This window comes from Alexandromys fortis, unplaced genomic scaffold, assembly GCF_014885135.2.
Source record: "Alexandromys fortis isolate MF-2015 unplaced genomic scaffold, M_Fortis_MF-2015_v1.1 scaffold_3, whole genome shotgun sequence".
NCBI lineage: Eukaryota > Metazoa > Chordata > Mammalia > Rodentia > Cricetidae > Alexandromys > Alexandromys fortis.
Window position 1 is genome coordinate 284,617 of NW_026067909.1, and position 70,668 is coordinate 355,284.

At 46.9% G+C, this 70,668-nt stretch overlaps 3 protein-coding genes across 3 annotated transcripts; all 3 read left to right on the forward strand.

The window, feature by feature from the left end:
* The first annotated feature begins 7,948 nt into the window (after positions 1-7,948).
* On the forward strand, positions 7,949-9,622 carry Hmx3 (H6 family homeobox 3). Its single transcript, XM_050137274.1, has 2 exons — positions 7,949-8,348; positions 8,952-9,622. Exons 1-2 carry the CDS (start codon positions 7,949-7,951, stop codon positions 9,620-9,622), a joined length of 1,071 nt encoding a protein of 356 aa, XP_049993231.1.
* A 9,707-nt stretch (positions 9,623-19,329) lies between these two features.
* On the forward strand, positions 19,330-20,978 carry Hmx2 (H6 family homeobox 2). Its single transcript, XM_050137276.1, has 2 exons — positions 19,330-19,597; positions 20,425-20,978. Exons 1-2 carry the CDS (start codon positions 19,330-19,332, stop codon positions 20,976-20,978), a joined length of 822 nt encoding a protein of 273 aa, XP_049993233.1.
* Positions 20,979-25,022: 4,044 nt separating this feature from the next.
* Positions 25,023-36,143, forward strand: Bub3 (BUB3 mitotic checkpoint protein). Its single transcript, XM_050137275.1, has 8 exons — positions 25,023-25,188; positions 25,452-25,646; positions 26,296-26,365; positions 27,848-27,999; positions 30,653-30,811; positions 32,682-32,859; positions 32,965-33,181; positions 35,354-36,143. The coding sequence occupies exons 2-8, from the start codon at positions 25,452-25,454 to the stop codon at positions 35,361-35,363; spliced, it is 981 nt and encodes a 326-aa protein (XP_049993232.1). The 5' UTR covers positions 25,023-25,188; the 3' UTR covers positions 35,364-36,143.
* Positions 36,144-70,668: the final 34,525 nt, after the last annotated feature.

Sequence of the window (70,668 nt, forward strand, 5' to 3'; positions counted from 1 at the left end):
GGTGGGGGACATGAGCCACATTTAAATGTTTGGTTCCCAGTTGGTGAATCATTTGGGAAGAATTGAGGGGCTTGGCCTTGTTGGAGGAGGTGCATCACTGGGGGGTGTTGAGGTTTCAAAAGTCCAAGCCAGACCCAGTCTCCCGTCTCTCTGCTTGCAAATTTCAGACCAGATGTGAGCTCTCAACTCCTGCTCCAGTGCCTGTGTGTCGCCATGCTCCCATCATGAAGGCCATGGATTAACCCTCTGAAACTGTCAGCCCCAACTAAATGTTTTCTTCTAAAACTCGTCTTGGTCATGGTGTCTCCTCACAGCGACAAAACAGTGACCGAGACAGTCAGAGTCCACCAATGAACTAATGCCTGCCACTGCAAAGGAGCCTCCGTGAACACTGGGCTTTCTTACCAAGTGGTTTGCTTGGACTTTTGTGGGTGAGCACATGTCTTTAAAAGCTTCCTGGTGAGTATGGAGGTAGCCTGTAACCCCAACAAGTGGGAGTTTGAGGGAGGAGCTCCAGGCCAGAGAGCTAGGGAGCACAGCACTAAAGAATACTTGGTGTTCTTCCAGAGGATGCAAGTTCAGTTCCTGGTACCCACGTCTGGCAGCTCACAATTACCTGTAAGTCCAGTTCCAGGGATATGACACCCTCTTCTGGATTCCATGGGTACCCACACACATGGTATACATACACACACACACACACACACACACATACACACACTAATAAAAATTAAGACAATAAATAATAAACAAAATGAATCCCAGTCCACTTTGGGCTACAGACTAAGATCTTGCTTCAGACAGACAAGGAATAAATTGTTTGTGTTTGTTCCAATGCCATTGAATGAATCTGATATATCACAGATGGCAATTACCGAACAAACTTTGTCCTTGGAGAGCTTGTTCTCCATGCCACTTTTTTTATTTTTCAGTGTGTGTGTGTGTGAGTGTGTATGTGCATGCCACTGTACACAGTCAAGGTTGGACAACAGTCTCTGTGGATTGGTTCTCTCTCCTCCACTGAGTTCTGGGCAAGCTCTTTTACCTGCGGAGCAGTCTTGCTACCTGGTTCTTCCAATTCCTGCCAGCGCTGGGATTAAAGGCAGGTACTAGCACACCTAGCTTATACAGTATTGGATCAAACCCAGGGCTTCATGCACGCTAGAAAAGCACTCTGTCAACTGAGCTACATCCCCAACTGGTGCCGTTATTTTAGAGAATAAGATTTCCATTCAAACCTCCTACCAAGGCCTCTAGAGTCCCACACAGTGAACCCTTTACCTCCCTTCCCGGTCTCCTGTTGGCAACATCACATCCTTGCAGTTCCTGCCCTTTGAATCAAGCATGCACTTCTGCTTGCAGCACTCATCCTGCTCCCCCACCAAATGCACCTCAGAACACCTGCTTAACCTGCACTCTGGGTAGGATGCAGGCACGTGCTCGTGTCCATATATGTAAAAGCAGGAACCAGGGGAGGGTGGCAGGTGCCCTGTTCTATTGCTCCTTGCTTTAGTCCCCTTGAGACAGGGTCTCTCACCCAACCTGGAGCTTTCCAATAGCCAGCTAGACCAGCTGACCCACAAGCCTGAGTGATCCTCCACCCCCAATGCTGGGATTATAAATGTGCATGGCCACACATGGCTTTTTTTTTTTTAATGTGGCTGCTTTGGATTCGAACACAAGCCATCACACTCGGATAGTAAGTGCTATTGAGATCTCTCTCGTGATCAGTGGTTTGCAACCTGTGGGTCAGTCATGACCCCTCTGGGGGTCAAACGGCCCTTTCACGGGGTCGCATATCAGACATCCTACATGTCATATATTTATAATATGATTCATAACAGCAACAAAATTACACTTATGGAGCAGCAGTGGGAATTTTATGGTTGGGATCATCACAACATGAGGAGCTGTATGAAAGGGTCGCAGCAATAGGAAGGTTGAGAGCCACTGCTCTAGATCAAACCTGTTCCTTGGTGCAGCTTCTCTCTTGCCTGCCTATTTAATACACCACTATCCTGCCACCACAGGAATTTCATGTCCTTTTAAGATTTCCCATAATCCTCATCACCCACTTGCCTGGGCCCAGCTCTAATACACTTACCTAAGGGTAAGAATTGCAAGTCCAATGAGGCATTCCGCATGCCCAGAATATTGCTGAGCACACAGCTGCTCAAGAAATAGTTCATACATTGGGACAGAGTTCCTGGTACTTTGCAGGATTTGTTTGGAAATCCCAGCCTGTCTCAGCAATGTAAAGGAAACTGAGAAGCAATGCCGACAATGGGAACCTGTGTAGCTTTGGAGTAAGTGCACCAATCCTCAAAGGGGGAGCTTTGGGAGCAGATGCCTCCCAGAACTCACTGGGGACCTTGCGCAACTCCGTTCTGAAAAGACTCTTCTAAAGGTGTTCTCTTTTGTTCCTGCAGGATTCATATTGGGGTGTCCTAGGGTTTTTCAGAACTGGGGGACTGGCATATCAGCAAACAACCAGTCATAGCCCCCAAAATATCAGATACTAACATTTTTATTATATCCATTTAGTAGGGGGTGTGTACACATGCTATGGAGTGTGTAGAGGTCCTAGGACAACTTGAAGGAGTCTGTTCTTGCCTTCTGCCACTTAGGTTGCAGGGACTGAAATCAGGTCACCAGACCTGGTGGGAAAGTTCCTTTTTTACCTGTAGAGTCTTCTCACCAACCCCGAGACTGAAAAGTTCCATGAAGAAAAGCACAAACATTTGAGGTTCTTTGTCTCTCCTAAGAACCCTAAAGAGGCTCAGCAGTTAAGAACACTGACTGCTCTTTCAGAGGATCTGGGTACAATTCCCAGCACCCGCATGGCAGCTGATAGCCATTTGTAACTCCAGTTCCAGAGGGATCTAATGCCTGCATCTGGTCTCTATGGGCACAAGCAACACATACGGTAGACAGACATACATGTAGACGAAACACTCATATGCATAAAAATAAATAAAAAAAAGAGGGCTGGTGAGATGGCTCAGTGGTTAAGAGCATTGCCTGCTCTTCCAAAGGTCCTGAGTTCAATTCCCGGCAACCACATGGTGGCTCACAACCATCTGTAATGACGTCTGGTGCCCTCTTCTGGCCTGCAGACATACATACAGACAGAATGTTGTATACATAATAAATAATTAAATATTTTTTAAAAAAGAAAGGCACACTGAACACAGAGAGCAAACCATGTGTAACGGTGCGTGGAAGATTCCTACTTCGTTAGAAAGACTTGAAGACACCAGAAGTGGGAGGAGTGAGAGAATGTGGAGACCTACCCGTGTTAGGAATCCCAGCTTTCTCAGAGAAACTGGCAAGGACAGGGTGGTCTCTGTGGTCATTTTTAATCTTAGCACTTGGGAGGCAGAGGCAAGCAGATCTCTGTGAGTTTCAGGCCAACCAGAACTGCACAGTGAGCCCCAATCTCGATGAAACAGCAGACAAACAAATACATAAATCTTTTTCCAGAGAAGAGTGGTAACTGACCATAACCACAGCCAGCACTCACCTCACACCCCAAGTGTCTCCCTAGAGATGCCATGAGGCTGTGTTTCCCTGGGAGATCCATTCCCTTTTGTCATATGATCTTGTGTTTCAGTTTCTTAATCTTTCAAGTAGGACTAATAGTTCTGCCTACCTCACCCTGGATGAGTGAGGACCCAACCCATGATTGATATCTAAGATTAGCTTCCTTATGTGGCTCAGGACGCATTTGTCTTCAAGGACAACATGCCTTCAGTCCATCACTAAGAGTTACATATTCCTCAAGGTCATTAGCAGGGGTCTTTGGTACTATTCCAAGTAGCATGGGAAAAGATGGACAGGGGCTTCCCAGGAAACAGGTTAAGAGTTTCTGTGGGGGAATCACAGCTCCAGGCTTTGATCCAAGAAAGAAAAAAAAAAAACAGAATTAAGGAGAGTTAGGTGGTAAAATGTAACCATCAGGATCAGGAGAAGCTGTAGCTGTTAGTTGTGAGGGCCTCCAGCATGGGTCTTGCACCTTCGGCTAAAGGCTTAGCTAGTTTCCACCCTTTCTGTAAGTCTGCACACTGCACCTAAGGAGGATGCACCCATTCTGGCTGCAGAAGGAAACCCTCCGCTTTAGGTGAGGTCCCAGAGAACATGTGCACCCTCCCCTCCCGTGGAGAACAATCTGCTTACCAACTCGAGTGTGTGCAGATGGATACGTGAGTTTTGTGTGTGGTGGGTGTGAGGGCAATTCTAAGACACCTTTGCCAAGCCTCATTCTTTGTGTAAAAGTCTGGTGTTGGTCATTAGCATGGTCATTTGCCCTCTTAGCTGCTTGTCCCAGTAGGGAGTGGTGTGGAGACCTGACTCTACACAGCCCATGCGTCTTAAACCTTCTAGGAGGCACTCTCCACAGTCCTGCTCCCGGGAAATCCTTTAGGGGTTGTCAAATGTAGCATCAAAAGACTTCAGATCATCTGTGTGGTTGCTCATATTTGTAGCCCCAACATTAGGGAAGCTACAGAGTGACTTCAGAGAAGCCTGAGCTGCAGGGTGAAACTGTGCCCAAAACCCAACAACCTAGATTTGCGTTAAACACTTCAAAAACTGCCTTGGGGGGAGTGTTTAGGGGAGATGTTGCCAGGGTATCTGAAGTGCTCTTATCAAGCAGAACAATCCTCTGCAGTGGGAATTGTGAGCCTGCCCACACATCCGTCCACCCACCCACCCATCTACCCATCTACTCATCCATGTACTCGCTCTACCCACTCGTCTAATGCAAGAATTCAGGCATTAACAAGCCTTTACTTAGATGCTTGCTGGCCAACTGGGCACTGTGTTCTCAAAGATAAACAAGGCAGCCCCTTGCCTTACCCAGCATGCTTCCTGAAGCTCAGACGACAGAAGTCAGGACCCACGTGGAGAGAACAGGCTGCAAGAGAAAACATGAAAGGGGCCTATAAAGGAGAAAGAGAGCCAGAAGGAGAATGAGAGGCAGGAGACACCTCTTCCAGAAGTGGCTGGATAAAGGTCTGCAGAGACTTGCACGTAATTTCGCCCTTGGTTTCTCCTACATCTCAGATCAAAAAAAAAAGTGCTTGTTTTCCATGGGTGGTAGGGATAGTAAAACCTAGGCTTTTAAATACTTAGCCTAGGTTCTGTGTTTTCTTCAGCCTCTCCCGCAGGCTCGAGGATACCCCATAGAGGGCGCTGTTTGCTTGACTTTGTTTGGCGTCGTGGTGCCGGCAAGTGGAGGGACCCAGCCTCTCCTGAGAGCAAGTGAATTGCTGTCCAGGCGACCAAGACGCGAGCTTTCTTGAACTGGAAAGAAAAGATCAACTCTACGCTTTCTGTTGTTGAAGTCCAGCTGGGGATGCTGACGCCAAATAACGGGACCCCACCTCTCGTGAGCACACACATTCGCACACACTCTAGTGCTTTAGGAAAGGGACACTATGCTTATGCTGGATCCAGCCCGAGACCCGAGAAGATTGCCTCCTACTCTTCTTGGGTCGGTACACCTAGGCCCAGAGTTGTGAACAGCTAGAAGCCCACTTCCTGGGACAGAACATCTTCCCCGCCTGCGGGCTCAGGAGGGTCTGTTTTTTGTTATTGTTTTTTGAGATACGGTGATTGAACACACGACTTCGCGGGTAGGCAGAGGATAGGGTAGGCACTGACACACAACGACCAACTGCCTTTCGGCAAGCGTTTTCCCCTTTTCCTAGTTTAAAGTAGCCTCCCTGCGTCAGAACTTTAGCGAGTGTGCCCACATCTGCCGCAGCTTCCCCCAGACCGGCACACTACTGGGCCACCAGGTTTGCTGTGTGCAAGCAGTGCGCACCGAACTCACGTTGCCTATGCGCAGAGAATGATTTCTGCCTTTTGGGGGAGGGAAATGACCTCTAGTTGTCCAACACTGGTTAGGTGCCTTAGGTATGGTCTCCTCTCTGGACACCTTTTCTCTATAAAATCTGAGCGTATTACCCACCCTGTTTGAGCCACCGAGTGGTTCCCACTCGGATTTTAGATGATGTGCCCTTGTGCATTCCAGTAAAACCTTGTACAAACTCAAAGGAATAATAATAACCATTTATGGAAGCGCTGCTTACAAGGCAAATGAAGGGTTCGCTGCTGTGGGGTGATGTCAAAACTTTGAACATGCCAGTCAAGATTTGGTAGAGGGTGCTCAGGAGCCTGAGGACTGAAAAATAAAATAAACCTACTTCCCATTTGGGGACCCCAAACGGTCAGGTTTGCACTAGGGAGGACAGGCATGAATTAAGCAAGGCTCAAAGAAAGGGGTGGGGCGGAGAAAGCTCAGGTGTGACGGGAGCTTCACCAAGGTTGAGGACAGACTGTCATCTTTCTCGGGTTAAAGACCCCACCAACAGTTCTGTTTTATTTGTCGCTGAAATCTATAATTGAACTGCTTGTCTCTCGGGCTTCCTTTCCTGCTTGACTCTGGAAGTTGTTAAGGCGGATGGAGTCCAACTATTCCTCAGACGACCGCCTTGGTTCTCCAGGGATTTGGAGGCCCTCGGGGCGTGCTGCAGGTGTCGCTACCACGGTGACAACCGAGAAAGGTACTCCGCTGTGCCTTCGATTCTCAGAGCCTGTATTAAAGCATTAAGATAGCTTATAAACGCCACCCGGAAACTTCTTGGGGAAGTACTGTCTTCGGACTGCAGGTTTGGAGTCGGTCCTTGAGCCTTGGACGCTGTCATTTAGAAAAGAGTAGTGTCCTTCGGACCGCAGCGGTCAGTGCAGGAACATCGCTATCCCGACCATCTTAGGTGGGGGAAGCGCGGGCATCGGAGGGTTCTGCGTTCTCAAAAGAGTGCAGAGTCGCAGTTTCTCTCCTACTCCAGGGAGAGTCAGATTGACTCTTTGGTTCTCAGGGCCGAAGGTCAAGGCTACGCGGATTCCCGAGCCCACCGACATAAGAACTCTCTTCCTTTCCACTAGACGGTGGGTGGAGAACCCTAATTCCCCTCTTCTTGCCCTCTCCCTGCTTAGCAGGTCTTTTGGGGAAAGAGCACTGAGTTCGTCCCCGGCCGAGGTGGCACCCTGCTTCCTGGGCCCGCGTGGGGACAGCTGGCCCCTACCGTGCCGGGAGGGTAGGAGAGCAGAGGCTGTCAGCCCAACGCGTGTAACCCCGAGGTGACTCGAGCCAGCCTGGCCTGCCCCTCCCCCTCCCGCGGGCCCCGCCGCAGCAAACCCTAGGCCGAGCCGCAGGGGGTAGAGGGAGGTGCTGGCTCCAGACTCTCGTGGGTCGGTGTGCTCCGGCCCTCCGGGGGCGTCTCCGTCTCGGGGTCCCTCGTGCGCCTCCCGCTTTGGTGGGAGCTCTCCGAGTGCCTCTTTAGCGAGAGCCAATATCCTTTTGTGCTAATAGGTTTGTCCTCATTTGCTGCCTAATTGGACTATATAAAGCCAATAACAGGCGGGCTCTCATAGCCCGAAGCCAAAGCGCCAAAATCCGAGGGAAGGCAAGGAGGGGGGCGGTGGCAGAGGCGGCCGCGGGGCCCGGGCTCGGCTGCGCCTTGGCCGGCCTAATCCCATTTGCCATTGTACGCGCCCAATCGCCGTATACTCCCCGCATTTAACTTGGATGACATTTTGATTTCATCATTAGCATCCGGCGCCGGATTGACGCATCCCAAGCCGGGGACCGCTCTTGCAGCCTCCTCCCGGGGAGCCGCAGCTTCTACCCGGCCCCCTCGCACCCTCGGCGCAGAGGCAGGTCCGCTCCCCGCCCCTCTGGACCCCTCCCCCCCATGCGAGCCCGCCCCGGCCGGGTCCCCACCCCGCCCTCCCGCGGCTCGATTCGCGCCCGGGGCGGCCCCCGACTTTGAGCCCCGTAGTTGAGTTCCGTTTATGGTCTGATTTCCGGCCCCTAGCCTGCTCGCCCCGCCGCCCGCCTGTCCCGCTCCCTCCCTCCGTGGGACCCGGAGGACTGGGGACCATGCCGGAGCCCGGGCCGGACGCCTCGGGCACTGCCAGCGCGCCGCCCCCGCAGCCGCCACCCCAGCCTCCCGCGCCCAAGGAATCCCCGTTCTCCATCAGGAACCTGCTCAACGGAGACCACCACCGGCCGCCCCCGAAACCTCAACCTCCCCCACGAACGCTCTTCGCGCCGGCCTCGGCCGCCGCCGCTGCGGCCGCCGCGGCTGCAGCTGCAGCCAAAGGTGCCCTGGAGGGTGCCGCCGGCTTTGCGCTCTCGCAGGTGGGCGACCTGGCTTTTCCCCGCTTTGAGATCCCAGCGCAGAGGTTTGCCCTGCCCGCGCACTACCTGGAGCGCTCCCCGGCCTGGTGGTATCCCTACACCCTGACCCCCGCCGGCGGCCACCTCCCGCGACCAGAAGGTACCGACCTCTCTTTGAACTTTCGCTCTTCCCCTCGCTCTCCCACGGGCTTGCCCTATCCCCGCCCCGGGCTTGTCAATACAGTTACGGGACGCCCCGACAGCTGCAAACCCGAGTTTTGGTCAAGTTCCTCTGGCCTCTAGCCCTCCTCTTTCCTGGGCGCTCGGTTAGGAGGCCCCGGATTCCAATCCCACTTGCTGAGAAAGGAGGAGTTGAAGGCCAGGGCACTGCACTTCCCGGGCAAAGTGGCCTCCAGCGGGAATGGGTGGCTTGGGATGGCCTGGGTAGGCCTGGGAGGCAGGGATAAACCCTAACCACGGATACTTTTTCCGTTGGCCCCCGGAACGGGAGACGTGGGATAAAAGGAGCGGCCCCGCTGCCATCATCGGCTCCCTGGTCCTTGGGAGGCAAGGGAACCCTAGGTCTTGGAGTCCCGCTGTATCCCAGCAAGGACAGAGGAGAACCTTGGGAAAGCTGAGGCCCAAGGATCAGGAGCCCGAAGGCTAACGCGTGGGTTGCACCTGCTGCCCCCAGACTCCCTTCTCTCTCAAGATCGTGTCGTTCGCTGTGCTTGAGTGTGCATCTGTTTGTCTGTCTCTGCAGCCTCGGAGAAGGCCCTCCTGCGAGACTCCTCCCCTGCGTCTGGCACCGACCGCGACTCCCCGGAGCCTCTGCTCAAGGCTGACCCCGACCACAAGGAACTGGACTCCAAGAGCCCGGACGAGATCATTCTGGAAGAGAGCGATTCAGAGGAAGGCAAAAAAGAAAGCGAGGCGGTGCCGGGCACGGCCGGGACAACTGTAGGGACGACTGCGGCGACACCCGGCTCAGAGGACTGGAAGGCGGGCGCCGAGAGCCCCGAGAAGAAGCCCGCGTGCCGCAAGAAGAAGACGCGCACCGTCTTCTCGCGCAGCCAGGTCTTCCAGCTCGAATCCACCTTCGACATGAAACGTTATCTCAGCAGCTCGGAGCGCGCCGGCCTGGCCGCGTCGCTTCACCTCACTGAGACACAGGTCAAGATCTGGTTCCAGAATCGTCGCAACAAGTGGAAGCGACAGCTGGCGGCCGAGCTGGAGGCCGCCAACCTGAGCCATGCCGCCGCGCAGCGCATCGTGCGCGTGCCCATCCTTTACCACGAAAACTCTGCCGCGGAGGGTGCGGCTGCGGCCGCAGGGGCCCCGGTGCCGGTCAGCCAGCCGCTGCTCACCTTCCCGCACCCAGTCTACTACTCGCACCCTGTGGTCTCGTCTGTGCCGCTGCTACGGCCGGTGTGAGACCGGAGAGGGGAGAGGGAGTGAGCACCCGGCCACCTTTCGGGGACCCCGGAGGAGACTGGGCTGGGCCAAGGGCGCAGAGCTGTGGCCAGCGGCCTTGGGAACCGGGCTCGGGCTCACTGCCTTGCCTCCCACCCCCCTAATAGCATTTTGTAAGTATTTGCAATGCATTTCCGTGCAATTCATTCCTATGAATCTGAGGCGCTTCTCCTCTTATTTTTGGTTTTGCTTACCAGTGAGAGAAAACGGGGTGGGAGGGCGAAAAAATTCCCAGGTCAAAACTTCCAACTGAAAGTTTTTTGATAAATGTGCAGACCCCCCCCTTAAATTTCCATTTTTAAGGGGGGAGGGTATTTTTACAGAAGAAAAATAAGCGCAAAACCCAACTTCCTTTAGTTTATTCATTTACTATAGAACTATTTTCAAAATCCGGAGAGAGAATTCATATTTATTTCTGGATTTCTGGGTGTGGTTTTCCCCCACCCCCAATCAGTTATCTGCCCCCCCCCATACACACACACACACGTACACTTTTTTTCTTTTCAAAACCCGAGTAACCTCTGCTAGGATCCCTAGTCGCCGGCGGATCTGTGGCAGTTATCATTTATCTCAGCTCCTGACTAAAGAATTCTCTGACCGAAACGTTTATAGGCAAAAGACAAAAGCCCCAAATCAGACCTTTAGAATTCGGAACAGCTCCATATCTGGCTGGGTTCCTGTGCTCTTATTTATCACTAGCGTTTTATTTAGTGGTCTATCACTGGTCCGAAAATTGTTATTTAACATCACCGTCACTACTGTGTTACCTGCTTGAGAGATTGGGTTCAAAAAAAATTTTTTTGTAGGAAAAAAATACATTTTATGCTGCCCCCTTTTTACGTCGCCACAACTGTCGTGCTTTGACCTGTGCAATATTGTACAAAATTCCCCTAGGGCCCTGCCCCTGTCTCTGTGGGGATGAAGACCACCGGGCCACAGCATGATCACTAATGGAGAGGGAAGACTAAGCAGGGGGGGGGGAGGAAGAAAGCAAGGTAGGGCAGCGATGCTCAGAGGAGTAGGCCAGGTAGAGTGGAGCGCTTTAAGTGAAGGACAATCAACATAGGAGAATCTTAACTTATTTGATAAATGTACAGTTTTCTTGTAAAATTCACCCTCGACTCCACAGGGCCTCTTGCCCTGTTTTCCTGTGGGCTACACCTGTTGTTCTGTCGTTCTGAGTAGTCTGTTCCCCATCCCTCTCTGTCCTCTGCTAGAGTTCTGTCCCTTTTTAAGAAAACAGAGCAAAACAAAACAAAAAAACCCTCCACAAACTATTGTTACACTTCATGTTGTTGTGGAATCGATTAATTAAAAAGAAAAAAAATAAGTCTTTCACGTTGCCGGAGTGTGTAACTTTGGATGCCCCCCCTTCGTGGGCCCCCAGAGCAGGTGTCCAGGGAAACTCTTCTTGCCTCTGTCTCTGTCTGCCTCTGTGTTCTCTAAACCTGACCTGGACTCGGGGCCCTAGAATCCGGATCATAGAGGAGACAGAGGCGGCTTTGTTCAGGACCAAGGGCGCTCTTTCCGTGGTGTACCTTCTACTGCTTGAGAGGCCCTCCGCGGAGCAAAGAAGGTTGGGGGATAGAAGGGTATAAAGACCTAGGTTTAACTAGCTTGTAGAGTTGAACAAAACGACAGCCCCGAGCTTAAAGACAGGTGGTATTTTTCTCCAGAAAAGGCTGAAGCTTGCCTTCTTTCCCCAAGCCGTGGTTCCTTCAAGAGCTGCTGGGTCAAGCATCCCTTAAATGTCTAGATAAGATTGTGGTGGCTGTGGTTGTCCCCTGAGGTGTTGAAGGAAGGGCAAAACTTGGAGTTCGGCTGAGTCTGGAGGTACTATTCAGTAAACCTAGCAGTCCTTGGGATGGAGTAGGGGTTACTGCTTCATGGACCAAGAGGTTTCAGCTGAGCTGGGAGAGTTTCAGATACCCAGTGCAGAAGGCGTGGGCCACTTTCTGAGGGTGGCGCAATTGCAGTCCCCTGCAACCTTGCCAGCCAGTCTTTCGGCGGCGTCCTTCAGTGCCCAAAGCTGCCTAGGGGGTAGCCACTTGTCCTGACTAATGCTTTCCTCAAGCCACTGCACCCTGGTCGTCAGCCAGAGGCAAGGCAATTCCAAGACCCCTTGCTAGAACTGGTCTGCGAGGGAAGTAGGTGTTCAGGTGTCCCTTGCCAACTCAGTGTGGCTACCTGCCTTCAAGTTCTGTGGGATGTGTGTGTGTGTGTGTGTGTGTGTATGTGTGTGTGTCCGTCCTGATCACATTCCTGGCAGTGCCTCTTTGGAGCTGGGGAGCCAGAAGCGGGGGTCTGAGGAACCGCAAGGAAGAGAAGAATTCAGCCAGCATCGCCACAAGCAGGACACAGCCGCTGGGGAGCGCCTGTCTGCGTTCTCATTTCTCCTTCTGTGTTGCCAAGCTCCTCCAACTCAATCGACACAATTGATTCTACTGTGGCAGAAACACCGCTATCGTTTTTTTTCTGTTGATGGAAAACTGGCCCCAAATAAACTGGTGTGCGTATTTGTGGCAAAATTTTAGCCTGGACCCCACTGAAGATAGATCTGCCTTTATGTTCCTCTGGTTTGGAATAAAAACGAGGGCATGTGTCGTAAATGAAAAATAAACAGAATATCGGGGTCAAAATACGTTGTTCCTTGTGTTACCTGCAAACAGAGTGGTGCCTTTTACTGTTGGCAATACTAACTGCGGGACAGGCCAGTAACAGCTCATTAAAAATAATGTTGCAATAGCAAACATGTCCTCAGATTTTACAGCCAGAGCATGATGTTATCAAATGCCAAGAAAATACTTCTCTATTTGTTTGGATTCTAGAAAACGGTTCTTGACTGACCCAGTCTTTTGAAAGTCAAGGCATAACTGGTTTTCCACAAGCACAGTTTATCCTTTGTCCAAGCCCCTTGGCCTCACTTTTCCTCCCGCCTGGGAGCTTTGCTGCTTTGGGGCTGGTATTTCTCACCCTAGGGCCACATTTTAGCCCTGGAGGAGGAGGGTGGTGCTCACATGATCAGTCCAGCTCAGTGGGGTCCTGATGGTTTGTTCGGTGTTTGGTGTTTGTGGAGGGAAGCGATGACATTACGGAATACTGGTGCTCTTCTGAGTGGGGCACAGTGGGTCTTTCTGAGACCTCCTTGATTGCTGTCTTAGCCTCTGCCTCTGGGAAGATTCCCAGAAGCTTTGAGAACCAATCACTAAAGAAGATATTTTGGGGGGAGGGACAAAGCCTCCTGAAATTCCTCTGGACATTCTCTAGGGAAAGTCAGGACAGCCAGGGTCTCCTGTTTCGGGGTGCTGAGTGGACGCCTCTCATTTTTATTCTCTTACCACCTTCAGGTTGTGGACCCTAGCTTTCCTCTGTCTACCTACACCTCTGAGCCCGATCTTCACACCTGTCAAAGCCCTGCTCAATGAAAATGATCTCACCTTCCACAGCAGCCACCAAATACATGGATGAGTGCAAGCAACATAAAATACCCTCACTCGACACACCACACATGACGTCTTGTTTGTATTTCTCCCCGATACAAGTAGCTAGCCCAAGTTTTCTAACACACCCACTCACATTTTTTTTTTTAGCGCTACTCTGATAGCTCAGGCATACGTATAGTCATGTACTTTGTGCTAAGTGACCCTGAGTGGCTGGTTTTCTCAATGGCCCCTGGCTCAAGTGAGCTAAGAACAGATAGCCACGGATGGGCAGGGAGCAGGGTGACTTTGCTCCCCCGTGCGGCAGGTTGATGCTGGAGTTTTGTCACCAGCCACCTGGTCAAACTGGCCTACCCTTACTACTCCCCCATGACCACGGACCCTCACACTCCTTATGTGCCAGTACTATAGGAGTTTCCACAGTGCTCCATACCCGCTGAGGGCCTTCAGGCCCTGGGAGAGCTCAGAGCCAGGCTGCGAACTGTTTCTGTTGGCAACACAGATGTATTTCTTTTATTTGGTAGTAAATAGAGTGGATGTGTGTACATCAAACAACAGCAAGACATATAAACTGCACCCCGGCCGCTGGTGCTCATTTCTAAGGGGGGACATTCCCTTGGCAGGGCAGAGTCAGAGACCACAATGGGCGGGCGAGCCCCAGAGCACCCAACACCCCTTGCCGGGGAAACTGGAGGTGGAGATGGGGAGAAGGAGGAGGAGGTGAAAAGGTGGGTGAGCTTTGCCCCGTCCCGCACTGGACAACTGAGGGGTGAAGGGAGGTCCCGGGGCCTCTAAGGGCTGCTCTCTCTGGGTGCTTCTGGTGCTCTGGGAGATCTAGCACCCAACTGTGGTGCCAACACCCCTGCTTTCTCTCCAAGCCCATGGGATTCCTGAACTTTCTTCCGGAGTCCTTGTGGGGGCTTCTAACCTTTACTGGATGGGCCCTTGACCACCTCAAAGACCCCGTTTTAGTCCATTTTAACCTTGTACTGTTCTGGCAGCCCAGTGGCTGCCAAACTTTAGTGGCCCAAACTTAAACAACTGCCAAGTGACTAGGAGATTGAACCATGGTACCAAGGGTGCTCGGACCCACAGAAATCCCCGAGGCAGCCAGGTAGAACCAGTGGGCCATGTCCACATAGGCACTTTACTGTGACCTTCGAAGAACTATGTGCCTAGCTCCTCCTCTTTCCTCCTGCACACTCTCTACCTGTCACTGAGCAGCGCTTACAGGTCCTCCCTAACTGTAGAGTGTCAGCCACCCATCGCACCGCCGTACACATCTGGAAGCCTGGAAAGGCACACATTCGAGAGCTGCACAGCCAGCCTCTCCGTGTAGAGCAGATGATGTGGACCTTTTGACAAACAAATGGGGGAGGGGGAAAGAGCCCTCCCCCTAAAATAATGACGTTGTAAGTACTGAGGAATCACTGCCTAGTGTCTCCCACTGGGATCTAGGATTGAGATTTCAGCTTCACTCGGTACCTTTCTCTTGTGAAACTGTCCTGAAGGAAAACCAGTAGGGGGCGGCCATTGAGGTGGAGCCCCAGATTACAACTCTAGTCCCAAATGGGTCTATTGATTTGCATGAGACTCCTCCCATCTCTCCCACCCAGACTGGAGAGAAAGTCACTACTTCGGGCCTCCAAGAAGGTGGTACTCAGTGGTTGTTCTAGGAATCCCTGGGTAAAACTATGCAAAGTCTGGGGCAAATAATGTTGCCAAAGAGTCCTTTCTGGTTTGGGTGAGGAAAAGGTATAACAGGAGAGAAAGCTCGCCGCCGGCCGAGGAGGTGAATGGCTCCCATGACCAAATCGGAGCTGTAAGGTGGAGTTACCTGGTGTCCCTCACCCCAGTGCTAATGTCTTAAAGAAATATAAAGAATCCTCTCTTGAGTTCCTTCACCACCCTCCCCTCCCCCCCCCTTGGTGATGGACTGCAGGCATCAGATTTTCATCCAAGTTCTATTAAGTGAAACATAGGTTGCAGGGCACCCTTTGATTGAAACAGTTTAAATTTTAATTGTGTTTTTAATTTGACATATAGTTGCAGAAAGGAATGACACTCCGTCGCCAAGGGGCGGTCGATTTTCTTAATTTCTCCCAGAGGAATTGATGAGTCTATCAGGCTACTAGATTGGAAACCCATTAAAGCTCTCTGGTTAGGCTTCTAATTGGAACTTGATGGATGTGGGAGGAGGGGTGTCAGGACTAGGCTATGCTGATCCAATCTTCATGACTTTCTGTTTTCCAATAAATTACACAATTCATTTTCCAGCCACAGATTACATAAATTGTACACCTCTGGGGCTCTCTTTTTCAAGTTGGGAGCCCTTTTCCCCAAAAGCCTATTGTGAGGTGTCATTTGCACCGAAGAACGAACAGCAGAGGCCCTTGAATGAAAATCGAAACATAATCAACGTTTATACTTAGAAAATTTATTGAGATCATTTTCTCTGGTATTTCCTTATTTTAAAGTTTGGACGCGCCATATATCATAATCCACTCGTGGGAAAGGGCGGGGGGGGGGGAGACTGTGTTTAATATTTATCGAAGCTTGATTCCGAGATCAAACTTGTTTATGACTTCATCTGTCATCTCGGAGGGAGCCTTCTTCCACTATTACCAAGGCTCAGCCAGCCTATTTGCCCACTGCCGCAGAGCAGAGAGGATCAATTTTTATTAGGCTCCTCCGTAAGTTTGCTCTGGGCCGCTTTAACATTGAGCAGCCACATAATCTCAGGGCCTAAACTTCAAGCGTTCTTTCGGCCTGGGAAAGTTTATCATTCCTCGGGAACCGGGTTTACGCCTTATTCCTATGGGGAGGTGAGGAAGGCCCCTGGAGCTTCTGAAGAGCAACTCCCTAAGGTGTCCACTAAACAGAGAAACTGGGAGGGAGGGGTGAACTACCTGGAGACTCAAAGAGTGGAGCTGGGTGTGCATGGGGAGCGGGGTGATAGATCGAAGCATTGCTCTCTCTACTTGGTTGAGAGACCCAGAGCTAAAGGTTCCAGGGAGTGGGTTTCGTAGCAGTGTGGGACTCAGAAGCTTCTGGCCTTTATGCATCTGGGGAAGCCTAAGACACCCCTAGAAGCCTGAAGGAAGTGGTGGGATGTTTCTATTGTAGTGTTTCCGGTTCCTCTCTGTGACTGAGTCCTACTTGAGACCAGGTAGTGGAATGGAAGGTCTTGAAGTCCCTTGTGCCCACCACCCCCATTTACTTAACTAGTTCAGTGTATATTCTCTGTGTGCCCTCTCTCTCTCTCTCTCTCTCTCTCTCTCTCTCTCTCTCTCTCTCTCTCTCTGTGTGTGTGTGTGTGTGTGTGTGTGTGAGAGAGAGAGAGAGAGAGAGAGAGAGAGAGAGAGAGAGAGAGAGAGAGAGATTTGTGTGGGTGAACAAATGTTTGGTTAAGTGTATACATGTGACTTAAAAGCTGGTCTGAGCTGAGCTTGGAGAGAGAGACCCTCTGTGGATAACACTCTCGGTTAGACTAGTGGAAGGGGGCAGGCCAGATGGTTGTTTCCTCTGACTTTCCAAATCAGCTTCAAAGAAGTTTGGTTGTGAGATTTCAGAGTTTTCTCGTTTAGAGGTCTTGGACTTGCCTCCCAGGTAATGTGCCCTGTTGGTCTTTGCTCTGCGACCCACCTTCTATGGTCCCTTCCATAAAAGATGTCATCTCTTCCAGTACTTGACCCCATACCTCCTCGGGCCCTCGCCTGGCCCTCTGGATATTGCTTCTTTCCTTCGGCTCTTTCTAGGAGCTGCTCGCCAGGGCCTGCTTCTCTCCTTGACCCTCTTCCAAGAGCACAGTGCTGGCAATGACACAACCGTGAGCAGCCGTCCTGTTCCCACTAGCTGGCTTAGATTCTCATTTCCCAGAGCCTCAGTTTCCACGTCTGTACAATGGCGGCAAAGATCTGAGTCACATTTGCTGTGAAGATGAAAATGAAGTCCCATGACCGGTTGCCAACACGTTCGTAGTACCAGATACTGTCTAGCTAGAAAGGTTCGACTAACTCTCTAGCTCCTCCACTTTGCGATTTTCCCCCCATTCCTGTAGCTGGCTCTGACATTCAAGTTGGCCATACAGTCCTCTTGTAGTATTGATTTGGCTCTAGACTCGACGGCATCGCCCAGACGAGCAGAAGAGCATGCTTTTGAGAAGCCGGGGGTTAGTGAATGAGTTGGACAGTTCTTTCTGAAATCTCCCTCTCTACCTCCGCGGGAGCGCGCTCGACCCAATGTGATGAGGACCGGGAGCTTGTGCCACGGGCCGCTCAGAGCAGGACGCACAAATTGTATTTCAGCGCCGGGTCCTTCCGGGTTAATGAGCTGACACCATGATTAAAGCTGACCATTTGTAATGTGTCTCGACCCCGCCGCAGAGCCCTGAAGAGGTTAATGCGGTAACGGAGGCTGGCACCTGCCCCTCGCCAGCCTCCCGGGCCTGGGTGCACAGCCTCCCAGCCCTCCGCTCCCTCCCCTGCCCCTGTCCCGGCTGCGCCACCGACCCCTAATCAATTAGCCCATTAACGAGCCCTTTGAGGAGTTAAGTAGGGAGAGTTCTGCCACGGGCAGGGCCGCAGTCGGTAACTCACCGAGGCTAATGATATTATAAGCGCTTTACTCAATAACCCGGGAGCGGTGCAGGCGAGGAACTGCACCGTCACGGTGCAGTCTGGACATTTGTGGGCACCGATTCTATAGTCTCTCTTCACTGGTGTGTCTAAGGAACAGGGTTCCCTGGACGTCAAGGCTGCAGCCATAGAGGGTGGGTTTGGCTGGGCGTCTTGGGCCTCGCATCTTTCCTTAAAGCGTGTGTAGATAACTGTTACTCAAAACAAATCCTTCAGCTTGCGCTGGGATGATTCTAGGTCAGGTAACAGGTGCTGTAGGGATTAAACAAGCAAGAGCCTGGGCTCAGAGGGAGGTCACAAGAAGACAGGAGAGAACCAAGTTTTTATTGAGTTTCACTTTGACCTCTGAAAGGAAAGTAAGACATCCAATGATTTTAGGAATGGGGAAAATGAGTCTTGGACCATCTCCATATCTTGCTCAAAGACATCCTGCTCATGTTTGACAGGATTCTAAACCGTCCCCGTCCCCAGAGCTACCTACTTCTCTTCCTCACAGAAGCAATGTAGCCGTCAAAATTAACCAACAAAAATATAAAAGAGTTTAGTTGTGGCATGGGAAGGCAAACTGTGTGGTGTTCGGTCAAGGTTTCGGAAGTAACTATCCTATATTCTGAGGGAGTATAGGTTTCCGCCGCTTTTCCACCTCTAGCTGACACAACTCCACAAGGAGAAACAGGGCGGGCGACACTAAGGAGTTTGCCGGAGGACAGAGATACTTCTCCTGGGACAAGACTTGTTCAAATTAGCACAATGTAAATGGTGGTACTGGAATGTGAACTGGGACCTCGGGAGATCTAGAGCTGGCTACTCCCTTGCCAGAATTCTGTGGCCTCTTTAGCCAGTGAGGTCTAAAGATGGAGAGCTGTAGTTCTTTGCTCTCAGAGAAGGGCATCTCTACGAGGCCCGTACTGTTAAGTTCCCCTATCCCAACGTGGCAGGAGACCCACAGCTCTTTGCCTGTTCCCCCTAGGCTGGAAGAGATTGAGGGCTCGGGAGGTTGGCTGCAGCTTAGAGTGGAGCATCTTGGATCCGAGAGAGCCCCATCATCTTGAAGTCGGGCGCCGTCCCTGCCTCTGGAGAGACAGGGGTCCGAGTCAGGGTGAAATCGGGAATCCAGGCTGCAATCTAAGCTGCTTTCGGTCCCATACGCCCCAGGCTGGACAGAGCCAAAGAGAATCCGGTACTAGGTGTGCTCCGGGCGCTCCCCAGTGCTGCGTGCTCGGCCCCAGCTTTTTAAAAAATTCCGGGGCCGCTCGGCGGCGCTGCGATTGGCCGCGGTCGGGTAACCTCTATGCAAATGAGGCCGCGCAGCCTCCGCGTCGCCCGAGACCCGTGGAGTTGGCAGGCGAGGAAGGGACTTAGGCACCGGGGCTGGGCGGGCTCACCCAGAGCCGGGCCGGCAGGGACCCGCGCGCAGCGGTCCGGTGCCTGCGCGTCCTGGCTCTGAAGGGGGACTCCTCGCCAGCCTCGTAGCCCCCTCCCCTCGCCTTTCCTCCTGCCCCTCCCCCTCGCCTGCCTGCCCGCACCACCTTCCACCCAGACCCGCTCTAAAGGGAGTTCTTGGTTTCCTCCGATTTCTTATGAACCCAGGATGGGCAGCAAGGAAGATGTGGGGAAGGGATGTCCGGCGGCCGGTGGCGTCTCCAGCTTCACCATCCAGTCCATCCTGGGCGGGGGCCCTTCCGAGGCACCGCGGGAACCCGCCGGGTGGCCAGCCAGGAAACGCAGCCTGTCTGTGTCCTCGGAGGAGGAGGAGCTGGACGAAGGCTGGAAAGCGCCGGCTTGTTTCTGCCCAGATCCGCACGGCCCCAAGGAGCCAAGCCCTAAGCACCATCCCCCCATCCCTTTCCCTTGCCTGGGTAAGGATCGCACGTCGGGAGTCTGTGCGTGAGCCTATGCGGTGTGTGCGTACAGGAGACTCGGGAGCTCTGGCCACAGCCGGGCTACTCGGGGTCCAGGTCAAGGGGAGGGGGACTACGGACCAATGTTGCCTCTCTTAAGGTCCGGCGCTAGGGAGAAGTAGAGAAATATTGGGGGCGTTTAGGGAAAACTGTGTTGGAAGGAGGGTGAACTGGAGTGGGCCAAGAACTCTGCGGGACCGTACACTCGGTGCTGGCCAGAATTCTTTCGCACACGGGGTACTTTCTTTCCTGACTTGAGTTCTGCAGATCCGGTGTAGGTGTTGTCTGCTCTTCAGTCTCTTTAGGTCTTTTTTCTCCTCTCGGTCTTTTCTTGAAGTGATTAGTACTCTAAAATGATTGGCAGTGGTGCGTTTTAGAGAGGGTTCCTCTTGACAACAGCTGACAGAGGAGAGCCCGGGAGTTAGTCTTTAACCTGACTTCCAAAGAAACGGCCTGGAAAATGATGTCACCATATAAAGCCCAGTTCTTGCAAGATAAAAATCATCTTTTAAAAATGGCGTTAATGACCCCACTTCGGACCTGTTACCACCTATACTTATTTTATAAGACTGGGAGCGGAGACCCTCAGACTCGTGTTATATGGGACCTTCTTCTGTTGCTTTAAAAGGCCGAGGCTCTAGACCTTGGGTGCTAACAAGATGCAGCAGAAAATGAAAGAGTTGGTAATAAGGGGGCTAAGGATGCAGGCTTCGGCCAACCTCCTGGTCCTGGAAAGAGCTGAGAGCATCAACTCCAAGGTCATTCTCTTTGTGCTTACTCTCCAGGTACCTCCAAAGGCAGCGGAAGCGCAGGGCCTGCGGGCTCGGAGCGCACGCCTTTCCTTTCTCCTTCTCACTCGGACTTTAAAGAAGAGAAAGAGAGGCTCTTGCCGGCGGGCTCGCCCTCTCCGGGCCCGGAACGGCCTCGGGATGGTGGTGCGGAACGGCAGGCCGGGGCGGCCAAGAAAAAGACGCGCACCGTCTTCTCCCGCAGCCAGGTGTATCAGCTCGAGTCCACCTTCGACATGAAACGCTACCTGAGCAGCTCGGAGCGCGCCTGCCTGGCCTCCAGCCTGCAGCTCACCGAGACCCAGGTTAAGACTTGGTTCCAGAACCGCCGCAACAAGTGGAAGCGGCAACTCTCGGCCGAACTGGAGGCGGCCAACATGGCACACGCGTCGGCGCAGACTCTCGTGGGCATGCCGCTGGTGTTTCGGGACAGTTCACTGCTGCGAGTGCCGGTGCCGCGCTCGCTCGCCTTCCCGGCGCCGCTCTACTACCCCAGCAGCAACCTCTCGGCCTTACCTCTCTACAACCTGTACAACAAGCTTGACTACTGAGCCGCTCGCTGGCTGCAGCGTCCCTGGCTGCCTGCAGCCGCCTGTACACCCTGGCGCGGGCGGCGTCCTTCCCAGGGCTCCGGAGCAGAGCGTCGCGTGTTCAGAAGTATTAAGAAATACACCATGTGTATTCGTTATGTCTTATTTATGGCCTCTTCCCTACTTTGTTTGTTTGTTTGTTTGTTTCGGGTATTTATCTGCATTCCACACGCCAGAACACCTGCTTTCTACACAAAACCAAACCAAAACGCGTTTGAAAACTCTTTTCAAAGGGGAGAGTCTCGGGTGGTGGCGGGAAAGGGAGTTTTGGCTGGTAGCAAGAAAAAAAAATCAGAAGAACACCAACAAAACCGGATAATCTTTTCCTCATTTATACACCTGTATATACATATGTGTGTGCGTGTGTATGTGTGTGTATAAGGACACAGGCTCAGTCAAGCCGAGCCCACTGGGGCCTTCGTCACTGAACTAATCACCTCTCTTCATTCCGTTCATCTTGAGGGGTGAATCTGAAAAAAAAAAAAAATACCTTCATCTTGAGGAGGGTACAGATCTGTAAATATTTTTAAAGAGAAAAAAAATAAAACGTTTTAAACATGGTTGCTAACTTTGGAAGGATTAATTGTCCCGTGAAATAATGCATGGGGTGGTTTCTAGATTTTTAGTGCCTGAGCATGCAAGATTCTCTACACCTACCCCCCTACTCCCCTCCTCCTACCACCAATGTCCTGAGCTCTCTACGTGAGGGTGGGGTTGTGCTCAGAGGTTAAAGGTCGGATATTGGGGCTGCCTAGGCAGCACGTGACTAGAGCTGCTTACTCGAACAGCACAGTTCCCACGATCCCGGTGTGTCCATTGGGGTACACTCCGGCATGGAATCGAGATCCCGAGCCCGCGGAAAAAGACAAAGGCGGAGAGGCAGGTCTGGATGCTGACGGGGTTGCCTCTGGGAATAAGTCAGGCAAGAAGGTGAACCTCTCCCTGGTGCTGGGATCGATTTGAGCTAGACTGAAGCTGGGCACTTCAGGAATGGCCGAAGCCCCGAGTGCCGCGTTGGCGTCCTCCTTCGCAGAGTAAGACGTAGTATATATGAGAAAGCGTCTGCTTGGGGTCCAAAGCCCCACGCGACCCGCTTGCAGCCACGCGCAATTCTCCGAGGAGCGAGAGGTGATGTCTAAAGGCCACATTTCGATGGAGGGATTCACGAAGCAGGCGCTTCCCGACACTTTTTTTGTTGTTAAATTTGCCCTTTGAGTGGCTAAATGATCACTGGCCAGCAAGCTGCGGCTGTTTCTGACTTGAACCCTGAGGTGCAGCGGAGGCACCCACGGACCGGACTGCGGTTCTCAGCTCCATACAGGAGCTGGGGAGGCGCTACTCTCAGAGAACAGCAGCACCAGAATCATGCAAATCGCAGCCGGTTATTTCTCTCCGTTTTGAGAGCAGCCACCTGTTCCTTGTTAAACGTCAGAAGTGTATGAAGAAGGCTCAGGTGGAGTTTCTAGGTCCTCCTACCTCCCTTCAGTGGTTGACCGGGTGCAAGGAGTTAGGAGTCCGCAGCAGCAGGGCCCCATTCTTTCTTGAGAAGAAAACATTTGCCTGAGTGGATCTGTCTCTGTGCCCAGAGGCATCGAAATGACTTGCATTTCTAGATCTACACAGAATACAAATGCTTACACGACCCATACTATTCCGCGTAAAACGCCCGGTCGAAGACATTTGCTCTGATATTGCCCATTTTCTTCTTATCGTGTTCTATTCCAGAAACCCCCGCAACTACTCCAAGATGACGTCAGATGGATGCCACTCACGAATGCACCTGCCAATACTAGGTTGGTCCACTTGTATTTATTTCAAGTATTATTGCAAGTATTTGTTGAGGCCCCAACACAAGCTGAGAATCTACACTAAATCTGGTGGTCAGAGAGAGAGAGAGAGAGAGAGAGAGAGAACATCGGTTCTCTTCTGATTTATTGGATGTGTGTATCTTACCCCACTAAAGTTGTCACCAAGCTAGGTAATCTCTTTGCATTCTTCCCCTGACAGCATTCTTTGGACATTCCACACAGAAACAACCAAATTGCTCCAGAGGAACATCTTGTAAAGGAGTATTCCATGCAGATAATTTTGGTCTGCAAATTTCAGTAGATGGCAATTGGCTGATGGACTTAACAGTGTGGGTCACCATGTTCTCCTCAGGCTGGCGTTCTCTATAGATAGTGACTTCCTCCGGTCACTGGCCGCACATAGTGATTCCAGTTTGTCCTTAATATTTTAGGCAATGACCATCTCCCCAGTTGTCATACAGGACATATGTGACTCTCTTCACTCACTCAGACATTAGCTGTGACAGGTGACCCAACTTTGCAATTAGTTCCTAGGCGTTCTTCCAACAGGTGACTGGATATTATTGCGCACGCTTTACCTTTGTTTTGTGGATGTTCAAGACTCTGCTGTTGCCAGATTTCCCATCTCAAGTCTATCAATTCATTTGAATAATCAGCAAAATAGTCCCATCTCCTTTTGGGCTCTAAACTTGATTTAAAAGATTGACGTTTCTTAAAACTCAAATAGAGTTGGGCTGCAACTGCATGGCCAGAGGGACCTGAATCATACACACACTGGATAATGAAATACACTTAGATTTTATTAGCAGGTAATTTATGCTCAGAATCTGGAAACACTAATAGAATTAAATAAACAACTGGGAAAGAGAAGCAAATAAGTCAAGAGGGGAAATTATTTTGCTAACGTTAGAATGCATAACAACTCACTGTATTTAAAAAAAATTGAACTTGGCCATTGATTTGTTGAAAGAGGAGAGAAAGAGAGAGAGAGAGAACGAGGGAGAGAGAGAGAGAGAGAGAGAGAGAGAGAGAGAGAGAGAGGAGAACCAAATACTAGAACTATCTGAAGAGGGAAGAGGTCCAGAATATTTTAGCTGTAATAATAATCATCATCAGGGCAATAGGAGAAAGGTTGTGTGTGTGTGTGTGTGTGTGAGTGTGTGTGTAGCTTAATCCTAGTGACAACTTTCTACTTCATGCAAAATTACAAAGTAAAAAAGACTGTCTCACAGAAGAGAGGGCAGTGGAAAAGAAGTCGCAGCAAGGGTTAAATAGAAATGCAGAGTCATATTTTGCATGTGAGTATGCAGCCACTACATTCTGCCTGTCAAGTACCGCTTTTCTTTTCACAGAACCCAAACCATTGCGACTCCTTTGATTCTCATATCTCTGGAGGATTTTAGAAACAGCAAATGCAGCCACCCGAGCCTGCAATTCCCATGGCATGGCGGGGTAGAAGGGGAGAGGACAGCCACAGTTAAGGACCTATGATGAACATCCCGAAAAGATTCTGCTTGAGCCTGAAAACATCGGAAGGCTCCATGTCCTGCTCTGTTTACCTTTTGGGATGCGAGACTCTTTAAAAACAAGAAGTAGTTTGATAGAATTTGTATCCCCAGAGCCTCTTGCCAGGCCCAGCATTCAGGTGCTTGAAAATTGTTGAGAGATTTAAAAACAATAGAAATAAGGGCTAGTTCCTATGAGATCACTAGACAGCAAGGGAAATGGGACTCTAATCACAGAGGGAAACCCCAGAAAAATGAAGGCAAATAGTGCATTTGACCAGAACCTATTTTCTCCAGTATGTCCAGATTGGGTTAATTCCAGGGGTATGTGCATGCCCAGATAGAAAATGTTAATTTACTTATATAGTAGTATCAAACAAAACGGGATTCTGTGTCTGAGAGGCAGAGAAGGCTGTCACACAGCCAGAGCAAGGTAAAACATCTTTCCTGCCTCCTAGTCTGTGTCTGGTCCAGCAGGCAGCACCAGGAAGACTACACCTCCCAGCATGCCACGTACAAATGTGGGCGGGCGTGAGTGCCTCCCTGACCTGAGCATACTTGGGAGTTGTAGTTTCTATGCTCAGCTCCGGCGACGTAACCTCTGCGTGGTGGTACTGAGACACCGTGAACGGAAAAAACCGCGGTTTCCCTTTGAGCCGGAACAAGATGACTACGGTAAAGACTCGAGCAGCAGACCGAACCAATTAGCGGCCGAGATCGAGCCGTTGGCGTTTGAAATCAGCCAATGGTAGGCTTGCTCCGGAGCTTCCTCTCCGCCTCCTCCGCTAGCCTGGGAGTGCTCGGAGGGAAGCAGTGTGGTAGTGGCCGGTGTGGAAACGTTGCTTTGGCGAATACGAGGTAAAGGTCCGAACAAGGGCGGGTGGAGCGGGGTTTGCTGCCTGTAGCCGGTGGGTGGGTGCACAGAGGGATCCTGTTGGTCTTCATTGTGTATTATTTGGGGGATCCGCGGGCAGGGAAGGAGGCCCGGCCGGGTAGAGCTCGGTGAGAGCCGGATGGCGCCTGGTCTAGAGTACGGCCGATCCCGGCTCTGCGCAGGCGCAAACCCGGACGGGCCTCTCTTTTCTCCAGTAAGGGACTCAGACTTAACGTTTGTTCTGCAGATGACGGGTTCGAACGAGTTCAATCTGAACCAGCCACCCGAGGATGGCATCTCCTCGGTCAAGTTCAGCCCCAACACCTCCCAATTCCTCCTGGTCTCCTCCTGGGATACGTCTGTGCGTCTCTACGATGTGCCCGCCAACTCCATGCGACTCAAGTACCAGCACACCGGTGCTGTCCTGGACTGCGCCTTCTACGTAGGTGGACTCGGTTTCTGCTCCTGTCCCCCTACCGAGTTAGTATAGCATCCCATACACGATTTGGAGTGTTGGGGCAGTTCCTAATCTTCTGGAATGCTTCTCTTTAGCCTGGTTTGAGCCTACTGCCATGGTTCGTTTGTTTGTGTTTCGCCTTTCTACGCAGTTTCAATCTCCCTTTTCAAGTTCAGACTTGGATGAACTTTCTAAACATAAGATAATTGTATTTGAAATTCTCAGCAATACTAATTTAGCAACTTATTAGAAGGAATGATGGAAAGGCGTGAATATCGTCTAGTTAGCTGCTGGTGCCCCTCGTGATAAAGCTGCACTTTTGTTCATTTTGGAGACCACTTGCATTTTTGTTTACTTCTTAGTGTCCGACACTGGACATAACCCCAACAGTTGACTGTAGAAATAGCAATTTTGAAATGCTTGCTAAAGCTTTGTAACTTTGAAATGGCTCAAACTTTACGGGGCTGGACGTGGTGGCCAAGCCTTTAAACCCAGAGGCAGAGGCAGGCAGATCTCTTGAGTTTTGAAGCCAGCGGTGTCCTTTGTAGTGAGTTCCAGGACCACGGGGGGCTACTAGTGACACCCTGCCATCTCAAAACAAACCAACCAACCAAAACCAAACTTTACTTTGTAGGATCCCACGCACGCCTGGAGTGGAGGGTTAGATCATCAACTGAAAATGCATGATTTGAACACTGATCAAGGTAACACGGCCACACTTGACCAGTTTCCCTTTGCTGGTGTATTGGTGCGGAAAGGCTGGCTTAGGATGAGTCGCTGGTTCCAGTGCTTGGGTGCAGGTGAAAAGTGGCTTTGGTAATCGGCGTTTTAAATGGGAATTCAGTTAGCACGAACGCAGTGTGCATTTCGCGGCCAAACCCATTTGGAACACTGTCTCAAGTGTTCGCCCACAGTGTCGCTTACGCATTTCACCATCACCTCTACAAGTCTTTGAAAGTGGACTGGATCCATGTCAGGATTTCCCAGGACTGTTTGCTATCTTAGGGTGCTCTCCTTGCAAACTAAGGAAAAGTGTGTTTTTAAAGGCGCAGCCCAGTAGCCAGTCATGTTTACCTTAGGGAAACTTGTATTCTTAGCAGAAGAATGTGTTTCAGTTGTATGTGTGAAAACATTTCTTATGAGTTTTCATGATTTCACTGAGGCAGAAATTGGAATGGGGACCAGATAAAGAGAGTTCTCTGAGCTTTGCTTGCTCTACTGGATGCAGCTATCTATACTTGAGGGAGAGATGGCAGGGTGTCCTGATGTAACTACCTGGAGGCTATGTCGAACAAAGGGACGATGGACAGAGAAGCATCTCTGTGCTGGGTGTGGTGTTGTTCCTGTAATCCCAGCACGGGGAAGGGGGAGGCAGGAGAATCAGAAATTGAAGGCCAGCCTCAGCTACACAGCCGGTATGAGGCCAGCCTAGGCTACATGAGACTGTTTCAAGGAGAAAAAGAGCAGTATTTCATTGGAAGAGGCTTCTGTATGAAAGTGATTTTTTTGGGGGGTGTGTACATGCTAGGCAAGTGCTCTCTCTGAGCTTCATCCCCAGGCCTGTTGGTCATCCTTGTGTCTGTATGTCACATGGGTTTTGGCACGTTGTAGATATTTAATAAATGTTAACCGAGTGAGCAGATGAGATACTGTGAAGGTTGAGGGTGACAGAAAAGAAACTATGTAGTGGAAATTTGACCTGACCGTGAGAACAAAGTGAATTAGCTGAAAGGCTCCCTCAGCTCTCAAATTCTGTAACCATTTCTTCCAGGCGTTGGCTCAATGTGAGGAAAGTGTTGTCAGGGTACAGGAAACCGGAGCGCGCCACTCATTGCTGCATTCAGCAAGTATTTCTTGAGCACCTACAATGTACCAAATCTGGTACTAGGTACAAACGAAGGCCTAGAGTTAACTCGGTTTTCTTATAAAACCTAGGACCACGTTGATAAGCACGCACCATCTTAAAGCAGTTGGAGATTGAAGGCAGCTGTGCTCCCTTCTGCTATGGCACTGACCTAGGCAATGTGGAGTAAATTAGAGGAGACCTCACGTGCAGATGTTCCTGTGGAGTTGATGGAGACAAATTCATTTCAGTTGAATGTCCCGTTAATTGACTTAAGGTATCCCAGTTAGTTGAGCCGGCAAAGCTATATGTGCTGTTTTTATTTTATTTTTCTTTGCAATAGAAAATCTTGTCGGAACACATGATGCCCCTATCAGATGTGTGGAATACTGTCCGGAAGTGAACGTCATGGTTACTGGAAGTTGGGATCAGACAGTTAAACTGTGGGATCCCAGAACTCCTTGTAATGCTGGCACCTTCTCTCAGCCAGAAAAGGTAGGGTTTTTATGTTTATCAGGGCTGCTGGGCTCATCAGGGTGATTTGTTTTGGTGCATGTTTGATGGATATGCTGTTGCAAAGGTTAAGAACTGGCAGGCTCTTAGAAACCTAACTATACAGAAATGCTTTAAAGAGAAGGGAATTCACTTTTAAATTTTTGGCCGTCCTTTTTCTGTCAGATGTTAAACTTGGCCTGGAGAGCACAACTTAAATTCTCACTCCATGTATTGTGAGGTCTGGGAGTCACTCCCTGTCTTTTCGGAGAAGCTGTTTCCAGAGACCGATTGTCCTGACCTCGGCTTGACAGCCCACAGCAGTTGGGATGTTGAGGATGAAAGGGTTATCATTTCAGCTTGAGTGAGAGCTGTGTTCTCTGATTTTTATTGCTATGTGTGTATTTAAACGCTGGCAGATGTCATTTGAAGGCTTGTAGTAAGTGGAGCTTTTAAACGCTTGGAATCTAAATTGTTTATTTCCCATAGACAGTACCATAGTTAGGTCTTGGTTTTGTTGTTGTTGTTGTTTTGTTATTTCAGTCCAGATTGACAATCTCTACCTTTAGATAATAAAACCACTTGTATCTATGATTTTTTTTTTTTTTTTTTGAGAATTTTGTACTTGAGTACACTATATTTACATCTTTTCCGCCCCTTCATCCCCCCTCCCTCCACTCACTCTCAGGTCATGGCCTCTTCTGTAATTTTACTGTTTTATACACACGCACACATGTGAACACAAACACACACAAGCTCCTGAGTCCATTAGTGGTGGTTGTTTATCCGTGTGTTTCTGGCTGACCTCTTAGGATTGGATAACCTATCAGGGGTCCTGTTCCTGGAGAGAACTGATTCTCCCTCCTGTGAGTGGAGCTTTTGGAAACCAACTTTGTGTCTTCTGACTTGTTGATCTGTTTGATAAACATACTTCAGCTGTGTCCTCATCAGACTTGTCAGGTGGCGGTTAATTTAAAGGATGGGTTGTTGTACCAGTTTGAAGGTGTTCTTCACTGGCGTTCTTCCCTCGGGTAAATCTGCTGTTCGCCCTGTTAGCCGTCATCATGTACCGCAGTGCAACCAAAGAGCCATTATTTTTGTCACGTCACAGTCGAATCCACTCCTGGCAAGACCTTTGTTCAGAATAAAATAATTGCATTGTTTCTAGTTTTGATGTATGGTTGTATGTAACATGTTAAGAAACGTGATGAATGGCCGACAGAATAGCATATAATGGACAGCCACACTGAATCAAGCTGCTTATTGGTTCAGGAGGTTCATTATGTCGCTTTTTTTAATACTCTCTTTGATAAATGTATACACCTAGTCAGTAGCATGACAGTGGTTTTCCCTGATTTATGATCAGCGGGGACAGAAAGCAGTTTCAGAAGCTTGCGTGTCACCTGTATAGTAAAGATTTAAGGTAATTCTTGATACAATTGTACCACTATAAATTTGATTGCTTTCTGGTTATTTTTTAAGTTTAGCACTTCATATATTGTAGATTAATTTTCTTTTTGAAAAATACTGGCTTTCTGAATAAACATATATTACAATGTTCTCATAAGTATGCAATAATTACTTAATATTTCAATTTTTTAGATTCTTATTTTTCTTTGAGTTGCATTAGTTTTAGGTTTTAAAGTCAGATTGTAGTGGCCACTGTTTGGGCATTGTATTGTGACTTGTAGTTAGTATACTGGTGATTATCAACGAGATGGCTTGGTTATTGAGGGTTAAAAGGAAGTCTTACAGTATCATGGTTCTTTTACATTTTTTAATAGCAATTCAGCAGGGGTTGACAGTCAACAATAACCTCTGTTAAAGACCTCAGGTCTAGATTTTTAAGGATATGACTTAGGAAGACTCCTTGCTGCTGCTCTTTTGTGAATTTGCTCCTTCTGGTATCTACCTAAAATTTTGTTTGTATGTAAGCTTCTAAATGTTCTGCTTACAGGAAATTTACGATTTCTTACAAAAATATTTTTGTGGAGGCTTAAATATTGAAGGAAAGACATTATGATGGGGAAAAAGATATTTTCCGGGGATAAAATGCCTTAGGTTTTTTTTTGTTGTTGTTGTTCCTGTAAGCTGAGCTTCCTTCTTTGAACGTTGAACATGATGACATCAGAGCCTAAGGGTCAGCTCTGCTCGTGCTGGGCAGCTGTCCTTATCTTTCTCTTTGAGTTTGTGCCTGCAGAGCCACAAGTCGGCCTGCTAGTGACGCCTTCACTGTTCCTCGGGGAACAGCGAGAGTTTGAGTTGCCAGATGAAGTCTTTGAAAAGCTGGTCTGGTCATAGAAAAAAATGAAAATGATTCTTTTACAAAAAGCCAAAAGGCATTTTGATTCTGTTGTCTTGTTTTGAGTGGGTTTAATACTTTTATCTTAAATGAGTCAAGAAATTTTGGGGGAAATGTAATAACAACGAGTGTTTTGTCTTTAAAAATGTCTATACCCTTAGCTGGAGTGTACTTCATACTTGGTGTTTGTGTGTGTGCCAAGTTTGACTAAGTCACCTCACTCCTGACCAAAGTGGACGCCTGCTCTGGGAACGTGGTCTTTTTTATGGTTTTAGGATTAGATGGACTTTGGGAGCAAAATGTTATTTTTCAGGAAGTAGATGATGATTATTGAGTTTTGATGTTTCCTAAAAGGTGTACACCTTGTCAGTGTCCGGGGACAGGCTGATTGTGGGTACAGCAGGCCGCCGAGTGCTGGTGTGGGACTTGAGGAATATGGGCTATGTGCAGCAGCGCAGGGAGTCCAGCCTGAAGTACCAGACGCGCTGCATCCGCGCCTTCCCAAACAAGCAGGTACTGGTCCCCTCAACTCCCTTCCCTGAATTTCCAAGTCGTGGTGGTTTACAATTTGCCTTAGGTCTGCTCCTTTTAATTCTTTAATGGCAACTGAAGGTTAGAGGAGAATAATAACCCCACATTTTAGGGAAGTGTTGATGGCCAAGTGCTTTGAAGAGATGCCTTTCTTATTGATGGTGTTGGTGGGATGCTCAATAAGTATGTGGTATCAAAGAGTTTAACATATCCCAATTTATACGCCAATCAAAGCTTAAGTTTGGAAATTTAAGTTTATAGAATTTGCTTTTTTTTTTTTTAATGTAGCTCAGGTTGGTGTCATTTTTACACTCCTTTAGCCTCAGCTTCTCCAAGGCTGGGATTGTAGATATGGATGCCTGCCTGCCTTTGTGGTTTTTTAATCCTGATATTATCAGGGTTGTTTCTCTCTCACTTAACAAGAGAGCTTTGATATTTTTTCTTTCTTTCTTTTTTTTTTTTTTTTAATAAGAATACCGCTGAGATGAGGTAGAGTGTCTCTCGTGTACTGAGTGGGTCTCCTTCCATCATTACTTAAAAAAAAAATAGTAAGCTACCTTTTATTTGCAGTCCTTAAAGCTATAAGGGGAGGTTAGCGTCACTGGCCTACTCCTATAATCTTAGCAGTCTGAAGCAGGAAGAGTGTGAGTTCAAGGCCATCATGGGCTATAAAGTGAGACACTGTCTCAAGAAATACAAGGGCAGTTGTTGTGAGGTGAGCAGCTGCAGGATTTTTTTTTTTTTTTTAAGAGAAAGCCTCACTTAAAGCAGTAGATGCATTTGGAATTAGGGCTGTCCTTCAGCTACTGTGGAATATGAAGCAGGAAGTCAGTTCTCTTGGCCCTTTGTCTCACCTTGAGTCTCAAGTGGTGGTTACTGTTCTTGAATTAAAGACAGTCAGCTGCAGTTAGTGAAACTTGGAGAGTCTGAAATGTGATTGAAACATACTTGCATTACAGAAATATTTTGTCTTTATGTTTAAATTTTTCTGTAGGATTATCCTTGCTTTTATGATGAACGCTTAAAATAGGATTTTATTTTTTAAAAAAATGGAGATGGCTCAGTGCGCAAAGGTGCTTGCTGCCAAGACTGATGCCCGAGTTGTACCCCTGGGACCATGTGGTGGAAGGAGAGAACTGACAGTTGCAGGTTGCCCTCTGACCTCCATTCATAAGTGCCTCTACACACACATGCACACACATAAATAATAAAAATTGGATTACGTTGAATTCATTTTCTGTGAGCAGTTTTTGGGAATAACTTTTTGAAATATCTGGACTAAAATATAAAGATGTAAAAAGTATGTTTCATAATCATGGCATTATCTTTTTAAAAATATGTTGTTATTCCAAGGGACGATGAAAGACTGTTTGAAACTGGGACGCCCTCGTGACTGTTGCTCACAGTCTGGTTTATGCAAACCTGACTCACTAGTAAATGCAGAGGTGGGCCAGCCCAGCTGGGACAGGATCACTGGTGCATCCTCCCAGTGAGGGGGCACAGTGCTTAGAGTTAAAGGTGAAGAGGGGGTTTTACCTGTGGCAACAGGTTGTAGTCCCCGTCAGGGCAGGAGACAAAGGATACTAAAACTTAAAACTTTTTTAGATTTGACAGAACAAGTCATTTTTGGTTGCAGTGTGCTAGGTACTGATAGTGTGGAGAGAGGAAGCCAGCAAGGGTGGCGCCATGTCTTACAAAGCAGGTGTCTATAGAGATGGCATGGCCGTCAGTCCTTTATTAAACCCGGCTGAACTTTCATTTCTGAAATAGTTCTTTATGGATTGAATTGGGGACCTCGTGTGCTCTGTGGAAGGCAGGTTTTTGCCATTTTGGGCCTCCGCTCTCTCGGCAGGGTTATGTGTTGAGCTCCATTGAAGGCCGAGTGGCGGTAGAATACCTGGACCCAAGCCCCGAGGTTCAGAAGAAGAAGTATGCCTTCAAGTGTCACAGGCTAAAGGAAAACAACATTGAGCAGATTTATCCAGTCAACGCCATTTCCTTCCACAATATCCACAATACGTTTGCCACAGGTATGACCCGCGGGCTGAGCTGAGCTTTGAGACTCAGGCAGAATCCTAAGAGTTGCTCTCCGCTTCTGTGCACAGAGCCATATTAACAAGTCACATTACTTGCAGGTGGTTCTGATGGATTTGTAAATATTTGGGATCCGTTTAACAAAAAGCGACTATGCCAGTTCCACCGATACCCCACTAGCATTGCGTCTCTTGCCTTCAGTAATGACGGAACTACGCTTGCAATAGCTTCGTCCTACATGTATGAAATGGATGACATGGAGCATCCTGAAGATGGTATCTTCATTCGCCAAGTGACAGATGCAGAAACAAAGCCCAAGTGAGTATGCTTCACCTGGACTGATGCCTTTTCTTGCATTCAGCCCAGGACTTATTAATTTTTCCAAATTCATGAATAGCGTTGTTGATGCCTGCTCGATATTACAGCTGACTGTAGGGTTGGAATTGATTTTATCTTGTTCTCCCAAGCTTTCAATATCCGTAGGTTGATAGACGTCTGATGGATAAAATTGTGCCTAGTTGTTTTGTAGAGAAGAATGTCAAACTCTCATTCTTCTTGAATAGGCTCTATTATTTGAATCTCTGGAGTTTCTACGAGCTCATTGCTTTAAAATTAAGTTGAGGAATTCAAGAATAATTTATTTTAGTAAATTCTATTTAAGATATTTAAGAATTTGAACTGCCCAAAAAAAAAAAAAAAAGATCCCTCTCCAGAGATTGTTTCTGTAATATTTACAGAAGTGAATGACCTTTGGGTTTTATTGGAGACAGAGTAATATGGCCTTGCCTAGCACAGCAGATCTCTTTACTTCTGAAATTTTCATAGATGTTGCTAGGTCTTAACTGTTGACTGGAGGTGCCATCTAGGCTTTTTGGCAGCAGTGGGACAGAGTCTTATTTAGCGACCTCTTCTAGGCTCTGAGAGAGGCGTAGGCACAACGGACAGCATGCAGTGGCTGCCCCATGTATCTTGTCTTCCTCCTTGTCCTTGCTCTCAGGTCCTCGGGGGAAATCCTCAGGGAGGGTTTGTATTAAGTACACGTGTGTTGGACTTCTGTAATTTTCTGAGGTGCCCTTGCTAAATTTGTTGGGCCTCTCTCTGTAGGAGCAGAGCATCTAACGAGGAGTAGTGTCTGCGCTTTCACAGGCTGGACTGTAGAGATGTGTTAGGATGTGGAGCCTGTTGGATAAAGGGCTGTGTTTGTATTTAATCTGTCACTTTTTCTGTTTCTTGTCCTAGCCGGCCATTTTGATCTCATGCTGTTCTTTTTCCTTTTGTACTTGTAGGTCACCATGTTCTTGACAAGATTTCATTTGCTTAAGTGCCATGTTGATGCTAATAAAACAGTTGGTCCTCCCCAGTGGTAGATTTATAAATATTAACACAGAAACCAAGGAAATACTAATTTTAATTTTTTTTAAGAACCTGAAAATAAAGGAAAATGGGGTTTTCTTGTTTTTTTCTCTTTTGATGGTTTGCTACTTTAGAGATATTTGGGCAGACAGGATTGGAGGGCAGTGGCCGCACTTTTGAGAGAGAAGCAGTTTTGACCTTGATTTTTGTTTCTGCTGTGGAAATAAATGTTTGTAAATAGAAGTAATAAAAATCCCTTTGTGTTCTTTCTGGACCTTAAATGGTAGAGGAAGAGGCTCTTGAGCCATTGATTTCTTTGCTGGTGATAGTTGGTAATTCGAAAGCTGCTTCAGACTGCCTCCTGAGGAGGTTAATCTACAATTAAACAATATTTCCTCTTGGCCGTCCATTATTTTCTGAAGCAGATGGTTCATCATTTCCTGGGCTGTTAAACAAAGCGAGGTTAAGGTTAGACTCTTGGGACTCAGCTAGTTTTCAATCTTATTAGGGTGCAGGAGGAAAACTAATAAGAAACCCTCCTAACATCATTTTGTGACTGTAAACAATTATTTATTAGCAAACAATTGATCCCAGAAGGGCAAATTGTTTGAGTCAGTAATGAGCTGAGAGAAGACAGAGCATATCTGTGCATTTGGGAAAGTCACTGTAACGTAATTGCAGTACATTTAGACAGGCATCTATCTGGACCTGTTTCTATCTCTAAATGAATTTTTGGAAACATTAATGAGGTTTACATATTTCTCTGACATTTATATAGTTCTCATGTCCATTTCAGTTGCCCAGCCGCTGGTGATTAAAGGTTAAAAAGAAAAAATTATAGTGCGAATGAGATTCATTTTGATGTAATGTCTTGTAGCAGAACACGAACTTAGCTTGGCCTGTCTTAAGTAGTTCAGTGTTTCTGCTGGCAGACTTGTCGTTCTGATGTGTGTTATTTGTGAACGCTCGTCTCTGAAGAGGACTTAGGCCTTTACTGAAGCTTATTTTACCCATAGTGTATTTTTTAAAAAATTCTTTTGGTACAGAGAAAAGTCTTATTTTTATTTTGTGAGATTTTCAGAGAGAACTTAGCGTGCAGTCTGAGTGGTCCCGTGAACTGTGTTTTCTTCATTGCAGGTCCACGTGATCATCTGGTGGAAAGCTTCACTTCCTGCCAACACTTGCTTCCCCCAGGGGCTGCCTGGAGTCCCCGGACTTGGTCTAGTTTGTCTAGTTTTGGGTTTCTCTGTCTCCTGTCAACAGAAATGTCTCTGTGTACTCTGTAATTGTTTGGGGTGGGAGGCTCCGGGCCCTTGTACAGTAGTGGGATGCTCCTGTCCCTAAGTAATTCCTATTGCTGTTGTTAATGCTCCAGCTCTTTGTAGCACTATCTAAAACTGTTAATATTTTTCTGCTGTCAAATAAATCAGATATTTGGAACTTTTAAAAGTTGGGTGTTTTTAAAGATTTTGCTAATTATTGTCATTTACTGTATAACAACTTTTCTTAGACAAAGTACTCTTCATCAAGGACATGTTTAAATGTTCTCTGCTTCATTTATTTATGTCTGCTCTTGTACATTGGGGATCCAGCCCTGGGTAAAGAATCAGCCATTTTGTGTTTCTTTGGCCGATCAGTGAGGCCTGTGAACCATCTCTACAGCTTCCCTCAGGATGGGCACCGACTGGCAGTGTCGGTGCTGTAGAGCTCACGTGTCCCTGTGCTGATGGTAACATCCTCTGCAGAGAACCAAATGACAGGCCCTTCTGCACTTAGCCGCCACTCTCCATCCAAGTGACGTAGCAGCCAATGCTGTAGTAGCATTGGTCCTGTGGTGGGATTATGTGCTTTGTAAAGTCATAACCACTTGATTGAGAGTAGAGCATAAATTCCAAACACTGTAATAAAGATAACCAAATTAAAGCCATGCTATGGACTTGTGTTTTATGTGGTTTGAGAAACCTTCTGATGGTTTCGTTTAGACGCTCTTCTGTCCCTTAAAACAAAATCTCCCTGCCTCCCCTCTACCACTTGGCCAGCTCGCCCTCTCGATTCGCCTGTTTAGTTTACAGCTACCTTTACCTCCAGTTTCCCAGGTGTAGTTTACCTTGGCTTTTTCTTTTCGAGATCTTATTTTTATTTTATGTGTTTGTGTGTTTTATCAGCATGAATATCTGCACCAGCAGTGTGCGGTGCACTCAGCAGCCAAAAGAGGGCATCAAATCCCTTGGAACTGGAGCTCAAGATGGTTGTGATCCTTTCTGTAGGTGCTGGGAATTGAACTCTAGATCCTTTGGAAGAGCAGCCAGTGCTCTTAACCTCTGAGCCATCTCTACAGTCCAACATTGGTATTTTCAATGGGTTTTCTTACTGATACTTAAATGTTTCTTCACTGTCTTTCTGCTGACTGCTACTGTTCTCAGGGTCTTTTCCTTAACCCTGTGTCTCCTGGAGTGATGGTTTTCTTGTGTTTTAGTAGAATACAAGACAGCAAAATGGTATGACAGACCATGTGGGTATCTGGTGGGTGGGTGCCTATGTGTGATCTAAATGCAGCGCTGGCTGTGATATCCGTACATCATTTTACAGGGAATTTCATTGTCGCTTACAATTCTCAGAAACTGCTTGATGACTTGCAAAATTAAAAAACCAAAACCTCTTGTGTGAAGCCCCTTGATACAGCTCAAAACTAAGCATCCTTTTTCAAAATATGTAGAAAGTGCTTGTCTCCACCTTGCCTTGAGCTTTTGAGGACTTTAGAGCCCACATTTACCTTTTTTTCCCCCTCGAGACAGGGTTTCTTTGTAGCTTTGAAGCCTATGCTGGAGCTTGCTCTGTAGACCAGGCTGGCTTTGAACTCGCAGAGATCCACCTTTCTTTCTCTGCCTCTCGAGTGCTGGGATTAAAGGCACACACCACACATTTGCTTTTCTGTGTGTGTGTTCCACAGCACCCAGGAGCAGCCAAGGGACGGCTTGTGGGAGTCAGTTCTTCCACTGTATGGGTTCTGGGGATTGAACTCGGGTTGTCAGGGTTGGCCTGGTGGCCTTTACTCATTAAGTGAACCACCACCTCACCTTGCTTTTAATACTGCTGAAGGACGTTGCTAGCTCCCCTTCAGTGAACTTCAAAAGCAGGTATGGAATGTTGGCACAAAGGTGCTTTGTTCGTTCAGTCAGTGTTGGAGAGCTGATCTTCAAGCCCTGACAGCATGGCCTTCACTGCTCCAGCATCTGGTCTTTTTCCTGGGACAGATAGGGTGAATCTTGCTGTTGAGCTTTCAGCTCTGGCTCTGGCGCCTAACTCCCTGAGTTACTAGCCAAAGCCTTTTCTCCGTTTTCATCGCTCCAAATGTATTGTGAAGGAAACACTGAGCTTATAGCTTAGGAACAAGTATGTACACTATCAGATAGAGTGTGCCAGCCACAGTCCGAATGCAAATCGCCTCTGTCTGCGGAAACGTTCACCCCAGGCTGGCAGTAGCTCAGTGGGAGGGCACCTAGTACTGTTTGTGAGGCCTTGGGTTTGCTCTCCAGCACTGAAAAAAAAAATCATAATTAGATGGTCAACTGATTTAATTCCTTTATATAAGTCTGTTGGCATAGGCTGCTTGTTCGTTCCTGGCTGCCCTGACTCGAAATAACCACTCCAAAACTATATTATTTAAATCACTGCTGGGCCAATCACATAAGCGTATTGCTATCTAGCTCTTATATCTTAAATTAACCCATTTCTATTTTTATTTTACCACGAGGCTTGAGGCCTACCCGCAAGGTTCAGGCAGGTAGTTGAGCTCCATGGCTTCTCTACGGCTCCGCCTGTTCTCTCCCTATATTATCTCTGCCAGCCTGGCTAAATTCTGTTAAGCCATTGGCCCAAAACAGCTTCTTTATTAACCAATGGCAATAAAAACATATTCACAGCATACATCACCTCCCACATCATAAGTCAAGGGTGGTTCTCAAGTTATTATTGGATCCCTAGTTATTAAGGATACCTGTGCATTTTAGAAGCATGAACAAAAGTAGCAACAGAAGCCCCAGATCGCATCTGTAGAACATCATCTGCCTTTGGTAGTGTTCAGGATTTTTGATTTTGCAGCAACTGCATATGTGAACCTCACTATCTTTTAGTGCCGCACCCTCTTACACTTGTGTTCACAGGTCCACACACAGTACATGTACTTACCTTTTCAGTTTGCATGTATGCTAGAATTTCTTCTAAAATGAACGTGTTCCCCACCCAATGTCAGGTTTTCTTCCTGTGATGTAGGAGAGGCTGACGCTGTGAGCTCCACCCAGTAGCAGCAGCAAGGTTGTGCAGTGGAGTGGCAGAGCCAAGCACACACGCGCGCGCACACACACACACACACACACACACCTGCCTTTCTCAGGAAGTTAGCCCCAGTTGCAGAAGGAATGGCAGTTGTCTGACTTGTTGGCTCTTTCAAGAGTGAAAACTTTATACCATAGTGAAGGGGCTTGTTCACCCAGGAAAACACGTACACGCGTTAATGTGCCCAGGAAACGGGGGGGGGGGGGGGGGACGGTGTCTGTTAGAATGACGTCATCGGGGAAGTAGACACACCTCAGGTTTGAATGTGCCACCTTCGCCTCTGCAATGTCCCCGGGCACCCCATCTTTCACTTGGGGAAGTGCTGACTTAAGCTATTAGGGGTAGTTAGAGGTTTCCTTTCCGAATGGCACCTGGCTACGTTGCTTCGGAACAAGCGCTAAGAGAAATGAAAGCGGCTGCTCCCAGTGGCCACAAATACCAACTGGGGCACTGACTACAAAGGCGCTTTCCCCTTGATCAGTGGCGTGCCGAGACAGGGCTTTCATTTTCCCAGGGTGCCCGCAGAACTTGGCCTGGGGTTGCACAGGGCGCTGGCTTTCTAGTTTTCTGGGCTGGTGTGGGAGAGGAGCAATCTGAAGGTGACAAATTGACTGTAATTTAGAGAGGTCTGTATTTGGGAAACCATGACTTGAGTCTGTTCGTTTAATATAACTCATGATTTGCCAACTGGTCCTCAGAACTTACTTTAAATGAAAAGCAATTGATTGCTTTTTGTTGCTTTGTTTTCCTTGAATACATCCCTGGCTAACCGTTATGACTTCCCAAATTACCTGCCTTGAAAAAGGAAAAGGAAATGCCTTCCTGACCTTTTGTGTACGATTTGTCAGACTTAAGTAACCGAAGGTTCATCCTGTGGTTTATTTCATTAACTAATTTCTCAAGAAATATTTGTGCACGTCTGAGCAGCTCTGTGTGGTTAACACAACGCTGAAGAAGCAGTACAAATCATGCCTACTGATTTACTAGGCCAAGGTAATGAAGTCCCTCCATCCCCTCTATAGGACTCTGTTCCAGGCTATTGCAGTAATTTAAAACCCTTGTACCTTAGACTCTTGACCTTGTTATAACATCACTTTATAATTCTCCAAATACTTGGCTCTTGAAGATTTCCTTAGCACCAGCCATGTATTCTTAAAGAGTCCGATTTGTCTTCAGCATTATATTACAATATCTCCTGTGCTGAGACCCAGCATTCTCAGAGTTGCCCGGCAGAAACCTTCCGTTCTTACCATGGCACGCAGTCGCTGGCGTTTTCCACTTGGAGGGATACACTGGTTTGGAACAGCAGCGACCCACAACTTCACCAAGCCGAGTGTGGATGCAGCCACCTTCCTGGTTACTGAGGTCACTGATAATGGGGAAGAGCTGAGCTTCCCACATGACGCTCACATAAAGGTTATTCTGGAAACAGGACAGGCATACCAGCCATTAGCTTGTCCTTTGCTGCTCTTCACTGGTCGGCCTTTGTCCTCCCCGGTCGCTACAGAAGTCTAGATGAGCATCGCCCTTCCAGAGCTTGTACCTGGTGTCCTGGCCAGCCTAGTCATTGTTTGAGATGATAATATAATTTCACCATTTCTTTCCTTTTTACAACTCCTTGTATGCATTCCAGCCCTGTTTTCTCTCATATTCATGGCCTTTTTTTCCCCATTGTTAGGTATGTGTATTCCTAAATATATGAATACCAGCTGCTCAGTTGTTTCTTGTTTGTGTGTTTTCAGGGCTGACCATTTGGTACTGGATAACCAACTGTGTGCTCTACCCTGGGGAGACCATCCCTCCTGCTCTCAGCGTTGCCCGTAGTTCTTGGTGTAGGGTTGAGGCCCCTTGAGCATTGCCCCTTCCACGTTAGCCTTGTTCAAATCTCTAGGCAGCCATGTTGGTGAGATTTCATAGTGTCTCTGACGTTTCTAGGATACCCAATCTCACAACAAACTCTGTTTCTCTGGCTCTTACAGTCTTTCTGCCCACCCCTCACCCCCAGCACCTCTCTGCAATGATCCCTGAGCCCTAGGAGCAGGATTTCGTGTGGTAGATACTCCTCAACTCTACGTTTTGATCAGTTGTGATTTTCTGTAATGGCCTCCATCTGTTGTTAGAAGCTTGCTTGATGTGGGGTGAGGACTACACTTACCTGCGGGTATAAGGAAAAATGTTTACGATGGAGTCGCTTCCGGATCATGCTGCTTTGGTAAAGTGGCGGTTTTAGGTTCTCCAAGACCTTTCTTTCCCTCTCTGTTCCTCTATCTTTGCTTTTTATCAACAGACAAAAGGAATCTGCACAACTTGGCTGGTGGTTTTCGAAATGGAGGCTCGAGACACAATTGTGCTATTTATTCCAGGTGGTGGTGGGTGTTGATGGTTCACAAAGTCTGGGCTGCATTCGGTCTGCCATGTGTGTGCAATGAAGGAACGGGGCCTTCCAAAGCACAATGACATAGTCCATTTAAAAACTTTCAGTATAGGGCTAGAGAGATGGCTCAGTGGTTAAGAGCACTTGTTTTTGCAGAGTACGTGGGTTCAAATCCTAGGACCCATGTAACAGCTTAAAAAATTGTCCAGTTCTAGGGTGTCTGACATGCTCTTCTGGCCTCTGTGTGCATATGGTGCAAACACATGCAGACAAAACATTAGGTTAAATATGAAAAATGTTAAAAAATAAAAATAATTTAAAAAACCCTTACAATACATTAAACCCCTAAAACATTGTGAAGAGATTCTGCAGGCTCAGGGGTTGCTCTCGGCCCTCTAAGAGTTCCTACTTTGGTTTAGTTGAAGGTGAGGTTTCAGGATAGTGTGTGTTTGAGGACACGTGTGGTTTCTTCTTTTCTTTCTCTCTTCTTTTTTTTTTAGTGTTTTAATTTTTATTTCTTTTTTTTTGTGGTCTTTTTCCTGCATGTATGTCTGTGTGAGAATGTTGGATCCTCTGGAACTTGAGTTAACAGACAGTTGAGAGCCGCTGTGTAGGTGGTGGATGCTGGGAATTGAACCTGTGTCCTCTAGAAAAGCAGCCAGTGCTCTTAAACTCGGAGCCACCTTCCCACACCCTTTTCTCTTCTTTTCCCTCTCTCCTTCTCTCCCTCCTTTTCTCTTTCTCTCTCTGTCTGTCTCTCTCTGCTTTTAAGATAGCTGTTTGGATGCCAGGCGATGGTGGCACACGCCTTTAATCCCAGCACTTGAGAGGCAGAGGCAGGTAGATCTCTGTGAGTTCGAGACCAGCCTGGTCTACAGAGCTAGTTCCAGGACAGGCTCCAAAGCCACAGAGAAACCCTGTCTCGAAAAACCAAAAAAAAAAAAAAAAAAAAAAAAAAAGATAGCTGTTTGGGTAATATATACATGTTCTGAATTTGGTAATTTTGAAGGGAGGGAGATGTTGAAATAATGTTGTCAATTTGTTCTTGAAGCAAAATTTACCCTGACAGAAGCTTCGGGCTCATCAGGAAGACTGTTGCGTAGAAGAAAATCCTGTGTGGAGATCCTGTCCTACCTTCTGACCATATTTCAGCCATGACTTTACATCCTCAGCAGCTTGAATTATTTAGCATCTTTTTGAGATTACATTTTTTATTCCTAATTATATGACAAAGATATATACCATGAAATATTTATCATGTAATTATGATTAAAATGTGCAGTCTCCCCTAAGATGTGAATAATCACTTCTAAGTATTCTATATTTAACTAAAGGAGTCTGGTGGACTGCTGGGTCAAGCTGGTTCAGCATCCTGTATGGTTGCAGGTTAGAGTTAGCTGGAAGGGGAACATTACATGGAGAGGGAAGGCTGAAGGGAAGCAGGGAGCTTTAGTAAGGGCTTCTACACAGCCAGGAGTATTGAAGAATGTTTTTGTTTTGGGGGGTTCCTTCAGTTCTTATTCTGCTCTGATGCCAGGCCTATCGCCACACGCTTTGCTTCCAACCAGTAGGATGAAGATCTCCCTAGGGCCACTTTGCAGTCCTTTGAGTGTCTGGGATCAGAGAACTGACGAAGAACGGACGCCCTTTCTCCAGCATTCCTTCGCACCTTTGTCCGTGTTCCTCCACCCCCACTAAACCCCACAGCACAACTAAATACGGTCGCACTCTGTCACAGGAGCAAGAGAGCTAGAGGCAAGCACAGCGGCTTTAGCAAATGGTACCCATTCATCCAAAGCCCTTAGGGCAAGTGCCTGGAGGTGATGGGAGGTGCTAAAACCTCTCCAGGTTCTGCCATCTCCTCTGGGATGTAATGAGACATCTTTTCTGAAGAGCCTGACCTTAAGACCCGTGCGGCTCAGCTTGTTCTGAAGATTCAGACGTGTGAGCCCCTAAGCAGAGCCACTGCTCGCCACGAGTCCTCTTCCTTTTCCCTCTGTCATCCTTTCTCTAGCTCAGAAGACTCTCAGGTGTTTAGGCTCAGTGGTGGGATATTTCTGTCACAGGAACTTAGCACACTCAGTGCCTTTGGCCTCCAGCAGGACACGTGTCAGTAAAGAATTCTCTCATATATATATGTATATATATGTATATATATATGAGAAATGTATATATATAGTGTTCAGCTTTACATTTATTAGCTTGTTAGTTTGTTGTTCAAGTATATTCTTAGTAAACTTTGAACTGTATCATTAATTTTCTGATTTTTATTTCTTTTTCTTGAGATGGTTTCTCTGTGTAGCGCTGGGCTGTCCTGGAACTCACTCTGTAGACCAGGCTGACCTCAAACTCAGAGATCTGCCTGCCTCTGCCTCCTGATTGCTGGGATTAAAGGCGTGCGCCACCACATCAGGTAGATTTTCTGATCTATTAAACTCTGGTTATATTGATTCATCAGTTTCTATTTGTAATTCTGTCTTTGCTTTATGTAATTCTTTTGCTCCTATGTTTTTAATGCATTTTGTGAACTGTAGTATTTGAGACCATATCATTAAGTACACACAAATTTATGATTATATCTTCTAGAAGGATGCTCCACCTTAATTATTACAAAGCCTGGTGACTGGGGAGATAGCTCAGCAGTTAGGAACACAAACCACCCTTCCAGAGGATCCAGGTTCAATTCCCAGCACACACATGGCAGCTTATAGCTGTCTGTAACTCCAGTTCTAGGGGACCTGAAACCCTCACCCAGACATACATGCAGGCAAAACACCAATGCACATAAAATACAAATAAATAAATTTAAAAAGGTATTACAAAGTATGGATTTAATCTTTACTAATATCCTTTGCTTTATATATGATTGTATCCAGTGTCATATTCTGTATGATTTATTTTTGTTAGCATTTGTATAGGATAAGCTTATCTTCTATTCTTCAACCTTGTTAAGTTTTGGGTATCTTTGTTTTAAGTTATATTTTAAAAAAAGGCAAGTGTAGGGCTGGGTGTGGTGGTACAGGCCTTTAATCCCAGTGCTCAAGTGGCAGAGGTAGGAAGATGTCTATGAGTTCAAGGCCAGTCTAGTTTCCGTAACCAAAGAGACCCAGACCAGTCAGTAATACATAGTGAGACCCTCTCTAAAAACAAAACGAAAGAAAATGCAAGTACAATCTAATAATTTTTATTAGGTCTTTGAGAATGTCATACAATGTGTTTTGATTATATTCACTCATCCTTTATTCCTCGATTAGTGCGTGACTGTCCTCCACTGACAGTGCCTGTTAGGATGTTAAAGAGCCTTTAGGGTAATGGTTATAAGCTGCATGTCTTGGCCCCCAAAGGGGTCACATATCAGATATCCTACATAGCAGATATTTACATTGTGATGCATAACGGTAACAAAATTACAGTTATGAGGTAGCAATAAAAATAATTGTATGGTTGTGAGTCGTCACACCATGAGGAGCTGTATTAAAGGGTCACAGCATTGGGAAGGTTGGGGACTACTGCTCTAAGAGGTGGAATCTTGCTAGAGGAAGTGGGTTGCTCTGAGTAAACCTTGATGTTTTCTAGCCCAGCCTTTCTTCTATCTGGTCTCTGCATCCTGTGCCGCTCAGATGTCACGAGGTGAGGACTTAACTCTCAGCCACATCTTCTGCCTGCTACTTGTTACTCTATTCCCTGTAGTTTGAAGTTTCTGTCCGGCCCAGACCTACAGCTTTTCAGTCCCAACAAAACAAACAGAGGCTTGTATTAATTATAAATTGTTTGGCCTATTATTATTATTAGCTTATTATTAACTAGCTCTTACAACTTAAGTTAACCCATAATTCTTATCTATGTTTAGCCACATACCTTGGTACCTTACTCAGGAGGCATTCTCATCTTGCTTCCTCTGCATCTGACTGGTGACTGTAGACTGAGCCTTTCCTCTTCCCAGAATTCCCTAGTCTAGTTGCCCTGCCTATACTTCCTGCCTGGCTACTGGCCAATTAGCACTTTATTAAACCAATACAAGTGACAAATCTTTTAAGGGTACAAGTGCATTATCCCATAGCACTTCCCCTTTTCAAAACAAGAACTCTGAATCTAATCTCCTTTGTTTAGCTTCTTTCCTGACCACTATTCATAATAACTTGTAACCAACACTCTAAGCAAAGACAAACATTCATAATCCATTGGGAGGGGGATGTGGGTGTAGTTTTCTTGGCTATTTCCTGCTGACTGGGGGCACTGATAATCTTACAGGGACCCAAAGAAAATTTAAAATTATGGCCAAGTCATGACTGGAGTATTCTTTGAGGCTGGATCCTCTCAGCCAGCAGTCTTGAGGCTGTTCTGGATGTAGAACTCAGAGGATACTGCAGCAGAGGTGCTCTGAGATGTTGGATCATCTGGGCCATCCATTCCTATCAGAGATCTCTCAGGGGGTCTTCCTTGATCAAACCTCAGTTTTATTAACCCACAATGAATCCACAGCTTCTAATTTGTGGAAACAAAAGCAAAACCTCTCCCCAAAGTAACTTATCTTTTTGACTTAATTTGAACTCAAGGCATTTTTAAAATATATAGGTTGGATTAATCCAGCAGCATTTATAATCAAATGTCTTTTACCAGCTGTTGCTCCTTCCTCAACAGTCAAACAATTCAAAGACAACACAACAACATATGGTATCCAGACTCTGTGTATTTTCCATCTTTATGTGGCTTTTTAAAAACTTTATTTATTTTTATTTTTAATTTTTGGGTTTTTTTTTTTTTTTGAGACAGGATTTCTCTGATTTCTTTGGGTGTCCTGGATCTCACTCTGTAGACCAGGCTGGCCTGAAACTCATAGAGATCCACCTGCCTCTGCCTCCCAAATGCTGGAATTAAAGGTATGTGCCACCACACCCAGGCCTTGAACTCACAGATATCCAGATATCCATCTGCCTCTGCCTCCTAAATGCTGAGATTAAAGGTTTGCACCACCAGGTCTGACTATATATTTTTAAGGACTTTATTCTTTTTCTTTTCTCTCCCAAGCCTATATATATTTTAAGCACACTATAAACTGTTTAGAGGGTTTTTTCCCATCTGAATCTGTCTTTATTTTATATCTTTATCTTTTTCTGACCACCGTCTTTAATTTGCTAAGCCATATGGCTAGGATTAAAGCCACAGTTTTGCAGTTAGATCTACCCCATTCCTTTGGCTTCCCGAAAGTCTAGCTTCGTGACAGAGGTACTGGCGGGAGCCACATATTTTTTTTTTTTTAACCACAACTCTGTGGCGTTTCTAGGTCTATGCTACCACCCAGAAGCATGCTTCTGGGCTGCTCATAAACCCATTTAGGTGTTTGATGGCAGGGCCTCTTAAAAGAGCTGCATGGTTTTGCTGCTAATGCTGAGTCAGGAAGCCTCTCTTAAAGGAGCTGTTCCTCTGCTTACTGCCAGCAAACAGAATCCACCTGAGACAATGCTGCTATGAAGAAGTCATGCTTGACTTTGTTCTTTTGTCTGTCTAGAGTCTTTTTTTTTTTTTTTTAAGCTTTCTCAGGCTTTATGTGGAAATTCTTGCCAAATGTTTGAGTGCCATTCGTAGATGGAAGTTTCTGTCTGGCCTGGTCCTGCAGCTGTTCATTCCCAACAAAACACACAGAGGCTTATATTAATTATAAACTGTTTGGCCTGTTAGCTCAGGCTTATTATTAACTAGCTCTTATAAATAAATTAGCCCATAATTCTTATCTATATTTAGCCACATTGCTTAGTACCTTACTCAGTGAGGTAATCTCGTCTTGCTTCCTCTGCATCTGGCTAATAATGACTGCAGACTGAGCCTTTCCTCTTCGCAGAATTCTCCTAGTCTGGTTACCCTGCCTATATATCCTGCCTGGTTACTGGCCAATCAGGACTTTATTAAGCCAATACAAGTGACAAATCTTTCAAGGGTACAAGAGAATGATCCCACATCAACCTCCATAGGTTCAGATGTTTGAATGCCTAGTCCCCAGTTACTTGGGCTGTTTTGAAAGGATTATGAGGTATAACCTTGTTGGGGGAGGTGGCACTTGGGGTGGGCTTTGAAGTTTGAGGCTTCAAAAGCCCAAACCAGGCCCAATCGCTATGTATGACTGCTGCCTGTGGATCAGGATGCAGCTCTCAGCACCATTTTTGTTGCCGGCCACCACACCCTGTCAGGATGATAATGGACTAACTCTCTGAAACTGTATGTACCCCCCCCCCCCCACCTAAATGTCTTCTTTTGTAAGGTCATGGTGCCTCTTCAAAACAACAGAACAGTGACTAAGATCACCCCACCCCAACCCACTCTCACCCCAGGCAATCTGCCATGGTGAACTGCATCCTCTTGAACTATAAGCCAGACTGAATGCTTTTTCCTGTATGAAACTTTCCTGTCAGGCAGGCTGAAGACGAAGGGAAGATCAGTAGCTCCCCTCTAAAGTGTCTGCTGGTGAGCCAGGCCAGCAGTGACAGAGGGAGTCTGAAGACAGGGCCTCTTCCATTCTCTTCAGTTCTTCAGCGGACTGGATGAAGCCCACCCACTTGGTAGAATAATGATCTGTGTGGCTGAAAGTCTACCCGCTTCAGTGGCCACAGTTTAGCCATGCTAACACAAAGCTAACTGTGACATTCTTGTTGGATGTGGTGGCTCCTGCCTTTAATCACAGCACTTCTTACCTGTCTCTTATTTTGTGTTTACTGACTTTTGCTACATGATTTCACAGACAGCTTCATTTAGCGCTTAGAGCACTTCAAACATGATCTTCGGTGGCTAAAACTAAAAATTCAATACGTAACAAAAACATTTTATTTTTAATCTCTTGTCTATTTTTATTTTAAAAAGATATTTTATGTGCTTCCATGTATGTATACCATATGCATGCCTGGTTCACACAGAAGTCAGAAGAGAACATGCGATTCCCTGGAACTGGAGTTATAGATGGTTGTGAGCCACCAGGTATGTGCTAGGAATCGAACCTGGGACCTCTGGGAGAGCGGCCAGTGCTTTTAACTGCTGAGCCACCTTTCCAGCCCCTGTATGCTTCTTGAGACAGTGTCTCATATCCATGTTGATCTAGAACTTTTGACATTCCTCCTGCCTCTGTTTCCCTATGGCTGGGATTACAGGTCTGTGCTACCATGCCTAGATGTAGATACACGTTCCAATTGTTGTTTGGATCTGTAGGCTTATGAGTGGATGTTTTCCATTCTATTTCAGTCCTTTGCTGCTGCTGCTGGTTTCTCTATATGCCTCTATTTCCTCTTCCAGCCTTGCAGTTCTAGTTTGCTCATAATGGTTTAAAATCCCTGCTGCAGCTTCCTCCTGTCTCTGGTCCCAGAGATCCACGGGTTCAGCTTCACAGGGATGCTTATTTTTCCTGTCAGAGTTTGTGTCTTCTTGGTTTGGTTGTCATTGCTGTGATGTTCAAGCACAGGGCAATCAAAATGTGAGGTGTGTGCCAGCTTGACTAGGCAGTGTATGTGATTTAAAAATACCGTGCCTTACTAATGGTGCAAGATGGACTTGATTGGAAACAACTGGAAAAAATGACAGATGTGTTTCAAATATTTGCAGCATTCCCTGACACCTACATTTATTTATTTATTTATTGAATAATTACTGTCTCCTCCCCATTTCCCATTTCCCTCCCCCTCTTCCCACACAGCTCCCTCTCCCTCCACTCCCCTACCCCTCTCCCCCTCTCCCCCACTCCATTCCCCCCCCTCTCGAGAATGATGAGCAGTCCAGGTTCCCTGCCCTGCCGGAAGTCCTAGGTCCTCCCACTTCTATCCAGGACCAGGAAGGTGAGCATCCAAACAGGCTAGGCTCCCACACAGCCAGTTCATATATTAGGATTGAAACCTAGTGCCATTGTCCTTGGCTTCTCATCAGCCATCATTGTCCGCCACGTTCAGGGAGTCTGGTTCCATCCCATGCTTATTCAGTCCCAGTCCCGCTGGCCTTGATGAGCTCCTAATAGATCAGATCCACTGTCACAGCGGGTGGGTGCACCCCTCGTGGACCTGACTTCCTTGCTCATGTTCTCCCTCTTTCTGCTCCTCATTTGGGTTTTAAGAGCTTAGTCCGGTGCTCCAATTTGGGTCTCTGTCTCTATCTCGATCCATTGCCAGATGAAGGTTCTAAGGTGATACCAGTATGGCTATAGGATAGGGTCATTCCAGATTCCCTCTGCTCAGTTGCTCAAGGTACTAGCTGGGAACATCTCCCTGGATACCTGCGAGCCCCTCTAGAGTCAAGTCTCTTGCCAACCCTAAGATGGCTCCCTTAATTAGGATATATATTTCTCTGCTTTTTGTCCACCCTTCCATTATCCCAACCATCCCATTCCCCCAAGCTCCCCCCACCTGAGACCTACATTGACAAAATAAACTGACTGACAAAATGAACCAAAGGGGTCAAAGGATTGTTTACAACATATCAGGCCATGTGACATCTATCTATCTATCTATCTATCTATCTATCTATCTATCTATCTATCTATCTATCATCCATCCATCTATAGATCTGTCCATTTATCTATTTATTCGTGTGTGTGTGTATGTGTGTGTGTACATGACACAGTCCATGTGTAGAAGTCAGAGGGCAACTTGCAGGAGTCAGTTCTCTCTTCCTACCATGTGAGTTTGGGGGATGGAAATCAGGGTGTGACACAGGTTTGACAGCAGGCACCTTTACCCAATGAGCCACCTCATTGGTCCTTTCAGAATGCATTTCCACCTTCCCCAGGGCAGGTAGCTGGTGACAGAATTACTCTGTGTGACATTTCAAGTTCAGGTATGAAATGGAGACTCATCTTGGGAGAGTCTAGAGAGATCACCCTGAATCTGGCTGGGAAGTGCTGTCCTGTGGTGGGAGGCACCCTCAGTAGTGCTCTGGCTGGTTTTCAGCAGAGAAGGCAGCCAGGGAACCTGTGTTCTGGACTCCTCTGGCTAGCTGTATGATCTTGATAGGACAATCATTTCACCTGACTCATCTCTATTTCCAGGTGGCTGTGGTTTACTGGTGATGTGGGAGTCCCCTCTGTAGGCTGTGAATACCACTGGTTAATCAAGAAACTGCCCTGAGCCTGTGATAGAGTAGAATAGAGCTAGGTGGGAAAAACTAAACTGAATGCTGGGAGAAAGGAGGCGGAGTCAGAGAGAAGCCATGTAGCCCCACTAGAGACAGACACCAGACAGAACTTTACCCATTAAGCCACAGCCACCTGGCAATACACAGATTAATAAAAATGGGTTAAATTAAGATGTAAGAGTTAGCCAATAAGAAACTAGAGCAAATGGGCCAAGCAGTTATTTAACTAATACAGTTTCTGTTTGGTTATTTTAGGAGTCTGGGCCGCTGGAAAATAAACAAGCAGCCTCCTTACTATAAATTGGCACTCCAACGTGGTCAACTATATCCATGTAAAACTTGAGAGGGCTTGGAAAGGAATTCTAAACACTAAAAAACAAAGTTTAACCACATTTTTTTTCTGAATGAGCTTTGCTTGCTGGCAGCATGCTGCAGCTCCTTTAAGAGAGGTCTTCCTGATTCAGTGGTAGCAGAAATAAAGCCGTGTGGCTTCCCAGCCATGGACCATGCTGCCAGTAGGAACTCTGACTCTTTCAGGAAGCTGAGCATTTAAATGCAGTTTGTGAGCAACATGCTATGACTTATTTAATATCAACCTAGACCCACTGTGTGCCTGAAAATGGGGCTGTGAGCATAGCTCGAGCTGAACAGACCTCTATCCTGCCATGATCGACTAGACAGAGCCAACAAGCAGGGCCTTGTTTGCCCTAGCCACACCCAGTTAAAAAAACAAATGATGTTTCTGGTTAGAAAATAATTACAGATCCACAATAAAGATAGATTCAGATAAAAAAGACCTCTAAATGGGTCACAGTGTTGGATAAACGTATGTAGGTTTGGGAGAGAGAAGAAAAAGAGTATAGAGAATTACAAAAAGGAGCAAATTTTTTTTTTTTTTAAATGAAGCAAAGGGGCTGGAGAGATGGCTCAGTGGTTAAGAGAATTGCCTGCTCTTCCAAAGGTCCTGAGTTCAATTCCCAGCAACCACATGGTAGCTCACAACCATCTGTAATGAGATCTGGTGCCCTCTTCTGGCCTGCAGACATACACACAGACAGAATACTGTATACATAATAAATAAATATATATTTTTTTGAGACAGGGTTTCTCTGTGGCTTTGGAGCCTGTCCTGGAACTAGCTCTGTAGACCAGGCTGGTCTCGAACTCACAGAGATCCGCCTGCCTCTGCCTCCCAAGTGCTGGGATTAAAGGCGTGCGCCACCATTGCCCAGCAATAAATAAATATTAAAAAAAAATGAAGCAAAGTCTTTAAAGAGACAGAGTACATACAGTCATAGATTAAAGGAGTAAAGATAATAAAATAAATATTAAAAAGTAATAGAGTAAAAAATAATAATCTATGTAAAGATGGAAAATACACAGGGTCTGGATTATGAATATTATCGTGTTTTCTTTGAATTTTTTTTGACTGCAAAGGAGGTAAGTACAGAGACACATTTCTTTGTATGGGCTGCTAAGTTAAACCAACATAAAGGTATCTTGGCTTCAGAATTTGAGCCTAAGAATATGCTGCTTTGGAAAAGAGGTTCTGCTTTTGTTTCCACAAAGGATGAGAACCTGTAGATTAATTTCAGACTAATGTAGTTTGGTGAACCAAGACCCCCCTGAAAGGTCACTGTGAACACCCTCAAAAATTACTTCACTCAACAAAAGCAGAAAGCAGTTTTGAGGGAACTATGCCCAAGTTCTCTAAATTATTATGTATAAATATTTGTTTACATTTAAAGAGGGATGTGCTATAGAGATTTGCATTGGTATGGATCTTGGCTTATTGGTTTATTGATATAAATTTAAGGTCAATTCTGCTAATATATATTTCTGCTCTTGATTAAGGTATTGTGTTTGTGTAGCTCATTTAAAAATGTAATGTATAATTAAGAAATATAGGTTAATTGATAATCATCTATAATAGTCAAGCTTGTAGTCATGTTAGTTAGATTTTCTTCTTTCTTTCTTTCTTTCTTTCTTTCTTTCTTTCTTTCTTTCTTTTTTTTGGTCTTTCAAGACAGGGTTTCTTTGTAGCTTTGGAGCCTGTCCTAGAACTAGCTCTTGTAGACCAGGCTGGCCTCAAACTCACAAAGATCCGCCTGCCTCTGTCTCCCGAGTGCTGGTATTAAAGGTGTGCGCCACCACCGCCCAGCATTAGTTAGATTTTCTAGATGTACAGAGATGTATTTCAGTTAGATAGGCATTCTTCAAACCTTTCAAAGACTACAGAATATGGCATTTAAAATGTTTTAGTAACTTAGGACTTTTCATGACATGAGACACATCTGCTCCTGGCAGCGCCAATTATTTCTAGAGGAAGATGGACATTGAAGAGGCTCCTTATGGAGTGGGTTAGCCATTTGGGCAAGAAACTGCTCTTGCCTGGACTGCTTGATGAACTGGACATGCAGGGCCCACAGAGAAAAATGACTGCTGAACTTGCCTAAAGGTGAGACTGTCCTTCAGGGTTCCTGCTTCATGAAAGTGTCTGCCAGACATTCTGCAGGATACAGAAGAAAATGACTGACAAACTACCAATATAAGTGGAACTGTCTTTGAAACTTCCTGCTTCATGGAAAAATCTGCTGGATACTATGGGCCTATAGGCTAAAGATGGATGCCCCAATGGTACAGAAGAACTTTGGGTGACTGTCCAGGCATCAATATGTCTTTGTCAATTCTAGAGTTTTAGAAGTTGCCTACAGTGTACTTCCTGTTTACTTACATAATATTATATCCTTCTGGAGTCTTTAATGAAGTTGAATAATATATAGTTATAGTTTTCTTTGGTTATGATAAAAGATAAAATAGATATAAATGTTGTAACTGTAATTCTTGCTTGATACCTGTTTTGTTATATGTAATTTTACTGTGTTAAAGTTAAAACCTTCCATTTTATTTAAACAGAAAAGGGGAGGTGATGTGGGATTCCCCTCTGTATGCTGTGAATACCATTGCTTAATAAAGAAACTGTCTTGAGCCTGTGATAGGGTAGAATAGAGCTAGGTGGTGAAAACTAAACCAAATGCTGGGAAAAAGGAGGTGGAGTAAGAGAGAAGCCATGTAGCCCCCTAGAGACAGACACCAGACAGAACTCTTTACCCATTAAGCCACAGCCACCTGGCAATACACAGATTAATAAAAATGGGTTAAATTAAGATGCAAGAGTTAGTCATTAGAGAAAATCTGTCTCAAAAACAAACAAACCAAAAAAAAAAAAAAAAAGAGTTAGCCATTAAGAAACTAGAGCTAATGGGCCAAGCAGTGATTTAATTAATACAGTTTCTGTGGGCAGCTGGGAAACAAACAAGCGGCCTCCTTACTACAGTAGAGCATTTAAAAACGAAAACTTTTATTGATTCTTTGTGGATTTTACATCATGCATTTGAATCCCACTTTTCACCCCATCCCCTCACATCCACCCTCTTTCCATGCACCCTCCCCCCGGCCCCCTGGGGCAGAGCATTTTGAGTGGTAACTGTGATTTGCACACACACATATGGACTAGACCATGAGGGACCTGAGCAGGAACCCCGGGGGCCTGTGCCTGTCTTACTTCCTCACTGCCAAGATGAGTGGCTGAAGTGGGTGACAGCCCAAAGTCTCTGGTTACCTCATCCGTACCAGACCTAGGCAAAACCTGGTCCTTGATTGGGGCTGGAGGTGGGTGGCTCCTTGTTGGGTCTCGGGACTGTATGCTCAGAATAATGCTGTAGTCCCTCTTCTGCCTCTGGCTTCTTCGTGAGAGTGACCCCTGTAGACCCTTCTTGAACCATCTGTCAAACTTCTGACCAACACTGATTATTTCCTGAATTGGAGAGTTGGCAAGAACACTTTGTTGGTTCTGCAGAGGACTCAGGTTCAATTCCCAGTACCCACATGGCAGCTCACAACTGCTTGTAACCACTGGGGATCTGATGCCCTCTTCTGACTTCTGCAAGCATCAGACATGAATGCAGGTGCACAGACATATATGCAGGCAAAACATTCATACACCTAACAACTAACTAACTAACTAACTAACTAACCAACCTAAACTAATATGCAGGCAAAACATTCATACACCTAACAACTAACTAACTAACTAACTAACTAACTAACTAACTAACTAACTAACCTAAACTAATATGCAGGCAAAGCATTTATACACATAACTAAACAAACAAACAAATAAAAGACAAAATGATCATTATTGATGTCTTTCCTGCCCTGGTTCCCTAGTGAATAAAGATTAAGGTTAGTGTTGCTGAAGGCTGTCTTTAGGCCTCGTAAGGTGGCTAAGAGAACCTGTCACCAGCACACACATGATGGAAGGAGAGAACCATCTACTGCAAGTGACAGGGCTGTGTTGAGGGTATGCGCACACACACACACATACACACACTGCTTTTATGCTAACTCTTGACAGAATTTAAAAGCAGAGAGGAAAGGGGGAGGGGATATCCCAATGTAAGCTTGGAAGCTTTTAAATGACTGGAAAAAAAATCATTGCATTAAGCCACAATAAACGGCAATCTGCAGGTATGTTATAATTTCCCTTTTAAAAGAGAACATCGAATGGCTGTAACTGCTTTTGTATCGGGGCAGGGAAGCTCTCCCCGAATTGGAGCAGCTTTCATCTGCTTTTCCTAATACACACTCCAAGGACGCCGCTGTCTTGAGGAAGCACAATTAAACAGGGGGCCACTCCTCTTTCCCAGCCCTCAGGTTTAATTTTCCTGATTACAGTAGATTATGAGCCGTTGTGAATCTCGGTCTCCAGGAGAGACAGCGCCTTCTCCAGTTCCTTCCAACAGTTGTTTATGGCCGTCCCAGCCTCTTTTCTGCCTCTCGGAGGCTCTTTATTTTTAAAGCAAGGCAGACACGGCCTAAAATTATTCCATTAAAGAGGGGCAATTTTTGTAATGGGACTTAGAGTGCCTTGCAGACGTGCAGGCAAGTTCCTTCAATATCCTGGGCATTATTCGCTCATTTAGTTAAATGATGTTTCTAATTCTCTAGTAATTACACGTAATGAGGCACTTTTTCTCTTCTTGATGAGACTTTAGCTTAATATGAGATGGCGTATTTTTTTCTTCTTCTTTTTTTTCCCATGGGGATAATTACCCCTTCCCAGGAAAAGCAGGGTTTGTTGTGCAGAATATAGCAAATTATTTTATTTCCTGCCATCTTGACTGCCAGTAAATTATAAAATTAAGTTTCTGTGGCGCATTAGCACCATTTTGGAAAAGGCTGGAGACTTTTTCTTTCCTTTTTTTTTTTCTTAAGAGAGCTTGCTTGCTCCAATACAAAAAAAGGAAAAAGAAAAGAAAAAAGAAAAAAACCCTCATGTACTGCTGGCTTCCGGGGCTGTAGAGACTATTATTCATAGATGAGACTCCCCCCACACCCTGCTAGTTTCTAGTATTCAGTTGTATTGAGGCAGCAATATAGGTTTAATTTTTCTGGATAATATCCAACATAGAATGTTCTTGTAAGTACCTTTGTGACAGGTAATTATCATCATAAAGTTAAGTCTCTTCTTTTCTCTGGTCTTCTTTCACTCCTTTGGGTGTCAAATTACGTGTGTGTGTGTGTGTGTGTGTGTGTGTGTGTGTGTGTGTGTGATGCTTCCACTGGATGCAAAGCAGCTCAATTTGAATCACATGAAGGCGACGCTAAAAGCAAGAAATTCTGAGTGAGTCTGGTCATTCTCCTCAGCTCTTCCTGTTGGAAGCAAATTTGAAGGGAGAGAAACGTGGAGAAAGAGCATCATGAAGGGCAATGTCATATTGACTTTGCCTTCCTGGGTGCAATTATTTTTGCAGGTTTTGAGACTAATGTAGCATGTGTATGTGCATGTATACTTCTTTTTTGCTTGCTTGTTTACTTCTGCAGAGGGAAAGCTTTATGTGGCAAAACCAGCAGACAGAATGGAAACTGGAGGCCCTGGCTCCCAGGGCTGGGTGAAGGTGGGGTCCATTACTCTTAACCAGCTGCATGGTTTACCTCTTCCCTTCAGCGAAGTGGTGGTCCCTGCAGATCATTTGATCCAGCAGGGGAAGGATCATGTGGCCCAGACCTGAAGTGCCTGTGTGTTGTCATAGCTCCCACCTGCCACCCCTGTCCCTTCTAATGACTCTGCTGCCAGGTATCCAAGTGTCTCTCTCCATCTCTACAGAACTGCTCAGCCTGGACAGTGACGAGAGGCGCCCAGTGCAGGGTCTGCACAGAATGAGGGCTCCAGGGATGTTTGGCTCCAAGATCCTGCATTCAGCACTGTGCGCTAGCACTGGAAGGATGACCCTGGGCTTCTGAAAGATGGGCTAATAGTTTAGGCCTCTCGAGGGAGACCAAAGGCTTTTTAAAAATTCTACCTTGTGTTTTTTTGTTTGTACGTCTGAATCCAACTGTGTATTGTGAAATTTCCAATACATTATAAAAGGACAGAGCATGTTGGATGTGGGCTAATTTCTCCAAGTTTGGGAAAGGAATATTTATCAAAGTTGATGACTCTTTCTCACCTATGTAATAAGCTTGTAATAAAAGCAGCTTTTTTTTTTTGCATAGTTACACTGGTTACCTCCTTTGACCTCTTGGAGTCACCGAGGTGGTTCATGTGTCCTTCCTGACACAGAGGTCTAGATCCAGCCCCCATGTGCCTTGCTCCCCAAAAGAGCTTCAGATGTTCACAATGCTGTGAACCCAGAAGTCAGCATGCTCAGAGCAGGACTGGGATAGCCACTCTGCTGTGACCATTGCGAGAAGCACTGTCAAGGAGAAGGATTTATTCTGGTTTGTGGTCAGAGACGGTGAGTCAGACGTATGAGGCACCTATCACTTGTGTCCCATCATGAAGCAGAGAGCCATGAATTTTGATGGGCCATTGGCTTTCTCCTTTTTGATTTTTTTTTTTTTTAAATCTAGGAACCTCCTCCACGAGGTGGTGCCACCAGATGTAGAGGGTGTCTTCCTCTCAGTTAATCTGTTCTGGGTACCCGTGGACATGGCCCAAACTCAAGTGAGCACAATCTACTCATGCTGACAAGTTGACCATTGCAGAACCCAGAGTCCACAGATGGCTCAGCTTCCAAGCTCTGCATCTGCCATCTGAAAAGCTGGGAGCTTGTGCAAGCTGCTTCTTTCTCTGAGTCCCCATTTCCTCACCTGTAAGTGAGTGTCATAGTAATGACTTCTCACTTGATAAAAATGAGGCACATTTGCTCACAGGGTCTGTGACTTAATTGCTCGTAATGTGAGCTCTGCTACTGTTATTACTGACTCACCAGCTATAGCTTGCCTAGTGGAGGTGACATCCCAGCCACTGTTCCTTTAACCTAAAATAGTATTTGCATGGCCTCCTGTGCACTGTCTGAGTCCTTTCTTATCCCTGGCCTTCAGCTCATTCAGATCTCCACAGAGTCAAGGCTGTCTCACTTACCTTCCTGTTGCTGTGAAGAAACACCATGGCCAAAGCAACCTATAAAAGAAAGCACTCCACTGGGGGGCTTGCTTACAATTTCAGAGAGGGAGTCTATGACCATTGTGGCAGGAGGCATGGCCATAGGCAGGCAAGCATGGTACTGAAGCAATAGCTGAGAGAGCTCACCTGACCTACGGGCACAGGGCAGAGAGAACTAACTGGGAATGGCCGCTTTGAAACCTTAAAGCCCACCCCAGTGACACATCTCCTCCAACAAGGCTTCACGTCCTAATCCTTCTCAAACAGTTCCACCAACTAGGGATCAAACATTAAATTCTGTGAGCCAATGGGGCCATTCTTACTCAAATACCACAAAGTCTTTGCAGTGTGCCCACCGTATACCAGTTCCACTTGTCTGTGCCGGTCATCTCAGACACTTTTGGTGACAGCCCTGGTCAGAAAAGCCCTGTGTTTGTTTTCCCTGAAGGCCTGAAGGTCCGTTATTGGCATGGAGCCTGAAGACTGTAGGTATGGCAGATCACTTGTAATTCCAGCCTTGGAAGGTGGAGATAGGATCCCTGAGCAACCTGCCTAGCAAAATTAGCCATATTGGTGAGCTCTGGGTTTGATTGAGAGACCCTACCTCCATGAAACAGGTGGAAGAGCAGTTGAGAATGATTCCCAACACAACCTCGGGCCTGTGCGTACACACTCAGGTTCAGGTACTCCCCTACAAACGTGCACCCACACACATGCAGAAATGTTCATATACACAGGCATCATACACATGAAAAACAGAAAAAGAAAAGAAAGAAAGAAAATGGAGTCACTGGGTCCCAAAGGTGGAAGGACTTCTGAGACAGAGCCTCCTCGCCTTGCTGGCTTCCTGTCTGGGGTCAGTCTCTATTCCTGGTGGCAGCCAGCAAAGACTGTCCTCACCAGACCTTTCCCCAGGGCTCAGGTGGTGGAGGGTGGAGACCCAGGGAGTAGGTAAAATGAAGGTTGGAAAATCCCCCTTAGTATAGGAATAAACACTGATTTGAATGTTCAGTCCTTGAGGTCATAAATAACTTGAGTTTTCATTGATGTGTAAGCAGGGATACATTTTGTACAATAATTAGTTATTTGATTACTTTTGTTTTAGCCTGGAGGAGAGGACAATTGACAAACGTGAATACCCTAGAGACTGATGGGGCCAGGTGAGCTCACTTTATTTATTACAAAATGCAATTTTATTAATATGAATTGACAGTAATTAATTTGCTAGTGTTGATGTTGTTAATAATTGCATGTAATTTATGAAATATTCATACTGGAGCGAAATAAAGTAATGCACGGGTCCTGGGGCTTGATTGTTAAGGAAAGTGTGACTAGTTCAGCCGAGACTTTCCACTTCTGTGTGCCCGTTAGCAGAGCGGCTCGAGACAAAACAGGATTTGCACGAGAATAGCCTTGAATTTCTGATCCTCTTGACCCCACCCCCAAAGTTCTGGAGCTCAAGCCCAGATATTTAGGCATGCTAAGTAAGCAGTCTACCAACCGAGCCACATCGCCAGCGTCTTATTTTGGGGATTTTAAATTGACTTCCTGGTATTTCTGGGGATTCTCGATTTATATGTCAGGAAATCATGGAACTCCCTAAAATTAAACAGTATCTAATTTCATCTTTCTAAAGGTCACCAAGAAGTTATTTTATTCCCATTTCACAGATAAAGAAATGAAGGCCAAAAGACAAGTCTTGGCTCACAGGCAAATTGAGTTGTCAGATGCGAACCCAACTCTAGGACTTCTGCCTCCTAAGTCCAGGACCACAAAGTCAAATTTAATTTTGCTTTTATTTCAATTTTTTTTCTGCCTATGAATGAAAGTATGGTCTAATTCAGTTTGGCCTCTTGTTCCTAGAAAAGGATCACAGTTAGCGGGCATCACAATTGAATTCTGCTAATGCAGTCAGTGGTGCAGGGGGCTTCTAGTGGAGACTCTGGTTCTCCATGTCCAGGCGCCTCAGTCTGCAAACTTACTGGAAAGGACCCCTCTCCACTCTGGGGGCTTCAGGCCAGGAGCCCGAAGGAGCTGCTGTGGAGAACTAGAACAAGCTCCGCCCCTCCACAGAAGTCTTGGCTCACTTCCCCACTCACAACAGCCCAGTGTTTGATTTCAGTGCTCGGCTGCCGCCATATTGAAATTTAAAAAAATTTGAACATACCACTTCACACCAGGCCTGCAAGTTATGTTACTGGTCCTGCCGTTCACTTGAAACTCGGAGACACGGTCTAAGGGAGTTAACCACGCTCCACCTCAGCTTTCCTTCTGTGTGTATGGGGATGAGTGTAAAGAATAGAAACTACGTGTGGGCAGAGATGTGCCCTTGTCTCCTCCCTTAAGAGTTAACCCAATGGAGCCAGCTGGTGGTGGCGCACGCCTTTAATCCCAGCACTCGGGAGGCAGAGGCAGGTGGATCTCTGTGAGTTCGAGGTCAGCCTGGTCTACAAGAGCTAGTTCCAGGACAGGCTCCAAAGCTACAGAGTTCTGTCTTGAAAAACAAACAAACAAACAAACAAAACACACACACACACACACACACACACACACACACACACACAGAATTAACCTAGTGGCTCAGGTGAGGGATCCGGTGTAGTAAAGGGGACACCCCTAGGAATTAAGGTCCCTTTAAGACAACACATTTTTCTTTCTCAGATGTCCTGTTCCCTGCTGCATGTGGACTTGAGGTTCAGCTAAGTCTGCCCACCTTTCTGAAGTCTGACTCTGAAAGCTGTAGCCTTGTTGTGTCCACTCCCACGTCTGCCAGAGCCGAAGTCTGATTTTTAACTCCTTAATTCCTTTTTCTAGAACTCCCTTCTCTGTAGTGCCTGCCACCGAGCTTATCTTAGAAGACCAGCTTTGTTTGTTCGTTTGAGCTGGGGTCTCTCTACATAGCTCTGGGTGTCCTGGAACTCACTACCCAACTCTGTAGACCAGGCTGGCTCCAAACGCACAGCGATCCACCTGCCTCTGCCTCTAAGTGCTGGGATTAAAGGCATGGGCACCAAGCTGCTGTTGGCTGGTTTTTGTTTCTTTTCTTTCTCATTCTCCTCCTCTCTTTTAGACAGTTAGGAGATTGACAGCTTGCCTTCCTAGACTGGTCTGTGGTAACTCTGTACATTGCCCCTGAGCTTTCGTTTCTCTTCTTTCTTACTTCTTTTATCTATGGGAACAAGAACCCCAAGAGGAAACTCTGATTTTCTGGGCATCATGTGATGGCTCTGCAGGGCTCCCCCCAAATCCCAGTAACACTCCTTTCCTGCCTTTCACTTCTTTAACAGGCAGAAAAGAAAATGAACCTGGTTCCGCACCCTAATCTGCATGTTTGACTCTGTCAGGCTCTGGAGGGGTTGAATGAAACCTTGCCTTATCAGTCATGAAGTGCGGGGCCAAGTCAAGGGCTTTGGGCTAGACTGGTGTCTTCCAGGACTCACAGGAGTGAGCAAGAGCTATATATAGCATCTTCCAGAAGGAGGGCGAAGAAAGATAGAAGCCAGTCCACGGGTCCCTTCACACCCACCCTGAGCCTGTATCCAGGGTCAGACGCATGGGACAGACTGATAGATAATCCAGGTGTGTGTCCTGCAGTCTTGGTTGAGGATCTTGGAGGTAACCGCTGGAGTCAGAATGATGTGGGGCTGTCCAGGCTCAGGCCACCACCCTAGCTTCCTCCTGAGGTTTGGGCTTCATCAGTCTGAGGAGGAAATAGGAAGGTTTTCTGTGCAGTGTTTTCAATGGATGGCCATTTTCCCAGGGAGACCTTGGACATGTTTTCTCTCAGAACTAATTTTTCTTAGGTGTCAACAGTGTCATTTTTCAGTTGTCTCCTTGCGCTAGGGAACAATCGAGGGTGCCCAACATGGTGAGAATAAAAGATCCTATATGGGTAGAGTGGTATAAAAGTGACTTTTGCATAGCTATGACCAACGGATCTGAGAAAACAACTTCAAAGGAACAGTGGCTCATCCTGGCTCACTGTATGGGTTTCAGTTCACAGTCCCCGACTCTGCTGACTTGGGATCCGTGAGGCAGTGCATCCTAGTGGTGGAAGCGCATGGTCAAGGACCTTCTCCACCCTGCAGTGGACAGGGAGCAAGCAGAGAGTCAGATAGAGACCTTGAACCTGGTAGAACTTTCAGGTTGACACCCTGCACCCCTCCATCCCCGGTCATTTCCTGAAGTTTCCAGAATCTCCCTAAATAGCATCACCGGTTGGCACCAGGCATTTAACACTTGAGCCTTTTCAAGCCATAAGGATGGGAAGCAGTAACAGTGAGGGGTTCCTCAGGGGTGGTTCAGTGCTCAGGGGTAAGACAAAAGTACAGTTAGCTTCATGTATCTACTTGACTTGGCTAAGGATGACTAGGTGGTTGGTAAAGACATTTCTGGGTGAGAGTGAATGCTCATTGTTTCTTCTGCATTCAAAGACCTGCTCATGGAGGGCTTAATAGATCTGGCTCTCAGTACAGTGCATGGACTGAAAGCAACTGGGTTAGGGGTGGGATGAGTCTGAAATGGGTATACTTCTGTGGACACATCTGGACCGGACTGCATACTCCCTCTTTTTGGCTATTGGGGTTGAAGCCTCTGGATTAGATCCTGAATCCACTGGTGGCTGAAGGCAGAGCATCTTGCCTGACTCTAACTGTCCTGTCTCCTGACCCAGCCAGGTAACAGCTTAGTGGAGGCTGGTCGGAGGTGATGGGCAGGGCACAAGGGCCTTGCAGGTCAGTACCCACCTCTCCCAGGAGTCCTTCCTCTTGGGGCCTGCCTTTCCTCACCTCGCCTGCCAAAAGCTAGCTCTGAGCTTCACATCCCTTGGCTGCTCCAAAAAGGACCTGAGCTACACAAAAGGAAGCTGCATTTTCTGTTATCAAGACACGAAATCCTTATACTTAATTAAAACGTACCATGGCAACAAGCCAGGCACGTGAAGCTGGGAGCAGAGTGGCCGTCACTGCTGAGGGCCGTGCCCACGTGCCATCCCTTTGTTCTGGGCGCCAGGAGGGGTGACTGCACTGAGTCTTTTGTGAGTGTCCTCTTTGTCTGTGGCGTGGGGCAGAAAATGCATAGCCTCTGTGGGGCCGATGCCTGCAGCCTTTTTGGAGCGGACACCCCGATCAGGCAGCGAGCCTGGGAATCTGGAGCAGGCTGGGCCCAGCCTATATCAGCTGAGGATCCTGCTGGGCACACAAGTGTGAAAAGATGTAGTCCCTGTACTCTGGATGCCCCTGGGAGAGAGACACAGAGCAAACTGTTCTATGACAGAGGCAGAGGACTTTGCTGGTATAGGGCAGAAGTCTGGCACCAAGGAGCAGGGCTGGAATCTGGAGGTCTCCTGCAGGGGGCGCCCTCCAAGTCCTGCTCTGTTGAATACAGAAGGGAAACGATGGAGAGTGTGGCTGGAGGTGAGGAGGGACGGTATTTCCTGGCACAGTATGAGCTGAGGCCTGGGAGTCACAAAAGGCTTGGGTGTAGAGATATGTACATCCCAATGCCTCAGGAGGAAGGGTGGGGACTGTGGGATGCTAACCCCCTTTGGTTAGCCGTGGTAGAACAGCTGGAAAAGCAGCAACCTTCACCTGAGCACACCAAGTGCCTGTCCCCTTAGTGAAGCCACTCCAGATGTAAAGGGCTTGAGGTAAGGCGCCGTTGGCCTCGTTCTCGTTCACTGGCTGAACAGGGGCCCCCCAGCGTGGACAGAACGAGTGAAGAGAAGTAGCAAGCGGCAACCCTGAAGCTCGTGCATTCCCCGCCGGATGTGGTGGATTGAGCCAGTGTGAGGAGAAGCCAGGCCAGTGTTGGCAGCATTGACTGCTGCCAAAGAGTCATTAGACTCCAATTTAGAAGCCAAGAAAATCACTTCAGCTTCCCACTACCCTAAATTAAAGTCAGATTAAGGCTTCTTTGCCATTTTTAATTTTTTTATTTTTTATTTTTTTTGCTAGTGCTGGGAATCGAACCCAGTGCCTTGCACATGCCAAACAAGTGCTCTAACAGGAGTTAGAGCTCCAGCCTTGCTTTAAGGCTTTACTTATTCCGAATACTTCTTGGCTCTATGTAGCTGGTGCATGGAGAAGGGAGGCTCCTGACTTGGGTGTGTACTTCAAACCTTTGGCTTAGCCTGGGAAGAGGTCCAGCCAGGTAGGGCATGCATAGGGCCATGGAGGGAGCCTAGAACCTCACGGATGAACGCTATTTTGTAGTACCTAATTTATGTAGTAGTGGGGATCGAACCCAGGGCTTTGTGCATGCTAGGCAAGCACTTTACCAACTGCCACATCTCTCAGCCCTCTGAATTCTCTTAAAAGCTACCAATATAGAGGCTTTGGAGCCCCGTGGACAGTGATTTTAAAGTAATTTCTCCAGCGTGAGACATTGCCTGGCCCCCTCCAGTTTTCTCCCCTGCCTTCTCCGGGCTGGCCTGGGAAGGAAGGACTGGTTCTTTAAAAATAAATAGCGGGTGCTGTGGCTGGTTCAAAGGGCCCACGGTCTGCTGGGACCTCCCATTCCTCTCCGGAAGGAGTAGGACTTGGAACAGAATTATAACGCCGATGATAAGAAGCCTTGAAGGCAGAGACGATAATTCCCGTGGTTCCTCCAGGTACCCGCAGAGACCGTGGCAATCTGCCCCACAGGGAGCCTGCGCCACCGAGAGGGAAATGGCCCAATTCAGGACTGGTTAGAAATTGGGCTCATATGCGGGCCATTAGGGAACTTGACTCGATGAGCAAATGAGAACTTTTTGTAGTTGCTCAAGAGAGCACCATGCTTAATTTGCTCTCTTCATGGCCGTGGGAGAGGAGCACTTTATCTGAAACTCAAGTGCCCAGACTGAGACTCGGAAGAAGCAGCCAGTGTGAGGAGGGGAAGCCAGCTGTGCCCCGTTCCTCTGGGGCTGCACGTCCACGCTGTGTTCCTGGTATGTGGGCCCAGGAGCAAGTGCACCCGCAATGGCTACCGCAGGGTCACCCACGAACGTGTGTCCATCAGATGGACAGAGATGAGATGCCCTTCCCCTGGTAAGCTCCACCGTCGGTGACCCAGAGTGCACTGACTTCTGACCCAAGGATGGAAACTGCTTTCTGAGTGGCTGCCGGGACCTCTCTGCTGGCACTTGGTTCTCTCTTTATATTATCTGATGGTCAGAGTGAAGCCTGACTTACGCTTTTGGCCAGCTTGTTGTTCAAGGTATACTCTGGGTACAGTTTTGTTGGACAAAAACAGTACTAAGGGATTCTACAGCCTTGGGTTCAACCAATTATGGACTGAAACTAATTTAAAAAGTTTCTGTGTTTAGGGCCAGAGATGTGACTCTGTTGACAGAATGCCTTCCTGACTAGCGTTCTTGAAGTCCTGACTTTGACTCTCAGCCCTGTATAAAACTGGCCATGGTGGTGCGTGCTGGTAGTCCAAGCACTTGGGAGATGGAGAATCAAGAGTTCAAGGTCATTTTGGGCGACATAGTAAGTTCAAGGTTAGCCTGGGCAATGTGAGAACCTGTTGCAAAAATTATGTGTATATATATATATAATATTTATTTCAAATTATATAAATACATTGTTTCAAACATATAAACAATTATATATATATAAAACTGTTTCTATACTGAACACATGTAGTCTTTCTTCTTGTCATTATCTTATAAATAATATTATGACAAGTATTTACATTGTCTGGGATGTTGTGTAAATAAACTATAGATCCTTTATAATACATGAGGATATACACAGCTTACATACAAGAATGACACTTTAAAGCTAGAGACTTCTGTGCCCATGGATTTGGTACCATTGTGTGTTCCGGAAAAGGAGTGGGGTCTGGGAGAACTGGAGTTTAGAACCTTTTCCACCTTAAGCTGTTGGATCTTGGACTTTGTATAATACTTTTCTGGATTTTATATAGTACACACTCACGGTCAAAACTGTATTTGGGAACAGGTTTTGTGATTCTGTAATGGCTTCCTTTGACCCAGGCTTTCACCAAAGTGATGTCAGTGTCAGAGAAACCGATCTTTTGATCGATCTTTTGATGCTATTTCCCCCTCTAGGTAGCCACGGGGTACTTAACCACAGGTTAATGTCAGCGCCCATCCGCATGGGACCATTGGCTCCAGCAGATCTTGTCATGAGTCATCCTGAGGACAGCTTGACTTTAAGGCACTGTGTGCACTGGTTGATACCACAAGATGGTTTGGTGCATGTTATGACTGACATTCACAAACAAAGTCTGAGAGACATGGTTTTGCAGTGGCCTGGGAGGAAAGTGACATCAAAGAAGGGTAGATTGGGAAGATGTTCGGGGGCTGCTTCTGGGGACCACTTGTGTTTCCAACAGAGCAGGCTTACTACATCCACCCACGTAATTGGACAGAATCCCACCCAACACAGGTGCAGGGTTGGCACGGGCACTTCACCTTCTTCTCTTCGACTCGTCATCACTATGACTGATTCCTAGAAATCTTCTGATTTTTTTTTATATCAGTGAGATAGTTTACAGATAAGAACAACAGAACATTACGTTCAAAGTCCTTAAGTGAACTACACTGTGGTCATTAGTATTAAATTGTTAACTTGGCAGAATATAGAATTACCTGATACATGGGCTCTGGGTACTCCTGGAGATTATCTTGAGGCAGGGAGACCTGCCCACTGTAGGTGGCACCATCCTTTGGCTGGGAACCTTGGCTGTCTAAATGGACAAAGAAGGCTGAGTAGCATCCATTCAGCCTTCCCTGTGTCCTGAGTGACCGACCAGCTGCTTCAAGCAGTATCACCTTAACTTTCTTGCCATGATGGACTTTGCCTTGAACAGTATGCTGAAAGAAATCCGAAATCCTTTTTTAGAGTATTGTATCACATCAGATAACTAAGACATGCATTGTTCCTGTTAGTTTTCCTTCAGCTATCTCTTCCATTTGCCCAAGATCCTTCCTTGCCTCTGGAGCCTTTCTCAGGAAGCCCCTGAGGTCTCTTTGCAGGTAGTCTTTATAGTCTAAATGGAACTGAGAGCGCCCTCTAGCCACCGGGAGGTGTCTCTGCTCTCTAATAGTTCACTAAGTGGCAGCTGGTACCCACTCCTGAATGTCCAAGAGGCCTTCTTATTTAATTCTTTGTGTCTTTCTGCTGCTTGTTCCTCTGGTTATAAAAGCTGTGCCCTGTCTAGCATAAACAAGGCATGCAATACGTGGTTCCTGGAGGAGCAGAGTTTATTTTTTGTTTTTAAATCTTTTCTTTTGAGGGGTTGCAGAGATGACTCAGCGGGTAATATGCATGCTTAGCACAAGACTTGAGTCTGGTGCTCAGAACTCATGCCAAATGACTGTGGTGCACCCTTGGACTCCCTGTTTTGGGGAAGCAGAAATGGCTAAACCCTGAGGCTTGCCGGCCGCTGGCTGTCCAGGTCAATGAGAGACCCTGCCTCAAAAAGGAACAGCAACACTAGTGGTTGTCCTCTGTCCTCTGACTTCCACATGCATGTATGCACGCACGTACATACCTGCATACACACACACACACACACCTCAAATGTTCAAATAATATGCAAATGTCTGAAACAAGCTATAAATGGTTCCTTGACCTCTGCTATTTCCTAAGCCTCTGGGTAATTTGATTAACAATTTGTTGCGTGTTAATTCAAGTTTCACAACTATAAATATAAGCTTCACATACATTTATATGAAAACAGCAATGCATGGGGGCTGCTGATGTGACTCAGCCCTTAAGACACTCTCGGCTAAACCCAGTGACCCAAGTTCAGTCCCCAGGACCCATGGCTTGGAGAACTGACACCTGCAAGTTGTCCTCTGGCCTTCACACACGCATGCACACCGGGGTAAGTCAATAAGACGCAAAAGCTCCTGTAAAAACACAAACATAAGCCATATACTGAGATGCTTTTTTCTCTGAAAATGAGATCATTTAATCTGTACTGTTTGAATGGCTTTTTTTTTTCATTCTCTTTTTTTCTGTCCATATTTTGGCCTTTGCAATGTATCACGGGAATCTTTCCATTTCAGTTAATATTCGGTGATCAGGGCGCTCTAATAATCTATTTACCGAACCCATTGTTTCCCAGAGCACAGAGGCTATGGCCAGGACTTATCTGGCTACCCTTGCACAGCTGTGCGAATGTCTCTGTGCAGAGATCCCTAGAATAAGATAGGGCCTTTTAATTAAAGCCCCGCCATGGGCCCCAAGCCTTGGAGGGCTGCTCCATAAATACTGGCTGATGACAATACCACGGTGTCATATTAATTAGAACAGGAAAAGACCCATTAGGGCAACAAATGCACATTCATAGGGCAAACTGGTCTCCAAAAAGGAAGACAGAGCACTTAATATCCTCATCCGCAAAGACAGAAAAAACCATACTAACCGTATTAAGTAGTAAGTTACGTGTGCGCCCGCATGGAAACATGTGCCCAGAGGACAGTTCCCTGGACAGAATGCATAAGGATACCGCATTAAAGATGAAACAGAGGGATTATTTACCCAGCATAGTCACCTGGAAAATATACAATTTGATCTAGATAGAGGCTTTTACCGTATAAATTATTGTGGCCTCTACTTCAATCACAAACAGCCTTCAAGTTGGGCAATTGCCTTATGAAAAAAGGAGGAGAGGAGAACAGTTTCCAATTGTCTGGAATGAGCTTCAGAAACAGCCTGCCCGCTTCTGATGGAACAATTTAAGCTGCTCGTCTCCTTATCAGCTGTGGACATCATTTTTCAGAAGGGGTAACCAGCTCAAATTAAATAGTTTTGCTGCAGACAGTCTGTCTGTCTCCCCTCCCCCCACCCCCTCTTCTCCTCCACACGGGGACCTGCAGGGCTCTGCTAATTTAGGAAGATTGGTCTGGGCAATGGTAAAGTGAGATGAATAGAAACAACTTTAACGGAGGGAAAAAAATGAGTGATATTAAAAAAGAAAAGAAAGAATAAGAATGGCCGGTCAGGCTGATTTGACAGGGGCGACTATATCCCGGCCTGGTCGATTGGCTCCTAAACCCTTTTGAAACCCCAGGTTTTATTTGCAAATGATCTTCACTATGGTCCAAGAGTTCAACAGGAAAGATAATGAGCTAGAGCCACGAGTTGGCTTGAGCCAAATAGGGCTCTCGTGCCATTGTGAGAGGAGGTGAGAGAGAGCAGCTCCCGGACCATTTTGACCAAATTGCCTCAGTTCAGGCAGGGGCTGGTTATCTTATTGTCTCAGGTGTTTCCCGGCCTCCTGCACTTGCCTGGTCCTCCTCCTCCATTTTCACTTGGGCCCAGTGAGCTCAGCTGCAGGGAGGAGGGGCCTCTTTCTCCACCTGCCTGCAGAGCCCAGGATTAGCATTCTGGGGGCTGCAAGGAGCAGTGGCTACCTAGAGAACTTGGGAGGCCTTTCCTTCCTTCCTTCCTTTCTTTCTTTCTTTCTTTCTTTCTTTCTTTCTTTCTTTCTTTCTTTCTTTCTTTCTTCCTTCCTTCCTTCCTTCCTTCCTTCCTTCCTCCCTCCCTCCCTCCCTTTCTTCCTTCCTCCCTCCTTTTGTTTTCCTCTCTCCCTCTCTCCTTGCATATCCCCCCCATTGCTCTCCTTCCCTCCCTCCTTTGTCCCTCCCTCCCTCCTTCCTTTGTCCCTCCCTCCCTCCGTCCTTTGTCCCTCCCTCCTTCCCTCCCTCCCTCCTTTGTCCCTCCCTCCCTCTCTCCTCCCTTTCTTTCCATCCCTGTTCTGTCAGTTCCAATTCTACAACTGGAAGTCTACCCTAAAATTCTTAGTGTACAAATGTGTGCTTGTGGATCTTAAAACTTCATTTTGAAATTGTTTTGAGCATATGGAGGGAAGCTCCTATGTTACCAGTCACTCAGGCCTGCCAACTGGTGTTGTTAGACCGCATTTGCTCTATGCCTGTAGTCCCCCCTTTACTCACTTACAGCTCAGTCGCATTATTATAGTTGTGTTTGTGCGAATCCCCTGAAACAATGGCACCCCCTTATCTATCTATCTATCTATCTATCTATCTATCTATCTATCTATCTATCTATCTATCTATCTATCTATCTATCTATTTCCGTTTTCCTGAGACAAGATCTTATGTAGCCTAGGTTAGTGTCAAACTTACTATGTAGCCCAGGCTGACCTTGAACTCAAGAACTACCTGACTCAGATTCCCCAGGCTGGGATTACAAGTATGTGTGCTTGGTTAATGCAATGCTGGGCATCTAACCTAGAGCCCTGTGGGACACACTTTAGAGCAACATAAGACTGGTGTTATGGGATGAAGTTGCAGACAAGACCTCCGAGGTTCAGAGCCACCGTTAGAGAAGGCAAGGCATCTCTGCCATCCTTCACAGTGGCAGGTGTCTGTCAACAAAGACCAGGTCAAAGAGTGGCTCCTGAGCCAAGCCAAACCCTGAGGATTTGTGCTATTGATGTTTCTTGGTGGTGTGGGCTCAAGGCTAACAGTTTCCTTTCTGGGGCTTCATTTTCCCATTTGTATGCTGTGTGAGGGGCTGATGGCGTCCTCACCTCCTAAGGCTGGTGAAGGTGAAGGCTGGTGAAGCCTGGCAGGGGTGAAGTACCCATAACAGCATCTCCTGCATACACATTTAGCTACCACAGGAACCATAGCTGCCATCGGCATACAGAACAATTCTATGTGAAAGCACAGGGCGGTTTGTGGGGCTGGCTCTCCGCGGGTGTTCTGTTGAAGACTCTAGACTGCCTTAATGTAACATACGCCATCAAGTGACTGATCACATGCATGTTCCCAGGCTTAGGAGCAGCCACGTGGCCACTCTCTCTTCTAGCATTAGCTAGGTATAGGTTAGAGAAGACGATGCTAATATCACCTGCTTTGCGACCAAGTTACTTCTCCATGAAGATGGGCTGAAGGGAAAGTAAAGGCCGTGGTATAAAAGCATCTCCCTCAATTCTTCAGAGAGTGAGGCATTCAGGAAGGGTAGTCAATACTCATGAAGACGGGAAACATTCCCTTGAGTGGGGTGCCTTCTCTCCCAGGCTTATTACACTTCAGGACTTGCTTCTCGGTGACAGGTTGCCAGATTGACTCAAGTCCCCTGACCCTCTCAGCCTCACCTTGACTGCCTGAGAACATAGGAGATGGAACGGCAAGCTAAAAGTCATGGCTTGCTTCCCCTACTGTCGATTGCGCTTGACACAGAAGAATGGGTCCCAGCCTCC

Coding starts and splice junctions, on each gene's coding strand:
- Hmx3 (XM_050137274.1), top strand. CDS start 7,949: ATGCCGGAGCCCGGGCCGGACGCCTCGGGCACTGCCAGCGCGCCGCCC. Junction 8,349..8,951: donor CCACCTCCCGCGACCAGAAG/GTACCGACCTCT, acceptor CTGTCTCTGCAG/CCTCGGAGAAGGCCCTCCTG.
- Hmx2 (XM_050137276.1), top strand. CDS start 19,330: ATGGGCAGCAAGGAAGATGTGGGGAAGGGATGTCCGGCGGCCGGTGGC. Junction 19,598..20,424: donor CATCCCTTTCCCTTGCCTGG/GTAAGGATCGCA, acceptor CTTACTCTCCAG/GTACCTCCAAAGGCAGCGGA.
- Bub3 (XM_050137275.1), top strand. CDS start 25,452: ATGACGGGTTCGAACGAGTTCAATCTGAACCAGCCACCCGAGGATGGC. Junction 28,000..30,652: donor CCTTCTCTCAGCCAGAAAAG/GTAGGGTTTTTA, acceptor GTTTCCTAAAAG/GTGTACACCTTGTCAGTGTC. Junction 30,812..32,681: donor GCGCCTTCCCAAACAAGCAG/GTACTGGTCCCC, acceptor CTCTCTCGGCAG/GGTTATGTGTTGAGCTCCAT.